Source organism: Melitaea cinxia, chromosome 15 (genome assembly GCF_905220565.1).
Source record: "Melitaea cinxia chromosome 15, ilMelCinx1.1, whole genome shotgun sequence".
Taxonomy (NCBI): Eukaryota; Metazoa; Arthropoda; class Insecta; order Lepidoptera; family Nymphalidae; genus Melitaea; species Melitaea cinxia.
The window spans coordinates 1,310,733-1,382,821 of record NC_059408.1 but is presented as its reverse complement, the minus strand read 5'-3'; the positions used below and the strand labels follow the sequence as shown (position 1 = coordinate 1,382,821).

Genomic DNA, 72,089 nt, shown 5'->3' with positions numbered 1-72,089 from the left:
GAAAAGTTTTTTTCGAGTTATATCTGATAATGCCTATTGACTTGACTATTTTTTCGTCGGCCTTCGTTGTCCGCATCAACTTTACACTGGGTGTACTGATTTTGACGATTCTTGTTTAAATCGAGACCTGATGACTTCTAGGAGGAATCTTATATGACGCGCAATTATTTGACTATTTTTTCGTCTACCTACGTTGTATTACTTTTCGATATAATTGAAGACTGTTTTTATTTCGTGAACACAATTATTAAGTTTAGTTGTTTTTACTACTAAGACAAAAACATCATTACATTTTAATTAATTAGCGTTAAAATTGATACTCGCATGTGGGTTATTTTTGAGATAAATCGCTTTGACATTGTTTTATATCCTTTTATCTTTTACGTTAATTTGACACTTTATGGATATTTGGGTATTAATTACATACAGTCAGAACCATTCGTTTTTAGGAACAAGAGTTGAGTCGATGATATCTTAATTAAATTCGCGCGAAACGAGTCGTGAGATCTTGAAATCCGCGTTTTATTTAAAGCTACATTGAAAACAAAGCAAATAAAACTTTATCGAATGTATCTTAAGGTTAACTACTTTTTTTGGTAAAAAATGTCGCCGTATTCGTTTACCACTTACAGGTTTTATCCTTCGATTATTTTCTTTGCTGTTGATTACAGTCAGTTGTAATTGAAAACGTAAACCGAGTGCATACATCATGTGTTCGTCATCACTATCGTCTATTCTTTGATTATAACATATGTGAAAACTGGTGGATGCTTGTCATAGTAAATTAATGTTATTCTAGCGGATTCAATTCCTCGTAACCAATGCACTACAGTTCTTCTCGTTTGCATTTGTTATTTGAGTTAGCGAATCCAGTAGTCAGGATTTTTATTCTTTAGAGTAATTTTCTGTATATTCTTTTTTTTTTTAGTGCAATGAAGTATATATAAAGCGTAAGGTGTCTTGAATAATTTATTTTTCGAATGCGTTTCCTGCTCTTGACTGTTCGTTGTATTTGTCTTATTCTGATTTTATACTTATGTTTATTTAACTACAGATAATTAACAATGTTATATTTCCATGATATCAAAGTTATTGCTAAAGGAAGTTTTCTGCAACTTGCAGGTCGGGGCATAGTGTGCGAGTGTGCAGGTGTGAGCGCGTGCCCCGACGGCGCTCCGAACGGCACCTGCACCACGCAGCCCGGCGGCTACTGCTTCGTCACCGTCGAGGAGTTGTACGACGAGAATGGGCTTATGGTTCCCGAGCGGACCGCGGGCTGCCTGCCGCCTGACGAGTCCGGTTTTATGCAGGTGAGAAGCTTTGGTTTTTCTTTTAAATATATATGACTAGGTCGACAAACAAGCTTACGGCCCACCTGCACCATGGTAAGCAGTTACCGTATTCTACAGATGCTTTAGCGCGTAGTCGACCTTCTTCTGCCCGCGAGCTCTGGTAACCTTACCAAAGGAACACAACATTACGTGAGAGCAATATTTTTTATCTGTGACCTTTAAGCTTGTGGTATTTATTTCCCTTGACGGGCTGCTCCAGATTTTGATCAGTATATATTCTTCTGTGCTCTATCTCAATAAAAATTGGTGCAGTTATTCCCGACAGATTTGGCGACTATCACTTTTGCATTTTATTCATATCTTTCAATAAACCAACTTAGAACATCAGCATTGTATCTGAGCAATGTGTTTAAATTTAATAGAAGTGTGCAAGAAGTTTAGACGTGAAACTAATTCTGAACCCATTTTGTATTACAGTGTAAAAGTTCACAAGTACCGCATCAAACCCCGAAAGTAATACAATGCTGCGAGAAGGACCTCTGCAACCGGCGGCTGCACCCGCAGCTCCCGGAGCCGCCGCCCGACATGGCGGACGCGCCCCCCGCGCCGCCCCCCGCGCACACCGCTCTGCTGGCCGCCGCGCTTGGCATTGCACTTCTCGCCTTCTTTGCCGCCTTCTGGTTACTGCTCCGGAGGCGGCGACGCGGTTGCAAGCGACCCCCCTCGCCCCCCGCCCCCGCGACCCTCGCCGACGTCTCTTCGGGCTCCGGCTCCGGACTGCCCCTACTGGTCCAGCGCACCGTCGCCAAACAGATACAGATGGTCGAGTCCATCGGCAAGGGCCGCTACGGCGAGGTCTGGTCCGCTCGCTGGCGCGGCGAGAAGGTCGCAGTCAAGGTGTTCTTCACCACCGAGGAGGCCTCCTGGTTCAGGGAGACCGAGATATATCAGACGGTGCTCATGCGACACGAGAACATCTTAGGGTTCATCGCGGCCGACATCAAGGGGACCGGCTCGTGGACTCAGATGCTACTCATCACGGACTACCACGAGAACGGCTCGCTGTACGACTACTTGCAGACGACCGTGCTCGACCCGCAATCGTTCGCGACGATGGCTTACTCGATAGTCAGCGGCCTCGCGCACTTACACATGGACATATTCGGCACCAAAGGCAAGCCGGCGATCGCGCACCGCGACATCAAGAGCAAGAACATCCTCGTGAAGAGGAACGGCCAGTGCGCCATCGCGGACTTCGGGCTCGCCGTGCGCCACGTGGCCGAGCGCAACGAGGTGGACATCGCGCCCAACACGCGCGTGGGCACGCGGCGCTACATGGCGCCCGAGCTGCTGGACGAGCGCCTGGACGCGGCCAACTTCGAGGCCTTCAAGATGGCCGACGTGTACTCGCTGGGGCTCGTGCTGTGGGAGCTGTGCCGGCGCTGCGCGGCGCCCGGCCCGGCGCCGCTCGTGGAGCCCTACGCGCTGCCCTACCACGACCGCGTGCCGCCCGACCCCAGCTTCGAGGACATGCACGCCGTGGTGGTGGCGCGGCGCGAGCGGCCCCCCGTGCCGGCGCGCTGGGGGGCCGCCGGGGGGGCGCTGGGCGCCGTGGCCGCGCTGCTGGCCGAGTGCTGGCACCACAACCCCCCCGTGCGGCTCACGGCGCTGCGCGTCAAGAAGACGCTGGCGCGCGCGCGCTCCGAGGACGCCGGCAAGCTCGTGTGACGCGGTGTGACGCGAGGGACGTGACGTCAGTGTGACGCGGTGCGACGCCCGACCGACCGCCGTCGTATATCTCAGTATTGTTAAGTTTATTCCTCCCGATTTCGATCCCGTTCTGTCGAACCTGTCCAGAATCTCCTGTTTTGATTCGTTTGTTTTAAATTGCCGTTTTATTTTAATTTTTTATAATATTGTTAACTTTCGTATTATCTAGGATAAGATGTTCGTGTAAAATATGAAAATTGTCTTCCGTTTCGATAGGCGACTCGCTCGATGGCAGCTCGGTGGGGAATGGTCGTGTACGTGAATACTCAGCTCTGGCGATCCGGTCGAGATTTAATACGCGACGTGCATTGTGATATTTCGACAATAAGAGAAATTTTATTTTGTATCAAATTGCCTCGTGACCGTCTGGAGTCAAAAGTTGGCGAATGTCCGCAGATGAGATCGCATATCGGTTCGATAGTACTTAAAGTGACAGAGACTAATATTGTGGGAAGTATTAGCGATATTGTCAAGTGCAGTGTCTTATGAGATGCCTTCGATTAGTATTAAAATGAAGTTTTGTAACGCGACGCTCTCGGTTGCAAACTTGTTTTTTAAACGATAAGTGATAAAATCACTCAAGACTGCTTCACTAAGACTTAATGTTGATTGTGTATGACATGCTATATTTTTCTAGTTCCTAATGTCATAGAGAATCAGTTGACGTACCTACGTAAAACTCAAAATAAAATTAAGATAACAAAAGATATGTATGTATCGAAAATGTAGTAGAGGTAATGAAGATAAAACTGTGTATCTGTCGAAAAGCGTCATACAAGTGACGCTGCGGGTAGCCTTGATACTAATTTAAACTTGTCACAACAGATGGCGCTACCATCGCATCGCAAAAAGTCCCCTCACTATTGTGGTCAAGAAAAAAATTAAATTATTTTAATCAACATACTTCAGTTTAAATATTTGAACTCAGAACACTTAACTCAGTTAGTTCATATTGTAGTTTTTCTTGAGCCAGTGTCATTAAGGTGAAATTTTATATTTTTGCAGTTTACCGCTGGAAAATTTTTCAATTGATTCTCACACACAAGTCGTTCTTCCTTATCTCTACTCTTCATAGTGTTTATATGTTATGTAAATTATATTGTAATATTATATTAAGATTGAAACAAATAATATATGAAATGGAGTTTGAAACCGAGACATCGCTAGCATTTAATGTGCGTCCGCGCGCCTGTACAGTGTTGTGTATATATAGCGTTAGATAGTACCTAATACATGTTGCTAATTAAGTTACAAATAAATATTAATGGACAAACTATAAGCTTTTTATTACACCGTTGAACTTTTATTATCTGTCTTTATTAAAGACAGTAATGACATGGCAATACTGATAAAGTAGTTAATATTATTTATAATGTATATAATATATTTATAATATATTTATTATTTAAAATATGTATTTATCAAAATAATATTAAGGCCGTTCGTTGCATTCGTAACGTTTTTGTCCGGATTAAATAGGACGTAAAGTTATGGAAATATCTTTTCATAGTAGAGTCCGTCACGGACGACGGTAGACGGACGGGACGAGAACGTGAAACGCACGTAGGGAAAAATATCGTCGGCGACGATGTTTTAATGTCAGTAAATCGGGAAACAAACGTAAAGCTCACCTGATGGTAAGCGATTACCGTAGCTTATAGACGTTTGCAACACCAGAAGCATCATAAGCGCGTTGCCGACCCCATCCCCAGTTCCCCCCATGAGCTCTGGTCACCTTACTCACCAACAGAAACAAAATACTGCTTGAAAACAGTATTATGTTTCTGTATCAGTGATCTGTAAGGTCGAGGGTACTACCCCAGTCGGGCGCTTGCTTCGTTAATTATCTACTGTTACCGAGTTACTGTCACGGGGCGTATGCTTTAAAAATCCCCGTCAGTGTTTGCTGACTTTGTTCCGACCACGTTTGAACGTGGTCTCGTACAGGTTACGTATACAGCGGCCTTTAGTCAGGTTTAAATAAAATTATACGTCAAAAGTATACATTGAAGCCTGTTTTGGAAGATTAATATAGCTCTACAATTTACTTCAGAAATGCTATATATCATTTTAATTACTTATTGATATGATTTTAATTTAAAGACAGATTATAATAACTGAATTTGAACACCATACATTATTGTCTGAAATATTCTACAATATGAAATTGAACATTTCCTTTTTTATTGTAACTTATTTTGTGTGTACGTATACTTTTGTGTCTAATGCATAGGTAGCTCATAGTGCAAGTTATTCACAGTAATATATAAGTTTTACGTTAGCGAGTTTTAAGTACAAATGATATTTTCGGTATCCATCATAACATCACATCATCATCATCACATCAGCCTTTCGCAGTACACTGGACTGCGAAAGGCTGATGTGATGATGATGGACATAGGCTTCCACAAGGACACTGGCTTCCACAAGTTCACGCCAAACTGGACATAGGCTTCCACAAGTTCACGCTAAAAATGGTGTGAACTGATGTGTTTTGCCCATAGTCACCACGCTGGGCAGGCGGGTTGGTGACCGCAGGGCTGGCTTTGTCGCACCGAAGACGCTGCTGCCCGTCTTCGGCCTGTGTATTTCAAAGCCAGCAGTTGGATGGTTATCCCGCCATCGGTCGGCTTTTTAATTTCCAAGGTGGTGGTGGAACTGTGTTATCCTTTAGTCGCCTTTTACGACACCTAGCAGGATCCATCATAAGACAAGGTCAAAAATAGTTGAAAAATTTTAATTTACAAATTTGACTATGGGCAGAAAAAAATTTCAAATTTTATTAATTTTGTTATAGATAAATTGTCCTAAATAGCAAAAAAAATAACGAATAAAGAGTTCGAAACGTATATGTATGCTATTATATTACCGCTCTGGTGTAGCAGTCGTTTAAAATACCGACGGTTTGTGCGTTCGATTCCCGCTCGAGATGGATATTTTTATTTGTACAAATATTTCTTTCTGCTCTGCATGTCTGTCCTTGTAGGTCTCCCCACCGCACGTTGAGCACGTTAAGCCGTCGGTCCTGATTGTTATCATAAATATCCGATAGCGATCGTTACTCATAGTAGGGAACATGTCCGCCAACCTGAAGTGGAGCAGCGTGGTGGATTAAACTCCAATTTTTTCCTACATGGAGAAAGAGGCCTATGCCCAAATGGAATGTTACAGACTGTATGATTATAATGATCAACTGATTTATAATTAGTAACTGTGGAGTTTTTTGCAGGTCCTTTTTTGCAGAATCTGAATTCCGAATCGGAAGTAGTTTCACTTTTAAAAATAATTAAAATTTGAATTTGTAAAATGACAGTTCGAAGGTGCGTTTGAACTTCAAACGATTGTCGTTTTGAATATGAAAAAAAAGCCATAACACTATCTGAAGTTTACGATTATTATCGTTATGATACTCATCGCAAAAAAAATAAAACTAGAAAAATTCAGCCAGATGAGTCAGAGCCAGGTTAATAAAAGAATACCTTATTCTGGACAAGAAAATTTTCGCACAAATGTTTATTACCCTATTTTAGATACTCTTGAGTCTGCAATTTGACCAGACGTAAAAGAGCGTATGAAAGGTTTACGAAAATTTCTTTGATAATTTATCGAAATACCGAATTGAATAATCTTGGCAATAAACTAGTCGACAAGTATCCTGACGATTTAGAATAGACATTAGGAACCGAATGTATTCATTTAAATTACCAACTATAAAGATTCGTCAGCAAATACGAATGATGTACGCTCTGCACAAAATATATGCAATGTATTACATTCACGTAGTCTTCGAGATGTTTACCCAACTGTTGATATTGCTTTAGGCACTTTTTGAGTATTCCGGCTACAAATTGTTCAGGAGAGAGATTTTTCTACTTTGAAGAGAGTAAAAACCTATTTACGTGCAAGTATAGTTTGCTCTTGCATTCTTCTCTATTGAAGCTCCACTAGTCCAAGAAATTGCTTAATTATGATGATATAATTGATATTTTTGCGCGGACCAAAGAAACGAAAAAGAAAATTTTAAATTGATTAATATTTAAAAGGATATTTATTTATTTGTCTAACGTTTATTACTTACGTTTCTGTAATATTTATTAGATATAATTAAAAATTGTATCCGAACGGAATAAAATTATTTTAAATTTAAAATAAAAATACTGTATCAAAATCAATTAAATTTATTCTAAAATTAAGGATGGCACGATAAACAGCGCCTAGAGTGGCATCAAGCCTATATCTATCACTGGTTTGAAGCCTATTTGATTAAAGAAATTTCTGTTTCTTGTACATCAATGAACATTGATTGAGGAAAACGACTATGATTAAAACCATTGGCCTTTTTAATTAAAAATCTTTAGGACTTGAGCAATATTTTTTCTACTTACCTGTTCTTTGATTAATGGCCTTTAGTAGTGTCAGATTGACACATATCATTTCGTCAATGTCATGTGGGATGTAGAACACACGGAGATTGCTCGGTGGATTTGAGAATAGAAGTTTAGACCTATGTAACTCTAAAACCTACTTGTAGGTACTTCAATCAAGATTTTTTTGACTGTCACTGTACTGAGATGTCATGTTAAAAAAATGATGTGATGTTAAAAAAAAATGCACTGAGGAACTTGTTGGAAGTGAACATTAGAGAAAAATTGCATTTGCAAAGGTGTTTTTGGTGCATACAATCCCTAAGTGGACTTATGGATTTATGAATTAGGCCATTCAATTGCTTAATTGTTTGCAAGGAACCCCTTTTAAATTTGCTTGGAGTGTTAAAATCAAAAAATAATGAACTTAATTGAATTTACATATATTGACATTGTTGCTTAATCTTTGTATCTGTCCATATTGGGTGAAAAGACTCAAGTTTAACAGAGGTTTCATGTCACTGATAAAGTTTGAACTTTTGAAGCAGTGTTAGTTATCAAATCAAAAACCAGGCATTTCCTCAAGCTTTTTTTCTGTAAATCGGAAATCCAAAAATGCCTACTTAAAAACATGGACAATATTTTGGAATAGATTTCTATCAACTTGGTATTATTGTTTCACAAAGAACAACTAAGTTTTGCGTAAAGAAACAACAATAATACTTAAAAATGAAATTTATTATTAACCTATTTACACTTTCATCACATTTCGTACAAATGAACGCAGCCATGCAAGACACTTAATTTAGACGAAAATCAGTCACTTGACTTTAATATTGTCCTCTATCTGTGCTACTAGCGGGAATAATTTCAACTTCATATTACAATTTACCCTACAAAATATTTGGTTAAGTATACTAAAGAATATAGAAATGTATGGGAAAATAAAATACTAAACAAATATATTGTTGAGATGAGATATGTTACAAGAAATTCTGCGATTGTCCAATATGATTATTTAATTATTCACACTACACACAGTACTGAGTTCTTGGAGTGTTAAAATAATTCTATATAACACATGTCAATTGATATTGAACATTCTTTTAGTACGGGGCGTATCTTCTTGGAGGCGAAGGACCTCGCATCCCCGGCCTGCAAATAAATAATTAATAATTAAATTTTACATCAAGTAATCATTCAAAATGTGTCAAAAGGAATTTGTTACACACCAAGTAAGGGCATCAATAATTACTGTAGAGTGATGCGATGTAGACGGATGGAGAGAAATTACTATTTCTAATTATTTCTATAAACTGAGCATTACTGTCATTAAAACACGATGAATATCTTGCTAAGTCTAGAAAAACAAAATTTGGCAAAATTTAAAACAATTTCTAATACTCATTCATACCAAAGCATAAATTTAACAAACAAACATACACCATAGACAGAATATATTTGAGTAAAAATGTTAATAAGTTTTTTTTTGGCATCCTAAAGAAGTTTTTGAGTTGTAACACTATTAATATATGTAACATTTAGAGAGATCAGAGACTGGTAACTTTTTCTTGTCAACTTCTACCCAAATAAACCACGAAAAAAAAAAATATGTTCCAGCTTCACTTAAAGTTTAAGCTTAAGTCATGTTACCATTGGTTTTTTTTTTTTAATATAAAGTAAATTGTGATTTACATAGCTGGCTTTAATTGTCTCATAATTAAAGCCAAATAAAAATTTAGAGATTTAAATATGAGTGACACATGCAATTATTTTTACCATGTTTAGTTTGATCTAAAATAATCTGCAGAGCATGCCAACAAAGCCAAGGTTTTAAACCAGACATGCACTGATCAATTTGTCTTGACTCAATATTAAGTAGTAATACTTAAGATTTATAAAACCTACCTTCTATCATCAAATGTGTCTCTACTGAAGTCTTCATACATTCTGGAATATAAAATTGTTATACATATTTATACCCAATAACAATTTAATTTATTAACAAAAATTTAACAGTTTCTGTACAAAGGTAAGTATAACATACCCTCTCGACATTTGTGGTCCACGCGGAGGACTCCTCCTGCTGTACATAGCGTCGTAGGAGGATCTCATGGAACCCATGCTGCTCCTCATGGGAGGCAGATTGGGCATGGGGGGCATGGGCTCTCTGCGTAGTGGTGGCGACACGAAGTCTCCCCGTGCGCGGGAAGCACCCATATCTAGCCCCCGGGATGCACCCACCGGGTAGCGACGCTCGAACAAATCCCGTGGACTCTCACCAAAACGAGCTCTATCATAGTACCCATCGTATGGATCCTGTAGATAGAGTAGCAATTAATACAACAGAAATCAGTTTACATTAGATCACTTTTGAATACATATTTCCTAACTAAGGTTTTAGGGATAAATGTAGCATCGAGTCGATCGTATCGGCCGGGGTATAAGTACCGCGTGTCTACGCTCGGCCTACTGGATGCACGGAACGCGTTACGAGTAAGGTAAGGAGAGCGCGTTACCCCGAATCCTCCCATCATGCGATCGCGGAGGAAGGGCGGCGGCGGCGGCGGAGGGTAGGGGTCGCGGCCAAACGCCCGATCGCGGAAACCGTTGCGGTCGGGACCCAGCGCCTTGGGGCACTCCTTGGACCAGTGCCCGCCGCGCCCGCAGCGGTAGCACTGCTCGGGGTCGCCCATGCCCGGCCGCTGGCGCACGCGGCTCGTGGACAGCTGCACCTTCATCGGCTGCCCGTCCACCATCATACCGTTCAGCTCTTTGATAGCCTCGTTCACGTCGCCCGACGCGTCCAAGTGTACGAAGCCGTAGTTACGAACGATATCGCACTCGACGACCGTGCCGAACTTCTGAAACAGCTCGCGAACCTCGGGCGCGCGCGTCTTGTCCGTTAGGTTACCGACGAATATTTTAGTAGTTGGCGTCGACGGGGCCTTTCGGCTCTTGGCCGCTTCTATTTTGATCGCCTGCCCGTGAACTATTTCTCCGTTAAGGTTCTGAATGGCTTCGCGGCCGACTTGTTCGTTTTCCATGTGTACGAAACCGTAATTTCTGACGATATCGCATTCTACGACCGTACCGAACTTTTCGAACAGCGGCCTGAGATCGGCGTCCGTCGTTTTATCGGATAGATTCCCGACGAAGATTTTGAAAGTACCGGCGCCCGGCATTTTAGATTCTGAAACGCATACATAATGTCACGAAATGAGTTAGCAGCGTCCATGCCACGGTGTGATACCGACGGATTTCTATTGAATGCGTATTAGATTTATATACTTACCTATTATACTATTTAATAAAACACTATATAACACTAGCAAGGCTAAATTTATACGATATTATCACAGAAAATCTTCTGCGCACAACGCACTCAAGATCAGCTACAAAATGGCGTCCACTCTGCAATTCTGCATTCTACCAAAGACAAGCGGGAAAAGGTTAACGAACGGTTCATCGACAACGGATGTACAAATGAGTGAATGTACGATAACGTGAAACCATAGTTTAATTTGATATTCGTGTTTATGCAAAACTTAAATAGAAAATAGGCAATATTAAAATTTTACTTACATTTATTAGTAATATATACTTTATACTGTACCATTTACTTTCTTTTTACTATTTTTTTGTTGAAATGATAGTTGATTCAAGTAGATAATAATTGTTTCAAAACATATCACAAAAATAAATCATTTCTATATGCTATGGACTACATTTTATTATATGTATATTATATATATATATATATATATATTTATATGTGTCGGCACCTGTGCTGTCGTAGGCAATTAGCAAGAGACTTATAAACAACAGATGCACCGATCACGCCAACTAACACATCATTCTATAGTCACCATCGTTAGATATAAAACAATCGGTGCAACCGCAGCTAAGACAGTCTTGGCTACGGCTTGGCACGACGCACTTATTGTATCCTGCTAGAAGCTTAACCTAGGCTCTTTCATTAATTAATTTGTGCAAACGAATTAATTATTAGATATTATATTAAGATCTGTAATTTAGCGAGGTGGCCAACTCGAACAGTGAAGGTAAGCGTTGATGGGTATCTCAAAGGGGTCCTTTCTTAAACCTACACCTAGATTGCGCAAGTCCTAGGCACTGCTTTGAGTTTCTCCCTTTGCCACACGATGGACCCGGCTCCCACACGGTGAATCCATCGAATGCTAAGGAGTTCATCTCTTCCTCCTATAACTAATATTTATTTTGTATTACCTTTCATAATTTTATTAACCAGCCTGACCACCTGACTTCATTCCTACGTATATATTAATTTTTAATTATTTTTAATTTATTTATCAAATTAACAATAGTGTAACTTATTTATCATAAATAGCATTAAAAAAAACAATTAGTATTACATTTCTAATATAATAAATCATGAAAGATTGTTGACTAAAATTGACACATTTTTCAAATTCTATTTATCATATTTATGTGACACGAAGTATAGATACAAGGAGTCCGAACGGTATAGGCTTTTCCGTAGTATTGATGTACTCAATAATAAACCCAGATCTTAGTTCTCTTTTCTGCCAATGACTGCGCTAGTACTTAGGATGTACTAATGCTATTACTGTTGGGTATGATGAGCATAAGAAAGAATTACCAAAAAGTAAATAAATAATATTTGTTAATAATACGGATTCATTTTTTTACGGATTTCATTTTATTTTTTAACAAAACATCCGCGTAAGGATTTAAGCGTGTTTCGTGTTTCTTGTAAGTTGTATGTGTCTATACTTGGTGATATTTATCATAAAAATCGAAAGTTGAGAACTTATAAATTCAAATGAACTATTTATGTTTTATTTAACTAATATTTGCACACCAAAAATCTGTAGAATATGTTGGCTAACTATTAAAGATAATCTGTAATTCTGTATACCATATTCTGGCAAAATAAATAATTTATTATTATACTCTTTGGTTGAGAACTAGCAATACTTACAAAAACGTCAAAGAGCGACATTCGGACATTTCCCGTCAGTCGACACAAAAAATATAAAACTATCACCAAATTATAGAAATTAATTGCACATATGTAGTGAGTTCCTGATATCAAAGAACGTTGCGTTTATTCTTTCCACCAAGCTTAGTTGTACTCGGTAAGTGTTTTATATTGTTTGTTTAGGTTTACATTGAAAACCGAAATGGATCAAATTTCTTTCAATTCTGGAATATTTATCTTATGAGTACCAAATACCACGTATGAATTTATTGTTAATGTCTCTGAAATTTCATAATCATTAGTGTAATCATTATTATTTATAAGAATATAAATCACACCACTATCTTTGTCAACGTAAATAAAATAAATATAGAAATCGATAACTCTTTTCGTTTGTCCGATTTGTAAATTAGAGAAAATCACTCCCATTTTTACCAAAATGAAAAGTTTCAAATTAGAGTAATTAGATTATCTGTGTTATTTTTATTATTAATGATAAATTTGCACGTAGGTATATAATTACATTTTCTGTATTCTCACAATATATTTGAAATATCTTAGTCAATAATGTAACCAACCTTAGCTTTACTTTTTTAGTAAAGTTAAGAGAGTGTCATATTGTTATACACTTCTGAATTTGTACAGGTTAATCTCATCCTATCACTTTAAATTTTTATTTAAATTTTCAATGCTAAATATTGAGTGAGCATCAGTGTTTCTTCATTATTTAATTACTAGTATTATGGTTTATGGAGTAGTAGTATCTATTTTTTATATCTTTTATCTCAAGATATTGATGTCAAACTCCTAGTGACAAGTTGTTTAGTGTATTACTCATAACTCGTCATATGATAAACTTGTTTGTTTTTATAAAGCGAATTTAGTATTTCCATTGATATCTGTTTGCATTTTTAAATAATTTTTACATAACACCTACTCTGTGAAACAGGTGTCTTGGTTACTGACTCGACACTCAAACTACGTTAGTTCCAAAAATGAAAAAACACTCATAGTTTAGTCGATTATTTATATTCTCTTTACCTCTACCCGAACTAATTTATTTTAAATATGTCGATTTTAAATTTTATTAGTAATGAGGATTTAATAAAAAAAAAAAAACATTTTTTTACATGTAATTTGAGCTATGGTATGCCTACATGTATTTCATTAAGCCCCTAAACAGAAGGAAATACCTATATTGTCAAGACAATATATTTTGATACTTACATACTTTTCTCCATACTTTTATTTCAAATATTTAGGACGCTTCAGCCTGTAATATGCTGCTGTTGGATATAGGCCTCTTTTTCCATGTAGGATAAGGATTAAAATATTTAGTGACTTACAAAAAATGTTATAATGACTTTTGTAGCAATTTTTTTCAAGAACTAATCAGTTCTTTTGCTGGATAAATGAACTGTATCAAAATCAGTTAATTTGTTCCATAGATATCATCAAAAAATTTCCAAAAAATGTTTTTTTTTTGTCTAATTGATTGCTTGATATTTGAGTGCTTGATATTTGAGTGATATTATTGCATTTAAAAAACTAAGTCGAATTTGCAAGATCAATATTGTTTAATTTACGCAAGAGATATCACAGTTCCCTTTGATCTATATATTTTTTATTTATAATTTGAAAAGTTTTGTGATTGGGGAATTTTTTAATTTGGTTGTTACTTCCGTCGTTACTTAATTCGACCATATATAATGTTTATATACCAATTTTGATAATTCTTTGTTGGGTAGAAGATATTCCAAGGGTGGTACCATGATAAGGAAACCAGGCTTTGATGATGCAGTCCCAGAGAAATCGAGGTGGACAACTAGTGCATTTGTTAATATTTTTCGTATACTTACATTGTATTTATTACTTGTTGGTGTAATTGAAGTCGGTTTATTTTCGTTTGCTAGCAAATACAATTATTTTTTCATTCATATCAATGGGTCCAACAGCGAGGTTGATTTTGCCATTGGACACACAAGGAATGAAGAAGACTTGATTCTATTTGTGAGTTGTTATTGAGACACATACACAAACAACATTTATAATTTGACACAATTTAATAGCCATTAGTTGTAATTAAGATTTGTAAAAACCAGTTGTTTATTGTTTAGTCTACATTAAGTCAATTGAAGTTTATCTTTAATGTCAACAGGATATTCATTTTATTAATGTCTGTAAATGATGAATAGCAATTGTTCATTTAGGGTTATATACCAATATGTAATATTTGTTTTAAAATATATTCTCTTTTTAACCGACTTCAAAAAAAGGAGGAGGTTACTCAATTCGACCGTATATATATATATATATATATATATATATATATATATATATATATATATATGTTCGGGGATAACACCCTTTTTGTTGGAAAGGAGTGTCCCTAGTTTGGTACCATGATAAGGAAACCAGGATTTGATGATGGGATCCCAGAGAAATAAATTGAAACTCTCGAAAATTTGATGATTTTGATGGTTTTTAATTTAATCGAAAGCCGATGTTTATCATGTGGGCACATTTAAATTTCATCGAGATCTGTTTACAACTTTTGGAGTAATCTTTTATAATGCGTATTTACTTGACTATTTTTTCGTCTACCTACATTGTATTACTTGTCGATATAATTGAAGTCGGTTTTTCTTCATTTGCCTGCAAACAAATTAATTTTATAAAACTGTTTTTCTTTTTTTTTATTATATATTTCCAAGGTTTACTGAATTATTTCAAAATCCTTTGAATCTTTTGATAGAGAATTTAAAAATAATAAAGTATGCCTTGTTTAAAAAAAATCCTTTTTCATGGTCTTTCTATATTTTTGTTTTAAGATATAAGAGCTCTCTTAGTTTAGTTAATCTATACTAAAATAGTTCAAGTGAATGAGTTAATTTATTGTTACTCGTTTGAAAATGTTTACAGGACATGTATTAGTATTAATGAAGTCACTATAGTGATAAAAAAAAGTTTAAAAAGAATATAAAAAACACTTGGGATTACTTTTAATATTGAGTTAAAAAATATCCTTCAAATGTATCAATTAATTATTTGACTACACTTTCCTAATTTTTTGGCAGAGTGCGAGAATGTTTTTTTAACATTCCCACTCTGCCTTGCCTTGTTCGTTTTTTATTTCTGTTATTTAGCTACTTTATGTAGCCATATAGAAAAATAAAATCTAAAACAATTAATCTTTAGAGTTTATAGGAAAGCAAAATCGATATTCAAGCGAAACTCGTTTCTCTTCCGATATGGGATACCCACACATAATATACAAACTTTTTAAATCAGAATAGTAATTAAACCTTATTTTTTAAATTTTTTAAATGTCAAGAGTTTGTATTTTGAATTCTTCTATTGTTTCTTATGTTTGACATTTTATTAATTTAATTTTATTTTGCTGTGATCATTTATTTTAAATTCTATTATTCTTTAATAAAAAGTCGGTGGAGATATCGAAGATGTTATTATTACTTCATTCGTTAATAGTAATTTGCTATTTCATTCGCTAAACCCAAAAAAAATTTAATATTTACATAAAATCACAATCAATAAACGAACGGATCCAGTCAAGAATTTTACCGTACCTCACAACAACAACCGTAATTTAAATCTATAAAATGAAATTGCTCGGATCAATTTCGTGTCGTACGTACAAAATCAATGTTGGTACGCGAATGATATTTCGCAAATTAGTTATGCCTGTGTATGTTTCCTGGACGTCACTGCCGCAACGTATTCAGATCGAATTGAGTCTTCTATTGTTCTGTTTACATTGCCGCTTCTCTTATATAAACTCATTATGTTATTTCGTAGTGACATCAATGAATAGTCGGCTATGAAAAGTTCTCGCGACAGTTACGTAGGGGCTAAAATATCGTGGTTGGAAAGGGACTGGTGTATGTGCGAGTGAGAGGGTAGCGGTTCGATACGCCCACGCTGAAAGGGCGCTCAGTGCCCCTAGAACCGAGTTTATATAATTTAGAATGTCCTACAGATGTAATTGGCTTTCATTTATGCTTGATTTTTTGCATGGAATGATAGGCTGATGTGATTCTACTGTAATTGGGGATTGGATTAGAAATGGTATATCTCTCGTAATAATAATTAAGTTTGAAGTGTTATCGAAAAAGGCTTAGACATACGAGTACCTATATTAAATTTTTAAATGTAATACTTTTTCTAAAACCAATTTCAACATTTTTATACTTATATTAGTCTCAAAGTGTTATGTTTTTAGGAAAAATAAAACAATACTTGATTAATGTCTGAAAAAAATTTGTACTACAACTAAACTTTAACTTGGGTGGATTGTATTTGCCTGTCAGACAATACTTTAGTTCAGAGTCACTTTTAAGTAACTTTTAACGATAATTAAAATTAAAAGTTGTAAAATGAGGATTCGAAGGTGCTTTTGCAGATTTTGAGTGAAGTTATTTTTAACCGTTGTATGTTAATGTATGTTACATCAGAACTTTTGACTGGGTAGACCGATTTCGACAAATTTTATTTTAATCGAAAGGTGGTGTGTGCCAATTGGTCCCATTTAAATATATTTGAGATCTAACAACTACTTTTCGAATTATATCTAATAATGCGTTTTTACTTGACGCTTTTTTCGTCGACCTACGTTGTATTATACCGCATAACTTTCTACTGGATGTACCGATTTTGATAATTCTTTTTTAGTTGGAAAGGGGATATCCCTAGTTTGGTACCATGATAAGGAAACCAGGATCTGATGATGGGATCCTAGAGAAATCGAGGGAAACTCTCGAAAATCCGAAATAACTTTTTACTGGGTGTACCGATTTTGATAATTTTTAATTTAATCAAAAGCTGATGTTTATCATGTGGTCACATATCAATTTTATCGAGATCTGATAACTACTTTTTGAGTAATCTTTGATAACGCGTAGTTACTTGACCATTTTTTCGTCGATCTACGTTGTATTACTCGTCGATGTAATTGAAGTCGGTTTTTTTTTTCGTTTGCGAGCAAACACAATTGTTTAAATAATATTACGATCCGTACCATAACCTGTACTGTGACTGTAACCGTAATTTTACGATTTTGTAAGATCGAAAAGACGTTTAAAGGCCTATTGTTATTATTAGTAAAAAGTGCAAATATATTATATTCTCCATTAATGCGTAAATGTAGTTCGAAAAAGAAGAAAAGTACAGTAGATGAAGCAAAATGAGTGAATTTTGTTAGATGAAGCAAAATTAGTGAATTTTGTTAGATGAAGCAAAATTAGTGAATTTTTACCGACTACCTACTAAGGCACTTTTTAACCGATTTCCAAAAAAGTAGGAAGTTCTCAATTTGATTGTATTTTTATGTATGTTATACTGGTGGACGATTTCGATGATTTTTTTTTTTAAATCGAAAAGTGTTGCTTGTCACGTGGTTCCGTTTAAATTTAATTAAGATCAAAAAAGTACTTTTCGAGTTATATTTATAATGAGTATTTAATTGACTATTTTTTCGTCCATTCGGTTTTATTTTCGTTTGCAAGCAAACATAAATATAGTGTTGACATTCAGCTAGAAGGGAGTTTTAGTATCGATTTTAAATAAATCACTACACAAGATAAAACAAAAACGCTTGCCGCAGTCTGTATGCTTAGATCTTTAAAACTATGGAATGGATTTTGATGAGGTTTTCTTTAGTAAATAGAGTGATTTTTAAGAAGGTTTATATGTTGGTATAATACATGCATAATTAATAGACGAACATGATAGTAACATGATAGTTTTTGCGCATGTATTTATTTATTTTATATTTAGTCTTAGCATTGCATCCGTGCGAAGCCGGGGTGGGTCGCTAGTATTATTATAATGAAACAACTTTTTTCGGATTTTATCGCGGTTTATTAGGTTTTTTAGATGCCCTACGTTTCGTATATTTTACAGCAACCATTGCAACGGAAGGACGTAAAAAGTTTCATTATGATTGATATTCGCGTAAACATTAGAAAATGGATATTATTGTTTCAAATGTTAATTTCAATTAATAAATATTACATACAGAGATAACTTTCTGTTTATGTTTTGTTAAGACGAATGTGCTACGTTATATGTGTACGTATTTTGCATACATTTATGCATATTTGAAATTGGTTTGTATATTCAATTGAAATGCAAACGATCGGACCATACCATTTCCACTACATCCCATTCTGAGTCGAATGCAGTAAAATGAATCGTTTCATTTCATGATGAATGGGCTCTCTTGTTAATATTACGTTAAAAGATTAATCTCTTAATACTTACCATCACTTTTTCTTTGTACTTCATATTAGCCCTTTGTAGTACTTTTAAAATTTAAAGTAGCAATTGCTTATGGTAATTTCATGTCTTTCTTCAAAGAATCTTCTTCACGTAACTGAATCTCAAATTTAGCAGTATTCAGCAGCAAGTTTATGTATAAAACTTGTAAGAGAGGAATTAATTTTCTTTTTTGAGAAATTCGCTTACTAATGTATCGGTATTACACATTAGATGAGTCTATTGTTTTTAAACATTCTCAGTTTTTTTTTATAAATATAATAAGGCTTATATTTAAGCCGTATTGTATCTATTGGAATCCCTTACACGTTTCACAGACATAACAGACGTTCTGAATCTCATCTTTGATATTCACATGACTTGTAAGATGGTATCCCAATTATTCGATTTATATTACCTTCTGGAAAATAACATTGAACAGAAACATATGAAAATTGTATACAATTCAGAAATTTCTGGGGCATTGTAAGCAAGAAGCTCACATTATGACATATCTTAATGGCAAAACTTTGCATTTGAATTAGCTACTGTTTGATTTTGTTAACAAAAGGACAGTACTAACTGCCTCTGAGTAGAGTTTTAGGACAAAACATTCTTTTTGATTGGCAAATGCAATTCAACAGTTGTCATTAATACTGTAAATTACCAAATTAAATGTATTACATAGTAGAGTTTTATAAAGAAATGGTCAAAAGAAAAATAAATGTGTTGCATTAAGATGCCTAAGTCGTTTTGTGTCTGCCCAAAGTGCCTCGAAGAGCACGTGGAGTCATAAATATCTAATAACGCCTGTTGCCGAATTATGCTAAGTCGGGAAATTATCTGCTATACGGATCTATGCAGTTTAGGTCTAGCTTTTTTCCTATACCAATCTGCCTTTGCCCAAACGTAAGATGATTACAGACGTCTAAATGTTGTTGTAACGTCCCGTCTCATTAGTTTTCTGTCAAGCACATATGTGTTTTAAATTTCTAATCAAAATAGTAATTCCTCGAGTGGAAGCTCTGTCTCCGTATTTCCGGCAAGCTCGATTTGTGCCACACGTTCTGAGATGATTAAGCTTACAGCAGTGCAGTGCAGTGGTTGAATAACTTGCATTCTCCGCTTCGTTTTACTATATGTGTGTTGTGTAAGACCACTAAATTCCGAGACTCCAGTATTCCTTTTGTGCTTTGTATACTGTATCTATAAAATTTTGACAGTATATTTAGAGTGAAATTTTGGCCATAATAAATTTTAGCTTTAAATACAAACATTTATTGGTATGAGTTTGAGAAAATATGATAATGCAAAATTAAGTTCTTTCTTTAAACTACATGGAAGATATTTATAACGTTCAAACTGTCATTGGTTTTTAATAGTTTTTTTTAAATGTTAATTTCGAATTTGCCGATAAATATAAAATTATTATAACATTGATAGTGTTGATCTGTATATAAAATAATACGATTACATAAGGATTACTAAGAACTATTATAAGTAAAGTGATGTGTAAAAAATGTTTAAGTAATTTTTAAAAGTAGATACATAAAGTTTTTCTAAAGCACGCGATGACAAAGCCCAATAAACACTTGTAAGCCGAGCCTAAAATTCATTTTTTATGTGCCCAAACAGCAATAAGCTATCGAGGAATAATTCGTAGCATTCCACGGCGTCCTACCCTCCGTTATTGCACAGCGGGAGGGGTTGCGGGGGTGACGTCAGTCCCATTGATCGCCTTGACGTCACCGCTGCAGGAAGCACGCCTCGCCCGGGACATAGGTTTCGGATATGCCCTAAAGGCTATTTATGTCGGTTGATGACACACTTAGAAATGTATGTATGTAATGTGATTTATTACGACTTTAATTCGAGTGTTTGGGTAATTTTTTTAGTTGTTGCGTTGTTAAGCTGTCGGAGAGTAGGTAGTTAATGAGCTTTGTAAGCTTTTGTTGACTTCCAAAAAGGGAGGAGATTCTCAATTTGACTGTAATTTTTTTTTATGTATGTGACTTCAGAACTTTTGACAGGGTGGACCGATTTCGACAAAAAAAATTTTAATCGTAAGGTGGTATGTTTCATTTGTTCCCATTTAAATTTATTTGAGATCTAACAACTACTTGTCGAGTTATATCTAATAATGCGTTTTTACTTGACGCTTATTTCGTCAACCTACGTTGTATTATACCATAATTTTTTACTGGATGTACCCATTTTTATAATTCTTTTTTTGTTGGAAAGGAGATATCCCTAGTTTGGTACCATGATAGATATAGGAAACCAGGAGTTGATGATGGGATCCTAGAGAAATCGAGGGAAACTCTCAAAAATCCGCATAACTTTTTACTGGGTGTACCGATTTTAATAATTTTTAATTTAATCGAAAGCTGATGTTTATCATGTAATTATTATCATTCATTATCATTCATTTATATCATTTAAATTTTATCGAGATCTGATAACTACTTTTTGAGTAATCTTTGATAACGCGTAGTTACTTGACTATTTTTTCGTCGATCTACTTTGTATTATTTGTCGATGTAATTGAAGTCGGTTTTTTTTTCGTTTGCGAGCAAATACAATTTTTTAGTATACTTTTTAAATTATAAAAGTGGAGTCTTAGAAGTAGTTTTGCTCACATATTCACATATTGCAGACAAATTTATTGGCATATTTTTTTTTAAGTATTTTATTGTAACCCAACTTTAGATATAACGTTTTCCTCGTTCAGACTTCGAGTTATTTTATAAAATAAAACAAACTTGTTCTGCTTTGATTTTATAGATCTTTTGCTAATCAATTTACTTAAACTTGAATAATAAATTGTATTAGATACTTTTATTTACGTTTAGCAGTAACCCGTTGAAAACAAAGGGTAATTTGAGATTTTATTTTCGAAGTAATTAATAATTCGTTACGTGTCAATTTTAAACGTGACAATAAAATCAAACGCACGACCGAAGGGACGATGCCGAAGGCCGGTTAATCATCCCTCAACCCGTTTCTGATTTACGAAATACTTTAATGCATAAAATTTTCACGTTCATATTTGAATAAATAAACCGAAATACCAATTTACATGTATTTAGATTTTTTAATAAATCAGGGACAAGCAGATTACTTATCGTGGAATTTTTATTACGAACTAGCTGACCCGGCGAACTTCGTATCGCTTAACACAAACTTTATCGTATGGTATTAAAGTTCAAATTGACTTTTAAGTATTATCACAAATCTTTTGTATGGGAGTTTAGAAAAGTGTTGTTTTTAGACTTTTTCAGGAAATATAATTTTTTTTTTTAAATTTTCTCTCCGTAAGAACCATCCTCGTACTTCAAGGAATATTAAAAAAAAAAAAATTAGCGAAATCGGTCCAACCGTTCTCGAGTTTTGCGCTTAGCAACACATTCAGCGACTTATTTTTATATTATAGATTACTTGTAGCGGAAGGGAGGGCGAAGATTTGTTTGAATATACGAGGTTATTAATATATTATTTTTTTAAGAACCAGCGTTTGGCTATATTCGCGTAATTAGGTTAAAAAAAAAATAGTTCTTATTTTCTGACATTACCATTGAGTATACCTTTTGCAATTATGAAAATAATTTGTTGCTTCTCATTTTGACAATACAAGTTTATTTTTGGATCTAATTGGGAGTTGTAACTTGTAATAGGAGACAAAGAAGGCAATTAATCGACCTTCTTTGAAAGTTAAGTAAATTTTTGTGGATTTCCAATTTGTTGGATGATCCAATATAGTTAGTGCTTATGTAATATTTCAAGTCTTGCTATGTAAGTATTTAAAGGTAGATGGGGTAGATGGGGTGGGTGAAGTATGTGTCTTAATGTGGAGCTGCTAGAACCTTACAAAAGATTACAGCCAAATGATATTGTTCTCAAGTAGATGTAGTGTGGTAAGTAAAGCTACTAAAGCAAGAAATAATAAGAATGAAATAAGAATGGGCGGTAGGGTCGCGTTCGCGTAATCGCGTTTGTGATACTTCTGATCTCGTAGGCTTCTATAAACTACGCGAACCGCTTACCATCAGGCGGTCAATACGCTTTACCTGCCACCCTAGTGATATTAATGTTGATACGACCTCTAACCCTGACTGTCATAATAACTACTTTTTACTACTTAGAAGAATTTGACGATGCAAAGTCGTAAGACATACTTAACCTTAAGATTGCTTTGATTGATATGTATTATCTACTAACATTTAAATTTTAAACATTTGGCATTTAACAAAAAAGGTATTGTTCAGTTCGCAGAGTTATAAAATAAATAAATTTCTAAAATAAAAGTAGCCTAAGTTACTCCTTATTACATCAGCTATCTGCTAGTGAAAGTCCCGTTAAAATCGGTCCAGCCGTTTCAGAGATTAGCCGGAACAAACAGACAGACAGACAGACAGAAATTGTAAAAAATGTTATTTTGGTATATGTACCGTGTATACATCCATATGCATTTAGTAAAAAGCGGTTATTTTAATATTAAAAACGGACATTAATTTGTATAGATATGTATTGATTTAGTTGTAATAGAACGTTAATCCTGATAAGCCGAGGAGCTTTGTTCAATCAGTCTAATTGATTCTGTTTATCTTATATTAAAATACACTAATAATAGTTTTGATAGTTCGATTTCGTTTACTATTTACAAGAAAGGATTAATCTATTAGTTTTTGCTTAACTGCTACACTTCGTAGTTTGATAGCAGGAGGTATTTTGAAATAGTAATTGAAGGTCATGATGACATTTAATAGTTGTTTGTGCTTTTTTAATGAGATAATAATTTCTTAAATTATTTAAAGCTCGTGCCTTGGAAAGGAAATACAGTTGTTTTTCCTGGTCATAATGGGAATATATATTTTTCAATTGATATTAGAAGAGCGAAGTAGATTAAGTTCCGACTCCTCTTTTATGAATAAAGAGACCTATGCCCAGCAGTGGGATGTTACAGGCTAAAACAATCTAAAGCTCTACAATGTAACTTTTTTGGTACTACCAAATTACTCTAAAAATTTGGGTCAAAGTTATCCCCGAATTTTCTACGATAACTGAGGCAATCCGAAACTAATATTATCCATTCCCCCTTCCAAATCCTTATTCGACTCCCACCTCCTCTCTGTTAGTTACCGACCATTTGTCCTTTGACCATTTGTCACGTCCTCTGGTGCTCTAAATGTTCTTGGACTATCAAATATGTCTACCGAGACAATTGTTCGTTTGTCTAATAAACATCTTTTAACAAAAATACATCGCAGTATATAAAATTATTCAATATAAGATTAATAATCTTAATCTAAACTGTATTTTACATAACTAAGACTCAAATATATTTTTTTAAACATCTACACAATACACACACGGTCGTCTGTTCCTAAAGTAAGCAACTTAATAATTGTAAGGTAACAGCCGACTGGTATAGCTACATATTTTTTTTTCGATAAACACGTATCAATAATACATATATAAATATATAAATAAATAAATAAATAGATATATAACACCCAGATTCGGGGTGGGAATCGAACCCACAACCCTCGGAGCGGAAAGCGACCTCTAGTCTAGTGACCCTCACTACAAACTGCGCCAACGGGCTAGTCATTAACATAATTTATTACTTACATAACATAATTTATTAATTTAATATTGGCTATTTTCTTTTGAAGAATCATAACATAATTCGACGGGTCCTAACAATAACCGTATGGACAAAAAAAATCTTTTTTTTTTTTCATTTGAATTTAAACAAACAATAAGTTAAATGAACTTCCGTTGTTATTATTTGAACAAATAGTTCTAGTTTATTGTATTTTCACAAAATATTTAAACCTTAATCTGGAATTAGACATCTTAGATACAATTTTTTTATCCGCCAACCCGCATTGGAGCAGCGTGGTGGATTAAGCTCTGATCCTTCTCCTACATGGGGAAAGAGGCCTATGCCCAACAGTGGGATATTACAGGCTGAAGCGAGTGAAGCGAGATACAATTTTCTCGGCATCCATGAAGTTATTGTGATTTTTATGTGATTGACCTTTTTAAAATTGTGTAGAATAATCATTATAATAATATCGTAAAATATGACTCAAGTCTGCTATTTTTCGTATGACAGTATCTAACAGATAAAAGTATATGAATTTTTCTGTTTCACAATGAAATTCCAATTTAAATCTTGTTTTTCTAATCGCAATTGTAAATCTAAAAGTTGTAGTTTATTAGTTTAGTAGAAACATACCCTGATGACTTATTAACCTCTTGGCCGTCTTGCGGTTAAAGGCTCTAATTTACTTATGTGCAGGATAAACTTTTAACCAGCGGTGAAAAACGTATGGTTTAAAGATGTAATTTCCCCATAAATATGATATCATATTATAAATTTTTTAGCGAATTGTTATACACGAACCCCAGTCGATCACTGATCGCTGATCACACGTACGTACAGAGATAATCGAATAACACTGCCATCGTCCTCTGCGCGCGATATTTTATCGGAAATTTTAATGCGATACCGAGTTCCTGTTGGAATTTAATAGCTCTGATGGATCGAAAATAAACTACATATTAATGACTGCATGTATTCCGCAAGTACTGTTCTTGTTATTAATTACTGTACGAGCTGTCTCGACTCTTGACTGATGTCTATTATTTATAGGTAAAGCTGAAGTCAGATTTATTAAAAGCCAGCTACGGGCACTTAACATGTTTTGTAACAAGATACATATATTGTAAGGTAAAATAGGGGATTGGTGCAATATCTTTTCTCTTTTTTATTGAATAAAACTTATCGGAATTCGTAATCCGCGGATTACGTTCAGTATCCACGAACACAATAGAAAATATATAAAGACCATGAATCGTCTCGTTGTATGTCTACTAAAGATGATATAAATTGTCTTAATTTGGATGGGCTTAATGGGGTTAATTATATAGGCTAAATATATAAATAAAGATAAGATGCACTAAATGGCTCCTAAAGAATATAATTCTACTGTAAAACTTTTGGTTTACATAAAAATTGTAGCGTGTAAAAGAAAAAGTTTCAGTCATAAAATATTTAGGCATAAAAATGAATACTTAACTGGTAGCAATAAATCATAAAGTGAGAATTCTGTGTAAGTCTGTATAGTAATAACATTCTAAGAAATGGTTTATAAAATTCGGTAATTATATAATGAAGCGTCTGTAATACTTTTGTGTAAAAATTGGGTGCGTGTTAAACTCACATCACATATAAGTATAGTAAAAATCTGTTAGCACGCTCGAATGTCATACTGAATGGGAGCTTATCAATGGCGAAGTTTGCAGCTACTGTACATTATGCTTTTAAGATCGTGGGTTTGATTCTCAACCTGAAATTGGGGGGTATCAATCACAAATCAATCACAACAGCCTTTCGCAGTCCACTACTGGACATAGGCCTCCACAAGTTCACGCCAAGAATGGTGTGAACTCATGTGTTTTGCCCATAGTCACCACGCTTGGCAGGCGGGTTGGTGACCGCAGGGCTGGCTTTGTCGGACCGAAGACGCTTCTGCCCGACTTCGGCCTGTGTATTTCAAAGCCAGCAGTTGGATGGCTATCCCGCCATCGGTCGGCTTTTTAAGTTTGAAGGCAGTAGTGGAACTATGTTATCCCTTAGTCGCCTCTTACGACACCCACGGGAAGAGAAGGGGTGGCTATATTCTTTGATGCCGCAACCTTGCCGCTAGCATGGCAAACATCTGTATAGGCCATATAGGTTTTTGCCGTGGTGATCCAGAGATCATTGTGCTTGTGTATTGTGTTTTTCGGAACCTCCAACAAAGGGAATAAATCCTAGTGTGGGCTGTTGAACGTAAGACGTTTATGTATTATTTATAAATTTTAAACAACATAAGTATATTACATACAATTTATATCATGTGTACAAAAAAAATTACTTAAAAGTCAGTCCAATCAAAGCAGAAATTTCGGCACAAAGTAGGCTGAAGAGAGGGTAAGAGAAGCTAAGTCCTTTATTTCCGAGATTAAGTAATAAAGTTTTTGGCTTAATAATATTCAATGGAAACAAGTTAATTTTGCTATTAGAGCGTGAGAAGCATCACATGCCACCTTCGTGTCAAGGTCTCAAGGTCAATATTAAGTAGCGCAGAAGCTGCCTCACTTATAAATAATATATTCGTACAGAAAACGTTTGTTTATTTTAACTATAATGTACATTTGCTATGTCACTGTTGTCAACGAAAACTATTGAGAATGCTACTTAAAATTTTAAGAGAAATTTGGTACATTTGAACTCAATCGGTAATTGTAAGCGTACCTTTGCTAAGCCTCTTTCCTATACGGGGGCGAAGGTTTTGTATAATATCGTAAATATTGCAGAATTGTTGGAGCTTAATATGCAACACAGGTCAATTGCGGGTAGACGGATAATTTACCATCCAAAGAAAGAAAGTTTTCTTGGGGGTAGTTGAGTGAAAATCGTTTATTAATCTAAAAAAGAATAATAATAACAACCCGAATCGGCTTGCCATATTCCCGAGGCAGCTTAACTGAGACTCACAAAGACAAACCAGAAACAAACAATGTCAAACAAAGCCTTTTTTTATGCAATATTGCTTGCTTATAATATTGCTTGAAAACATTATTATTTAGTATGTGCAAGATGTGAAGTTCAAGTAGTGCTGTATTCCTGTGGTGAGTAAGGTGACCAGATCACTTGGGGTGATTGGGGATAGGGTCGGCAACGCGTTTGCCATGCTTCTTGTGTTGCAGGCTCCTGTGAGCTACGGTAATTGCTTACCATCAGGTGAGTCGTACGTTTGTTTGCCGACCTAGTTAAAAGAGGCATATAAATATCATTCGGAATATGGATATAATAAATATAGAAATAGTAAAGGACTACCACCTATCCAAAATACGAGTCGATTAGAATATTGAAAAATATTGTACATCGTAATATGTATTTGTCATTAGTATGTATTTCTTTGATATATGAAATATACCTCAAGCTGGAGTGGGGCAGCGTCGTGGAAGAAGCTCTAATCCTTTTCCCTTGCAGAAGAAACACCTTTGTCCAAAAGTGGGATTAAAATTAAATCACTTTGTATAATAATATTTTCATATTAAAAAGATATAATTAACTATCCTACTTCCAGAAATATATTTTATAAATCAGTGTTTGTAATTCGATTCGAATATCTATTGCAATAAAAGACATTCGTTGCGACATCTTGTATAATTCATCGAAAGGAACTACGAGAATGCTCTTAGAGTATTAAATATTTTCGACCGTGTAGCGCTTCGTAGCACCTGCTACGAATCTGCTACGAAAGTAGTTGAAGTGTTGTCGATCGATCTTAAACGTTGTTGAACTTACTTGAATTATTCAGTTATAATTGTTTGAAATGGACCCAACTAATACTGATGTACTACTTCAAAAAAAAGAAGGTCTTAATTCGACTTCGACTGCATTTTTTTGTTCTTGTGTGTACCGATTTTGATTTTATTATCCTTTCTTTATTCGAAAACTGGCCCTTATTTATTTATTTATTTAACAATTTATGTACACTAGGATAGCAAAAGGAAATAGCTCTTATAAACAATGCTGGTACAAAGGTACTACTTATCCCATGATGGAATTTCTTCCAGTAGTCCTGCTACAGGAAACTTATAAAACAGTCGCAAAATTAGCGTGTAAAATCTAAACATATAGATAATAAAAATATAATATAAATACATAATTATACAATATATAAATGCACACATACATAATAATGTATACACACGTAGATACAAATAATACGATACTTATACATACACGCATACACATATACGATACATAATATAATACATACGATAATATATTCCAATACGCATAAGGACAATTAAATTGATTTTAGACTAGGATTGATTAAGGTAGAATTTTCTCACTCTTTTCTTAAATAGTTTAGTAGTGTTTTTAGTAGTTGCCCTTGTCATGTGGTCCCATTTAAATTTGACCGAGATCTGATGAGCACTTTTTGAGATATAACTAATAATGCGTATTTCATTTTTTTTTCGACTACCTGCGTTGTACTACTTGTCGAAGTAAATTAAAGTCGGATTTTTTCGTTTGCAGGCGAACACAATTATTTCATACTTGGTAATTGAATTCAATTGTCTAAACCATTATGTTTTTGTTATTCCAAATGGCTTTTCGTCGATGTCTAGTCATATAATAGTTTAAAGTGTACTTGTTTGCTTGTATGTGTATAGTATAAATGTAACGAAAGCATTCATTTATGTCATATCTGCATTTATTGGTATTCTATGCCGACGTCACTGAATACATCTGCACTTGACTTACTCTATGTCGAGGGTCGGAATGGGGTTAGTTTTTCGCGCAGCCCGCGGCGCAGGCACCGCGGCAGTCCGCCCGCGCTGCCCGGGCCGAACGTACGTGGACTCTGTTACATTTTTTTTTATCATAATATCTGGATAAATTGATGTGTTATCGATGACAATATTTATAACAGTGATCATACTATAGTGGCTGTGCCGTTTATCGATCTACCCTCGCTGGTAAGTTGGCGGTTTTATTTCGCATTGTTCGAATATTTCACTAGATGGCGCTGTTTCGCCGCGTCCGTATTGCAGTCGTAATGGTTATATGTGGATCTTTTTTAAAGATATATGCTATTTATTATGTAAGGAATTAATAAAATTTATATAAATAAATACAAAAGTATAGTCTATTTAAATTAATTTAAAACTATTGTAGTTTTAAGTATAGTTTCCCATATGATATGTACCGTATTACTGACCATTTAAATCGATTAATAAGTTTTTAACAAAGACTGTACGACTTTTTATCCACATCATAGTGTTAGGTAAGCCGATTAGATAATTAAAACAATATGCCTATTTATATCTATCTAGACGATCAATATTCTCGACAATGTTAGAACTTAAAGAAAAAAATACGATCGGCCTATTTATAGAACAAGAATGTTAATATAAAAATACGATTCTAAGAAATCTTTTTAGATTTCGCTTTATATATTTTTATGATAAGTAACCTTTGATAAGGTTTTATTTTTAATTTTGTATTCTAATTTTATCTTTTAGGTATTGTTAGATATCAACTTTTTATATTTTTATTATATTTTTGGGAGATCCATTGTATGAAGTCGTTGGTTTTAAATATTTATAAAATTTTGTATCTATTTAGTTTTACTTTTTAATAATGAATGAATTATATATATGTATAGATGTGTAGTGTGTTGAACATAAGCTATCTATAGACATGTATATTTGCAAAGTTATGTAAGTTCTAAGTTATCTGTTTATATATGAGGTTACAAGTAAAAAAATATTCGCTGTAGCCTGTAATATCCCACTGCTGGGAAACTTTCCCTATGTAGGAGAAGAATCAGAGCTAATATCCACGATGCTGCTCCAATGCGGGTTTTCACATATATTTCCTATTCAGGTCTACATGATAACAACCGGGATCGACAGCTTGACGTGCTATCCGAGGCACGGTAAGCACGGCACGGCACGGCACGGCATGGACTAACAATTAGATTTTTTTTGAACAAACACAAATATCCATTCCGAGCGGGAATCGAACCCACGACCGTCGGTGTTATAGTCGCCACCGACACGGCTCACGCACCATTACAGCAGAGCGGTCGTCGTTATCAATAGTCGTCAAATATTAATTGACACTAATGTTTATACACCTACTAGCTTTTACCCGCGGCTTCGCTTGCATCGCTTTTTTTTTAAATAAAAAGTATCCTATGTTATTTCTAATACCTCTAAAAATATGTGTACAAAGTTTCATAATGATTGGTTAAGTAATTTTCGCGTGAAAACGTAACAAACAAACTTACATTCACATTAATAATATTAGTAGCGATTGATAGTCGGATATAAAGACATAATAATGACATTTTTGAATAGAATAAATAAGATTAGATAACTTTCTAGAACATAGACAATTGATAAAATAATTTAAATATCTGAATTCTAAACAATGATTATTTAAAAAAAAAAAAAAACTCATTCAAACTTGGTTTCATATGTATTTTTAGTCGTAGGTATAAAAAATTAACGTCTTATTATTATTTTTTTAATATTATTACATTTTCATAGACGCACTGAGTATGACCATGAAATAAAAATCGAAACTTGGCACAGCTTATTCAGCTGTGACGTAAACCGTTACTGCGTAAGTTATACTACTATTAATTCAACTTCTATATAAGTAAGAACTGGACTGTTCAAAGTATTTTTTAATAGATTCCATAAGCGATTTTGAATCTTCATTAGAGTTAGAACATCTACCGAATTAACGTTACCATATTACGAAATAATTACGCGTCTAAATTGACATATGGCATGGTCTACTTCGAAACCTCTGCTTCAATACTTATAGTGCCATTAACCATAGAGAAGAAAAATACTTATAGTTTTTCTTAGTTTAAAGCTGATATCTACATACTATGTTCAATTGTAACTAAAAAATACAGACTAGTACATATTTCAGCCTATAACAGTCCACTGTTGGACATAGGCCTCCCCGGGTTCACGCCAAACATCCCGGTTTTTCGCTATACTTATCCAGCCTCCATCAGCAATGTTCCGTAGATATGACAAATATAAGGCAGTATATACAAGAATATATAAATTTATACTCTAAACTAAAGAAAGAAACTTACTGACGTAATAATCTTGCACAAGTCTATATGTATTATATACGCTTCAGCCTGTAATATCCCACTACTGGGCATAGATCACTTTCCCCATGTAGGAGAAAGATACTATGAGTAATAATCGCTATCAGGTATACATGATAACAACCGGGACCGACGGCTTAACGTGCTCTCCGAGGCACGGTATGGAGACCCACAAGGACTGCACAAACACCCAGACCACGGCAAACACCTGTTTGTCCAATACAAATGTTTGTCATGTGCGGGGATCGAACCCGCAACCGCCAGCGCAACAGGTACAATCCATGGCTGTAACCGTTGTGCTAACGCGGTGTCTATATGTATTATATATCTATCTTCATATATCAATATATACTCTTATAAATAAATCGCCAAAATATATGTAAGCGGATAACTTTCGAACATAATTCCGTAATAAGTATTTTCTACGCGTAGACTCGAAGCGGGAATTATATCCACATCACCCGGAGCAGTAAACAGGGTCACCGATGCGCTAACGGCCTGTCTAAGTTATTCGGGGACTAGTAAATTATTCATTTAAAATTTCAATTTGACAGTCGACAAAAATTACTTCCCCGATTTTTTTTTTATATCACTAGGTCGGCAAACAAGCGTACGGCTCACCTGATGGTAAGAGATTACCGTAGCTTATAGACGCCTACATTACCAGAAGCATCGAAAGCGCGTTGCCGACCCAATTCCCAATCCCCCCCAGGAGCTCTGGTCACCTTACTCACCAACAGGAACACAATACTGCTTGAAAACAGTATTATTTAGCTGTGGTCTTCTGTAAGGTCGAGGTACTACCCCAGTCGTGCTGCTCCATATTTTGAGCAGGAAATTCCTGCTGTGCCCTACCTCAGTTAAAATAACCCTATGCCGTTAGTAGTAGGTTTATAAACAATCACGCGATGACATTGTCAAGTTGACAAAGTCCCATTAAATGAAGATTATAAAGATCTTATAGCAGGAAGGTTATTACTATTATTCAATTTCCAACGCTTGCTATTAAATGACTTACATCTGACATTCCACTCGGATGTATCCAACTGTCATACGGAAACACATTTGACAAACAAATTAACCTCGACTAATAGCCGTAGGCAAATAACGTGAAACATTTTTACTGTAATTTTTTTTTAACAAATAAATATCTTACAAAATAAACACACGGTCGTCTGTTCCTATGGTAAGCAACTTAATACTTGTGTTATAGGTAACAGCCAGCTAATATAGATACTTTTTTTAATGATATAATTCATAGATATATTATATACATATATAAAAATATAAATACAAATATTACACCCAGACTCAAGCGGGAATCGAACCCGCAACTCGCGGAGCAGAAAGAAAGGCCACTACAAATTGCGCCAACGAGCTAGTCACTTGTTTAACTTGAAAGCGATATTTTTCAAAAGATTTTTCATATCGATGTTCTGACGTTCTGCTTCTTTAAATCGTGTTTATGATAAACGTCTAAAACCATGATTTAAGGTTACATTTGTGGGCGGTAAGCTCTGAATATTAAGGTTGTTTACATCTGTTAGAACTACTCAGCTATTTACAAAATAATGTTAATTATAATTATAACATTAAAGACCTGTTTTACTGATTGCTGTTAAAGTTTATCTTGTAACTAAGTTACTGATAGTCTTTACCAGCAGGAGGAAACAGGCCTGTGGAGTGTGTCACTTCAATTAAAAGACTATCTTTTGGTATCTCAAATTGCGAATAATCTGACGGATAAATTGAAGATTAAAAGTGAAAAAAACAGTATATGAAAACATTTATCTATGGGGTACTGTTATACGTTACATATTTTTAACCGACTTCAAAAAAAGGAGAAGGTTACTCAATTCGACCGTATATATATTATGTATGTTCGGGGATAACTCCATCGTTTATGAACCGATTTTGATAATTCTTTTTTTGTTGGAAAGGAGATATCCCTAGTTTGGTACTATGATAAGGAAACCAGGATCTGATGATGGAATTCCAGAGAAATCGAGGGGAAACTTAAAATTTCGCATAACTTTTTAGTGGGTGTACCGATTTTAATGATTTTTAATTAAATCGAAAGCCGATGTTTATCATGTGGTCACATTTAAATTTCATCGAGATCTCATTACAACTTTAATGCGTATTTACTTGACTATTTTTTCGTCTACCTACGCTGTATTACTTGTCGATATAATTGAAGTCGGTTTTTTTCGTTTGCCTGCAAATACAATTATATAATTACATAATGAGTGATATAAATTGGTTTTGGTTACTCAATCCATCGTTATAAATATATTCACGAAATAAATACTACTGGGACGATGATGATGATTTCAAATACTACTATAAAACAAATAACAATATTATTTAATAACCATTTACTATAAAATTTAAAAACACTAAATAATTTAAATGATACAAGCGTTTTTATAGTGTAGATCCACCTTATTCTCCACACGGAGAGCGTAATGTTTAACTTTACGACGCTATCAACTTAGTTCAGTAATTCCGCTGTTTAAAAACGAAATTTCTTTTAAGGCTGAATTAAAGAAAATCTGAATATTTTAAACTTTTAATTATTTTATTATCAGTAACCATTGAAAAGTTCCGTCACTCGATAGACTATTTTTTATACAACTACCTCAGTTAAAACTTAAAACTATAGTATCTTTTGTCTTAAATCAATTTGCATCTTCTCTTATATAGTTAGAGAAAACGCATGACTTTTATCAGCAGGATATAAAATAGTGTAACCTTTTATTCTGTCACACGATAGACTCACAAATATACCTACTACAATTACTACATTTCTGTTCTAAATCGACTCTATCTCGTCTATCTTAATCGTTAGTAATGATGTCATTAATTTGACAAAGGTATTAAGAAGATAGTAGCCACCGAAGGGCTTAGCAAACACATCCCGCCAGGAAATTACAACAGCCATTCTTGTAACGGAGTTTGCATACACGTTTCTGTAATCGTTCGGTATTCTCTTCTAACGGCTTTTGGGTTTTAATAATTTGACTAGCCCGTTGGCGCAGTTTGTAGTGACCCTGCTTTCTGCTCCGAGGGTTGTGGGTTCGATTCCCACCGCGAGTCTGGGTGTAATATAAATATTTATTTATATATTTATTATTTATAAGTATGTTTATCGAAAAAAAAATATGTAACTATATACCAGTCGCCTGTTACCTATAACACAAGCATTAAGTTGCTTACTTTAGGAACAGACGACCGTGTGTGTATTGTGTAAATATTTATTTATTTATTTATTTATTAATAATAGTTTATTGAAGCTTCGAGAAGTCCACTCTCCTGACTGTTATTACTTTTTTAATAATGTAACGGTCTAAGATGCTATAGCCGTTTGTTTTTTTCTCGGAGCTTGTAACGTTATATAATCCATATATACGTTGTACGATTTAATTTTTGTGTTACCCACACATTAGGAAATTCTAAACATTTTTCAATATCGTATCAAAAATCGACCGTTCCAGCGGGAATCGAACCTGCATCTCCGACTGACCGTGTCGGTGCTCTAGCCAATTAAGCTATGGAACGATGTACCCGCTAGATCGAAATTTTTTATATGATGATTTTATATTCGGTCTAAGCGACCGTGGCGCCGTCTATAGTGAGTTCCTTACAGAAACCCGTAACTATTCAAAGTTTCATATTACAATGAAAATCTTTGACGGGAGACGACACCGTGCTATTTTTAATTTGTACGATTTTGTTAAAACAAAACACCTTATGATCATCTGGCTGTCCTGGTTGTTTACGTTTTATTGGTTACGTTCAGCTCATGAAATATTGTAACAGCGTCGTATGGGCTATAATACCATGGGTGTTTGTCGTCCGGGCTTTTGTGCTTATAGGATTAAATCCTAATGGTGAACATTTGTGTAAGATGCTTATTTGTTTATTTATAAAATAGGATATATTTATGAGGCAAATATGTTCCAGTAGATGAGATAAGTGGATTTCAATCAACGATAACCGAGTTTTGGATTTTATTGAGTTTTCCGTTGGATATATTCAATATATTTCGTGTAAATCTTATCAGAGATCGTACGATTCGGCAAGCGTTATCGAGTTTGTGAGGTAGTAAAGTGCTTACATTTAATTTTCTGCGTGATGCTAAAGAATAACATGATGTAAATTCGCTCTATATTTTTCTTCAGTGGAAAAAGTTGTCGTTTTAACGCATGATATATTAGTATAAGTTATAACTTCAAAGGCATATTAGGCATTTTATTTTGTACTAGCTGACCCGGCGAACTTCGTATCGCCTAACACAAACTTTATCGTATGGTATTAAAGTTCAAATTGACTTTTAAGTATTATCACAAATATTTTGTATGGGAGTATAGAAAAGTGTTGTTTTTAGACTTTTTCAAGAAATTTTTTTTTTTTTTTTAGAATTTTTCTCTCCGTAAGAACCATCCTCGTACTTCAAGGAATATTTTAAAAAAAGAATTTGCGAAATCGGTTGAACCGTTCTCGAGTTTTGCGCTTAGCAACACATTCAGCGACTTATTTTTATATTATAGAAGACAATATTATTCTGTTTTATTGTTTTACTGTACAGTTGAGTCGAGGAAAAGTCATTGAACTACAAATGCTATTCACCTGTTTATCCTGTTACACGGGGAAATCGTCTAACTATTCAATTATTAAATGGCAATGGCTGAGCAATAGCAACAACTATGCGATTATTTTTCTCATATTCAAATTAAACGGCGGCTTCGAGGAAATTAACTAAAAATTATGTAAACAACACATTTTTACGCAAAACATGTATTTTAGATTACAGAGCAGTGGGCAAGCGATTAATTTCTTAGGTTTAAGATTACCGGAGCTCGTGATGACAGTGTTATTATCGCAAATTATTTAACTTTTATCTAATTGTTTTGTGAGCAAAGTCACTGAATAGCTAGAAACATTATTATATGAAATATGAATTTATATTGAATTAGTCTGTTAAATGAGACAAGTTCCAATTCTAACAAAAGTAAAGTAGTTAATAATCTTTTATTTAGTTCGTATAATTGTTATGTTTTATACGGTTACCTTTACCTTACCCTACTTACACTCAGGCGTCGGGATTAAATAGATATTAATCTATTTAAGAATCTAAATCTTTGTAATGATTAAATAAACGTAAATACTAGAATAGTTTTCAATTTATTTACTTTTTCTTTTATAAAATAGCCGCTGTCGTACGCTACGCTGCTTTAGAAACTCTCTCATGACCATTGGTTGACTGGAAGAGATTTTTATAGGGATAATTCCACCTTTGCCATTAAGAGCCATTTCACAAAAATCGGTAACAATCCGCGAAATTGTAATATTTTGACGTCGTTAATCTCAGTGTTGGATGCAATAATGTAATTTATATTCTTGAAATATAATAGAGCAACCTTTGTTGTAGTCGATACTCAGATCAGAATTTTGATTTATATTATGTGTATAAAATTATTAACCTTTTCATCAGCCTGGGTAAACGGTCGCAATGTATACTTTGAAGTCCTACTTTTCAATAACCTCTACGTTGAAACCATTTTAAAAAAATACGTAATATGTGGAATATAATTTTGTTGAATAATAAAACAGAGTTTTATTCCATTTGTATCATTATATACAATTAATTTTCTGTATATACTATTTTTTAGTGCAATAAAGTATATGTATATATATAATAGCAAATGAAATGAAATTTATTTCATCTATATTTTAATGCTCACACATCGCAAATTGTTTAAAAAAAAAGGTTAAAATGCCGTTATAACCTTCGCTAATATTTAATGAAACGAAACGCCGCTTGAATCGAATTCACCGTTAATTATAAATTAATTCCCGCAAACCGGACGCTTTTCTAATTAGAGCCAGTAATCTGAGCCGACGGCTGTGGAAATTCACATTTGATTTCTTATATTGAAAACAAAATCATAACATCTCTACTTATTCTATTGAAAAAATATTTGCTGAATGTGTATTTTTTTTTTTTTTTTTGTACTCATTTTAAATGTGTTATTTTAAATTCAAATGTGTATCTTATTTTCATCAACATTATATTTAATTTAATCGGTATGATTAATTATAGGTAAATATTGAAATATTTTGATTTTTTACGTTTAATTGTTTTATTATGTTTATTTCTGTTTTTCTTTGTTTCTACGCTAATTATTTTGCAGCAGTGGTCGCCCAGTGGTCAAAATTCGACCATAATTAAAAATTTAAATTAAAAAAACCAAAAAATAATGAAAATAACGAACCTAAAAAAATATTAGCATTCTGCAGTCCTTCTCTATATGAACTACTAGTGTACGAAATATCATACTTCTCCGTCCGCGCAATTTTCGTAAAAAAAGGTACAAAGTTTTTGCTTCACGTATATATAAAATTGGAGTATACAAATAAATAAAATTAAAGTGTCTGATTGAAATATTAAAATAACCGCTTTTAACTAAATGCATATGGATATACATGATACATATACCAAAATAATATTTTTTTACAATTTTTGTCTCTTCAATTTCTGAAACCTAATATATACCGTTTATTGATTGTATGGAGCTTGTTTGAAATAAACGATTATTATTATTAATAATTATTAAACGACTTAAAAATGAGAATTCAAATAGGCTTCCAAAGCACTCTAGAATCGTTATTTTAAAAATTAAATTATTAATTAAGCTTAAAAGTGTAGCTACCGCCGGTAGATTCTGCAGAGACGAGAAAGAGATACCTCAGTTCGATTGTATTTTTTTATGTGGATTACTTCATACATTTTAACACCAAAATCAGTACCTACAACTAGGGGTACTGATTTTGTTGATCCTTTTTTTTATTCGAGAGTTAGTTATCAAGCATGTGATGTTTAAATTTAATCGAAATCTGATGAGTACTTTTTGAATTTTGTTCTAATATTCCATATTTAGTTGGTTGTTTTTTCGACTACCTACGTCGACTACCTATGTCGATGTCAATTGTAGACGGTTATTTTTTCGTTTGCAATATATCACATTTATTTCTAAAGATTAGTGTCTGTTAGCTTGCCTAATCTAGTTACGTGATGTGAACTAACTGAACTGATGTTTGAAATGATTTGGTTATTGTCTAAATTACTATTAATAAGTCGCAAGTATATGAAAATTAGAGCTCGTAGCGTTCAGCAATGTAGAGTTCCCATCTCTTAATTACATTAAAATCCATAATTAATTCCCTAATACAAACAAAATTTAATTATCGCATAAACTTAGTGATAGCAGCTAAAACTATTTGTATTCATGAATGCGATAATCAATCGTAAACATAACGCCATTAAGTCGATTTTCAAATGTCCTATGTTTTTGATAGCTTATCACTGTTATAGGATAATAGCCTCTATTATATACAGCGTTTGAGTTCTATTTCGTTTGTTTTCCTGCTGTCAGGATGTTACTAGGTTCATTAGATCCTGACGTTAATGGTAGTCGTTATTTCTTTTTGAACCTTTTCTTGGGGCGGGAAATATCCGTTCCGTTTGTAAGGGCTCCTCCAGACACACTGTATGTTTGGTACGAAAGATAATGATTACTTTATAGTGCTGTTGTACAGCACTGGATCGTTTTCCAGCTCGAAAAGGTACAAAAATTTATTGTGATCCTTTTATTAACACCTATGGATATATTTATCTATATCTTAATATATGTAAATTGCGTTATTTACGTTAGTCACGCTGTTTGTCCGCGATGGACTCATAAACTACTTAAGCGATTTTAATCAAATTTACACACTGCCTGCAGTTTGATCTAACTTGAAAGATAGGCTATATTTTATTTTGATATAACTATGTTATTATTATATTTAAAAAAAAAAAAACAAAAAAAGGCGATACGTAATTCACCAAATCAGCTAGTTGTATAATATTTTCGGAATCATAATGCTAATTTTAAGGTAAAGATTCAAGTCTCTGGATCATGGAGGTTAGTTTTCTCATCAATTAGTTTTTTTTTTTTTCATTTGCATATTTGACTTTATCATTATCAAAACGTTTTATTTAGGATTTTAATCTGTTGTAAAATGAATTCTTTTTCTTGAATGCACTATAAAATATACGAAATCATGGATACGAAAATCTATTAGGTTTATTAGTTATTGTGAACAAACCTTTATCACTATAATAAACTAAACGAAAGTATAATCCATAAAAAGTCTCTAAGGTTAGTGCAGATTAGACTGATTGATGTACTTTTCTGCAATAAGCTTTCCTTATAACTGATAAATGGAAGCTATCCGTTTTATAGATAACGTCTCTAGTTTTACAAAGATCGTGTGATCGTTAGTATTTGGATCTCAAGCTTTTCTTTTAGATCGAATTTAATATATTTTTTATATTTTTAATAGATCTGAAAAGGTAAAAATTACAAAAGGCGTCGTAACTTTAATAGTGTTTACTTTTCATAGAAAGATGTGGGTAGTTCAACAAGTTGGTCAGAGTACCCGTATACAGATTTTTTGTATGAAGTTCAGAAAAAAAAATAACAAGATCGAAACTCCTCTAACGTTAATTGATCTTCGTAACTTACGACCACTAGAATCTCCAAAGGTGCCATAAATGCGTTATTGACTACGGGAATGAAGAGGCGAAGGAAATGGGGACTAGAAAGTGACTCACATAAGATATTTTGATTTAGTAAGATTTCTTGGCAATTTTGTGTGTGATATGTGTGAATATTACTCATATTAAATATTGTTGTGAGCCATTAACTACTGTTGGTCTTTTTGTACAAATGGCTTGATGAATTATAGTGAACAAAGTCCCAGAAACAGCAACTTTATTGATATAAATAAATAAACAATTTTTTTTAAACAGTCCATGTCTAAAATGAAATGGAGTGAAAAAAGTACGTTTTCCGAGAGAAACGTGACATATCCACTAGTATAAATAATACTCTTTGACGGTTCGCAGGAAAGTGGACTAAGGTGCCAATCAAACCACTAATTGCAAATTCATGTGACGTTTCGATCCTTTATTGGACCATCATCAGGCATCTAAAATCCATACAAACATTGAAGAAAGCTGTACAACTAATTAATCCACAGTTAATTAGTTGTACAGCTTTCTTCCACCTTATGTCCACTTTCCTGCGAATTGTCAAAGAGTACTTATAGCAAATGGACGCAACGATAAATAATGAGTATAAATAATGTTGCAGTTTACTGCTGCTTTAGTTGTCTCAGTTGTTTATCTAACCTGTGCAGTTATTACTTTGAAATGTCGTAAATGAAAATGAGTTTGAAATCTCACGCTGATTCAGTCTTGAGTGTTCTCGGAACGTGAGCGCACTAACAATAGACTCAGAAATGTCTTCTTTGTTGCTTTAAATGATAATAATACTTGTAAGAAATAGGCCGGTGAATCTTTTTATTAGTGAAATATGTACGTTTTCGATGAACCAGTTTAACTTATATGAGTTTATTCCATTGTATATATATCGTATGTATTTAAATTTGTGTTAAGCATTACTAAAATTATTATAAAATTTTTAAGTTGTATTTTTCTATTAATTCATAGAATAACAATGCGATGGATTAGGCTTCACAGCCTGTAATATCCCACTACGGGGCATAGGCCTCTTTCCCCATGTAGGAGAAGGATCTGAGCTTAATCCACCACGCTGCTCCAATGCGGATTGGCGTATATATTCCCTACTATGAGTAACGATCGCTATCAGGTGTACATGATAACCGGGACCGACGGCTTAACGTGCTCTCCGAGGCACGGTGGGGAGACCCACTAGGACTGCACAAACACCCAGACCACGGCAAACACGTGTATGGCCAATACAAATGTTTGTCATGTGCGGGGATCGAACCTGCAACCGCCAGCGCAACAGGTACAATCCATAGCTGTAACCGTTGCGCCAACTTAACGAACTAAATGAAACTTATAGCAAGTTTGAAGTAGAGGAGATTAAGAGTAAAAGGGGCAAATCAAGTACATATGTCTCAGTTGTCTGTTTCTAGAGTCCTAGACACAGGGTTTTTTTTTTTACTATAGGGTTGATGAATGTGAAGCGTTTATTTGTGACTGATATACATTGTATTCAAAAAAAATAAAAATAAAAGGCTAAAAGTTAACTCTGAGATAATGGTTTCAATAGATTAGGTTATGATAATGCAGACAGAATGAATTTTTTATTGTATCAGTAATGATGTGCCCTGATCGATACCCTATTGTGTTTCTGTGTAGGTAGCCCGGTAACATAACCTTTTAACCTTTTAATCGAACAGGCATGAATGTAGAACCTACAGACGACCTTTGTTAATATAGATTACAATACAGTCCAGTATCTGAGGCCTTTGAACTTTAACAAACATTTAGTTCAAACTCAGCTTAGTATTGAACTTTTAAAATTATTTTCTTCCTATAGGTCAGTCAAATAAAATATGTATATGTGTGTATATGTCTAAGTATACAAAACTTGCCTACCACAAGACTGCCGTTTTGTTACTTATTTACTTACACTTAATGGTAAGCGATTACCCGTAGCCTGCAACACCAGAAGCATCGTAAGCGCGTTGTCGACCCTACTCTCAATGTCCCAGGAGCTCCGGTCACCTTACCACAGGAACACAACACTGCTTGAAAGCAGTATTGTTTAGCTGTAATGTTCTGAAAGATCGCGGTACTTCCCCAGTCGAGCTGCTGTACCTTATAAGTCCTATTCCTTTTTCCCAAAAGAAAAGAACGGTCAGTGTAACTCGAGATTTGGTAAATTTCGAACACTAACATTGTCAAATACGCCAAGTTCAAAATTATTTCTTACAAAAAAAATATAATAAACATAATAATAACTAAAATTATTGCGTCTTTGTAATATGAGTATAAATAACCTTGTCTAATAAAGTCTAAACGCTTTATAAATGTTTTATTTATTTCAAAGTCGTTACTTCATTAAAATAAATTAATATTAGTACTTAATGTGTCACGGTCCAAGTCAGTAAAATGCACTTTCTGAAGTAATAAATTTTATTTCTGTTCTAGGTAAGGATCGACTTTTGGAGTTTGGTAAGTTACTTTTAACTTATTACCAAAGTAATCCGATTTACTTGTGATATATAGAATTAAATGAAGTAAATACTCTATAATTATTTGCACAATTTTATTAAGAAAGTTATACGTAAATTAAATAACGACGTACGTAGGTGGTGTCTAAGTCAGATACGATGTTATTTTAAAAGTTTTATGATTAAATAGGATTTTGTTTCTTAATATGCCATAAAAAATATCAAAAGAGCAAAATAAGTTAACGTCTGGGAAGATATTTAATTAAACTGATCAACAAAATGAAAAACTATAAGTAAAAGCAATTATTGAAAAATGAAGCTAAAAAATTAAATAAGGTTGCTATCAAGGATGTCGTAATATTGACAAATTTAGAACCATATTCATTTAAGTACAAACACATATTTTCTTCTCGAATTTGAAGTGCGAATTATTTGAGTCTTAAAAATTTAATCAATCATAACAATGTCGAGGCTGAAATATTTATACCTCGAAATTATTTGATCAAAAATTAAATATGAGAAGATTATTTTATGACTGTGTATTCGTATTTTTGTAATATTCATAATGTTACGAAAATATGGAACATTTTATCCAGACGAAGCAAAATTAAAAGCTTTCAGTTTCAATATGAAATGATTTTTTTAGGTGTCTTTCTAAGTTGCTTTGATAGATATTTCTAAACTTGCGCCATTTTCTGGAATACTATTCTACAACCCTAAGAAGAAGTATATTAAAAAATGACATTGTCTTTGACTTTTCTTATCTGTATACTTCTTATTTCTTTGGCAAACCTATAAAATAACATAAACCTACATAGAAAAGCACCTTAAAAATTCAGTTTAGATAACATTGCGACGAAGAGGCTTGTAGGTAAAATTTTGCTGTCTGCGAAGACCGTAAGATTAGTGGTCCCCGGGGGAAATTAGCCAGTGTCGGTATTTATAGTTTATCTCTGAAATATTTAAAGGCAGCAACTCGGAAGAGCTAAAGTTCAAATTAAAGAAGTTTATCCTGTTTTGAAGGAGGGTGGAAGTTACAGTTTTAAACTGCATTTAAACGACATACTATATATAAGTACTCGGATTTATTATTTTTCTTGGAAATGTACTTCAATATTTTCAGGACACGACATCTTTTCTAAACATTTGTTTTTTTTTCACTTAAAGTTTTGTTACTTTTGTCGGTTTTAAATCTATCTTTATCTAACAAAATAACAACAATTTAGTTAAATATAGTTTTATGTGTTTTCACGAGTACTCTGTAGTAGGCATTTTGGGTCTTATTTTGGTAGAAAATAGCAAAACTTTCTAATACAGTACAAAATATGCAGGTGCTTAACAGGATTAAACAAGTTAATGTTTTTAAAAGCACTCTCAAACACTCTGAGGGTCTTGAATAAGATTTTCAGTACGCTTCCTCCAACTTTGGCGCAAAACGGTGCATCTTAGAAAACTTAGTTTGTAACTTAAATGAATTAAAGAAAACTTTCGAGTTCTATCCTCGTTGCTACTTATTTGCGGTTGTTCGACGGAATGTCACTTACAGTTCAGAAGGGCTTCGAGTTGATTCCAGACAAATTACAAATATCGAGAAGTGTAGCAACTGTTTGCAATCATCCTCTTATGTTATTATTTGACTATTTTTAGTATTCGATAGATCTATTGTATAAATATGTTACTGGGGTAAGGCACAGAAGGAAATATCCTGCTCGAAAACTAGAGCAACCCGACTGGTGAAGAACCTCGTCCTTACAGAAAATCACAGTTAAATGCTTTCAAGCAGTGTTGTGTTCCTGTGATGAGTGTGGTGATCAGAGCTCCTAGGGGAGATTGGGGGTAGGGTAGGCAACCCACTTGCGATGCTTCTGGCGTTGCAGGTATCTATAGACTACGGTAATCGTTTACTATCAGGTTAGATGTACGTTTGTTTGCCGACTTAGTTGTATAAAAAATATTGTTTTAATATCGTTACGTATAATAAAACTGTAACAGGTCCAAATCTGTGAAAAATATTTTAGTTTTTTTTTTTTCTTTAATGAATGCACTATTTGTATAACCGGTACTGAAGTTAAAATGGATTTTTGTCTGCCTAAAACGTCTGACTGTTGTATCGACGTCAATGGCTACTGTCTTAGTACGGTAAATTACATATTAAAATCGGTTTATGATATTTTATGTTACATCAAACTCAAAATCTTAAAACTTTATCATAAGTGTATATAAGAGCATTATTTTTCCTTGTGAAATGACCATCACCCTAAAATCATATCAAAAATAAAATACCGTTAATACTGGAAAAAATTTCACAAAAGCATAGCGATGAAACTTTCCTCCTAAAAGACTCATATCTTATGACGCCTACAAATCATACCGGAATAACCATTTCAAACGTCGAAAAAGGTTATACCAGAAAGCGACAATAATTCACTCCACGGCATTAGTTATTCGGGGAACGCTCAATGGTACCCTTGTATCATGGTTTTTGCTTCACTAACCTTAGCTGACAGTTTGGTAAAATAATGCTGATTAGACCCTTCAGCGTCTGTTTTCGGAACAATTTGGGTCTCTTCAAGGCTACTGAATAGGTATTGTCAAGTTGTTTACGAACTTTTATACGTCGGATATATACGAGGAGCAAGATTCTTGAACGTCTTTTCGTGGAGCGTGTTACTTTTGGTGTTTGCGTTTTTTCGTTTGAGGATTAATAATATATGGACATTTTACAGATTGAGATGGTAATTCACTGTGTAATGTTTAAAATGTATATGAGTGTTGCGTATAAAGTAACGGGTAGAAACTTGTATCGGATTTTAAAAAAAAATGTATACAACTAGGTCGTCAAACAAGCGTACGGCTCATCGAATGGTAAACGATTACCGCAGCTTATAGATGCGTTCAAAATCAGAGGCATCGCAAGCGCGTTGCCAACCCTATCTCAAATCCCCCTCTTTAGGAGTTCTGGTCACTTTACTCACCTCAAGAATACTACACTGGTTGAAAGTAGTATAGCTGTAATCTCCTGTAAGTTTGAAGAAATTCCACAGCCGAGCTGCTCCATATTTCATCTTGTGTCTCACCTCAGTATACGTGTATAAGGTTTCTTAAGAGATGCTTGAATTTGTAAGATAATTATGTCAAAGTACGGCAGATTCGCCATATTGTTATATGTGTATTTTATTTTATCTAATTTGTATTACTAAATCTGTTTTTTCTTTAGATTCAATTAAAGACACCGTTTCAATTACTAAACATTGCATCATAATGGCAAACTCAAATGAATGTTCTTTAACTTCGTCCTCAAAATCTATTTTAAATCTTGCTATTTTTATTTTTAACTATGTCTATCTTTCCTTTTAACACTTTATTACTGTATAAAAATAACAAGATAGGTATGCCTCTTGTTGCCAGAGTTGCAATAAAAAAATTCTCTTCATTTTTCGCTCAGATATCACTTCTAATGTCGAAGCAGTTTTTTGAGAGAGCGAGACAAAAGATAAGTATAACGATGTAATAGAGTGAAAGAAATGATCGTCTCTTCGCCTGTCTAGATCGGGAGCCTGAGGCTAAAATGCTTGGTTTCATCTCTCGGGAATTGTCTCTGACTATCTTCCTTCGAACGATGGAAATTAAATTACTCATTTCGTACTAAAGGGAAAGAGTTTATAAGTTTTTCTCTGCTTATTTTACCTAACTGCGAATGTTCAGTGTACTTACCTGGGTAGTCTTATACGATCTGATTGTTTTAAGAATTACTTTGGCTAATAATATTTACTTTAATTTAATATTTGGTAGAATAATGTTAAAGAGTTATGTTATTACTAATGAATTGAGAGTAAAAATCTCTTTAAAAAACAAACTTTTATTTAAATGCGCTAAAACGAAAAACATAAATAATAATACTAAAAATATATAAAAAATAATACATAAAACTTTTACGGTGGGCTACCTTGCTACTGGTTTGCTATAAACAGGTATGTCGATGCCAGTTATCTTCTATATTTTATACGTTTCAAACTTTCAAGTCAGATTAAAATTTTCATATTATCTTGATGTTGCAGTTTTCACGTAAAAAAATAAATAAATAAATAATAATTAAAGCGACAGACCAACATGATTGGCGGTGTCTCGGGAATTAAAGGCCTTATATTGAAATTTCAGTTTGGAATGAAGGATAAGGAAATTTGCGTAACAAATTCCCTTATCACGCCTTAAGATCTGCAAAGATCACGAGTACCTATAATATTTTTTTTATCATCATCGAATAAAAGAAAAATTTTCCTTGCGGAAGAATTGGGAACATTCTACCGAAAAATTAATGTGATTGTCAAATACATACAAATATTAGCTAAACCCGCTAACGTTGTTTTGCCATATATATTAATAACCCCCTTAATCCCCCCCCCCCTCTTATAATAGGGATATGAAAAATAAACGTTGGCCGATTCTCAGACCTACCCGATATGCACACAAAATTTTATAAAAATCGGTCCAGTCGTTTCGGAGAAGTATGGTAACTAACATTGTAACACGAGACTTTTTTATATAAGATGTCTGTCTGATGATCGTTCAAACATGCTTCAGTGATCGGTTTTCTAGTTAAATAAAAATATTATCTTTTCTCGTATATTCTCCTGTCTAGACATTTGGAATACTTTGGTAGACATCTTCGGACACGTGCAAAAATGTCTGAGTCTAATCTTTTGATCGACAGGTGCGTCATTAAAGTTAAATGGATCGGGTTATCGAGTTCAATTGAAGGGATGATACCTTCTTTGTGTGAAAGGATTTATATAACATTGTCGTTATTTGATACCAGCTGTGCTGGCGACTTTGTCTGCCTGGAATAGTGACTACATGTTCAACGTGATCCTCTGTAACTTTTTTATTCATGAACCGATTTACATGCAACAAACACTAAATGTTATGCTAAGCTTGCAAAAATATATTAATGAAAACCACATCTAACTCGGATAAGCCGTTAATGAGATTAGCGTGCCAAAAACGCTCAGACAAACAGACAAAAATTCTGACAATATTGTTTTGGGTGCTATTTCCGTTGATAAAGGTCCCAATAATATTTTTTTTCATATATCTTAAATGTCCAGACAGCGACTCATTACGTTTTTGTCATATGTATTTATAACAGAAGTTTTTTGAGACTCGTATTTTAGTATTGTACTGTTTTCAAGCAGTATTGTGTTCCTGTTGGTGAGTAAGGTGACCAGAGCTCCTGGGGGTATTGGGGGTAGAATCCGAAACGCACGTGCAATGTTTCTGGTATTGGAGGCGTCTACAGGCCATGGTATTCGCGTTATTTGTCGACCTAATACTATAAAAAAAATTCAATGTTATAAAAATAAATGATGTACATGTATGTACATCGCGTATACGTATTTATATTCTACACCATATGATGATTTTAGTTCTGGAAGATTCTGTACTTCCACATTCCGCTTTATACCATTTTTGAACTCAAATAATATACTCAACTATCATACTCAATAAATAAACATGATGTCGGCAACGCGCTTGCGATGCTTCTGGTGTTGCAGGCGTCTATAAGCTACGGTAATCGCTTACCATCAGGTGAGCCGTACGCTTGTTTGTTGAGTTGTATAAAAAAAAAGTACTAGCTGTGCCCCGAGTCTTCACACGCGTTAATTTGAGCTCTTTATTTGAAGTCGGTTTAAAATGTTTGTTAAAGTATTCGAGCTTGGTTTGATAGTTGTAACAAGTGAACATACCCACATCAAGTGGTTTATTCAAGAGCCATTCACGTGTTCAATCATCAGATCATTTCCAGAATCAGAATATTAGCAAACTTTTTTTTTGTCGTTTTACCTAACCATAAAAATTTTCTTAAATTTTAGTTTCAAAATCTTTTTTACTTTATTTCTCAAAAAGAAAACTTCAAGAACTAAATGCTCCATTTTGTTCTATTAGATATATGGTTGTTGGTAGAGAAGCGTAAAAAAAATGAGCGTGCTTTAGACCACACGATTGAAGTAAAACTTCGTAAAAACGTAGCTCGTGAGAGTTACGTTTACTATCTACTATTTCTATGAGTACTCTTTCTATCTTCACTAACTTCATATCTCCCTCTCAACTTCGTTCGCCTTGCCCGATCACACTTTTCGTAACGCTCTCGTTACGCATTCATCAGCTTACTTCCCAAGTCAAGCGTGCATAAAAAAGTTTTAGTTCAAAAATTTAATATTCGTCCAATATACTAATTCTCTATTATATAATCTATTTTTAAACTTCGTCTCAATTCTTAATAGTTTAATTTAAAAAAAAATCGAAATAAAACAATCTAAAAAGCCGTCTGCCGAAAATATCACACCATCGATAAAAATGTCTAGAGACAATAAATATAGCTTTTGTAGTGAAGGTATGACAGTTACGTCTAGACTGGCGGCGCCAGATAATTGTGCCTAGTGTACGGAGAACTATGCGGTGTACAGGTCGTAACACAAGTCTAATCTATAGACTCAAGATATTTATATATAATTCACCTTTGGACAAGATTTTTATAGTTCTTATTATAACTGACTTTGTTACAATTCAGTTTGTAACATCCCACTGCTGGGCATAGCCTCTTTTTTCCATGTAGGAGAAGGATTGGAACTTAATCCACCACGCTGCTTCACTGCGGATTGGCGGATAAATACTGCTTTTGTTAAAAGTTGGTAAATATACTTGCATAGTAATATTTTTTATATAAGATACTAACTTCTATATATTAAAATATAATTTTTAGTATATTGATTACAAAACATTTGTGGACTATATAATTTTTTTAGAAAAACTTAAAAATGTTTAATGAAATACGTATAATTATACTAGCTGACCCTACAAACGTTGTTTTGCCATATATTTTATAAACCCCCATTAATCCCTCGCCCTTATAACTTAGGTGTATTAAAAATAGATGTTTGCCGATACTCAGAACTACTCGATATGCACACAAAATTCATAGAAATCGGTCCAGCCGTTTCGGAGGAGTATTTTACCTAACATTGTGACACGAGAATTAGATATATAAGTTTAATATTGGAATCAACATTATATTTGAAGATACGTTTGTAACTACACGGTTCTCAAAGTGTATTAGTAATTTAGTACATTTGATGGAACTCGTAACTTTTACTATCACTAAATAAAACATGCGCTGGACCAATTACTAAGAAGTAGCGTTGAGTGGTCTCTGAATACATTTTCTAGCTCACCACTTGACATTTTAATACTTCTATTGAACTTGAAGTATGAACCTTAAATTAACCCATTGAATTTTTTTTAATAAAGAATAATTTATTTGACTGAAGTAAGTCACAGCAGGACAAATCCTGGTCAAATCTGGAGCTGCCCGACTGAGGAAGTACCCCAACCTTACAGAAGATCACAGCTAAATCTTGAGCTCCTTTATCTGTTGTAGATATTCTTTACTCGTCTTTTAAAATAGAAGGAAAACATAGTGTTTATCTGTTAAAGTATATTTTATATGTAACAAAATTTTTCAATATTCAAAATATGATACCTACGAGTATATATCAAGAGACATCTATCTTTTATATCCTCTCTATAATATCTATATTTTATATATTCTCTATAATCTATATACATATATATAGATGACAACTAATATATATATAGATAATAACTATTAACCACACAACATACGCAGACCCATTAATCACTTTATTCCTATTTTATGCCAGAATTTATTTTCACTTATACTGATTACGTTGTTGTCGTGATTCCATTCGTTGAAAAATGTTTTAGCTTTGATGTTATATGTATATATATATATATATATATATATATATATATATATATATATATATATATACTTGGGAGATAGGGTAGTTTTTATCTCCATTGGACCCGGTAGGTGGCGCTGCTATCGGTACACAAGCAATCAAATATGGTAGCTATTTTCCAGGCAGGACAATTTATGCCGGGTCCGCTAGTTCTTTTATATATGTCAGATATGAAGAAGAAGGTAGGTATACTTTTCGGCTTGAAGGTATATTTCTCTCGTTCATCGTATCAGAGTACTCAGTCTACTGTGGGCTTCAGTGGGTAATGTTGACTCAACAAGTAAACACGATTTATCATGAAACAGGATTCACTTAACAGAAAGACAACGCAGCACGGAAGGCAGGATAGTTATTAGTTAAGGGCGCGAAGACTAACTTCTTAGCATTCGATGGATTCACGGTTCACCGTGCGTGTACCAAATCCATCGTGTGGCAGAGGGAGTAACTCAGAGCAGTGCCTTGGACTTGCGACCTAGGTGTAGGTTTAAGGAGGCCTCCTTTGAGATGCGCATCAACGCTCACCTTCACTGCTCGAGTTATACGCCTCGCCTAGTCAAATTAATCGTAATAGGTAATAATTAATTCGATTGCACAAATTAATTATTGAATGAGTCTAGGTTAAGCTACTAGCAGGATACAACAAGTGTATCGTGCCAAGCCAGAGCCAAGACTGCCTTAGCCGAGGTGAAACCGTTCGTTTTATACACGTCAGAACAATTCGAGTAATATAATAAATGAGGGTAGGTGACTATCGAACGATGTGCTAGGTGGCGCGTCGATCACCTCACTACTCTAACAGCTAATAATTGACAACTGACATTATCTGAATACACCCAAGTCAAACACTTGACGTTCCGTATTCATACTCTGCGACATATATATTACAGTATTTATCTAGATTTGAAAGTGGTTGGGTGTTAGAAATATTTATGTAAAACAGCCCATTATTTATCACAATCATTTAAGTCGTAAACACGATATGCCATTCCGTGAATGCCGTCAGTTTTTATTAAAGCTGCCATGAAATGGTAGTTTATTAGCCTAGTTACATATTATTCTTATTATTAAATGAGACATGTTATTTTTCCTGTAATCCTAATATATCAAAAAGTTTTCGTCTAGACTGTAATACTAATAAAAAATAAATACATTTTATCTATTGGCCAGACCTAGACTTATAGGTATTGAATTATTGATCACCCGTCCTCAGGGTTTTGTTACGTCACTTTTAGGGAGTCACATTAGCAAGGGGTCGCTAATATGTGCATAGTAATTTTATCGCGAAAGGCACAACCCTCCAGCTTAATTTCAAGCTGAATTAATTGTGGACGTTTTTGTTTGCTACGATTGAGATTTTAATCTGCTTGTCGTTTATTATGTCGTGTTGTGTGCGGGTAATTTGATTCCGGAGTTAATGAGTGAGATTATAAAGACAGAAGACAGTTCTTGCACACACCTGAAGTATCTTAAATTAGTAAAAGATACCAACCTTGCCTGCTGCCGTGGTTAAAATTAATATATCAATTGTTAATCGATCGCTAAATGTCATATCACGTGATGGAATTAAACTACATAAAACTAGCATAGAACAATTTAGTTTCAAACCCATATTTTTTTAACGGGTGGTAATTTCATAGCAATAATTGCAAGATAATTGCTATCGTTCTGCTTTACAAATTTATGTAATAAATCGATTGATTTTACAATGTTAAATTGATGGATTTTTAAACTGGCTTGTAAAGTAAACATGTTTGTTATGTGAAGAAATAAACGTGAAATGCTTTGAAACAAACTTAATTTAAAGCTATTAATTTTTTTTTTACTTATATGGTAAACAAACATGTTAAAATCTTACATTTTTTTTGGGATAGTATGAATTGTAGGTAAAAATCCTCTTTAGTTTCATTAATTTGTTCAACTATCTCACATTTTATATTAAAAAAAAAAAAATACAAAATACACGTTCCCTTTCAAACTAATCCGAGCTAAAATTTGTTATTCCGAGCTTTTCCGAATTTGAATGTTAGTTTTTTTTACACTTTCGTGTCACTTTTTAAAAAAAGAATCAAACGTTTTTTAAAAAAACATTTGTTATGTATGCGAGTTAAAAGTTTAAATTCAGCCAACGAATTACTGCAGTGGTTGTCGTAATCGAATTTTTAAACAGATGAAAACTACATTCGGCTTGAAATTTAAGCAATCAGAAATGTAATCACCATAAATATTATTTTATAACCAACAAACTGCAGCAGAGACGGCTGGTTATATGATGTTAAATGATATGGGCACACGTGATCACTCGCAACTCATGATTTGCCAAAAAAGTGCAACTGACTCGTTAAGAAAATAATAATTATATAATATAAGCTAGAAATAAGGATGAGGAAATAAAAGAGGAGTTAGACTTGGCTTCTGGCTGAGACATTTTTTTGTAAAAAACTTTTTCTAGTAAATTCTAGATTTTCTTAGTATACTCTTGTCTAGTCTAGACTCTGTCTAAGTGTCTTTTAAACTGTCATAATCAAACAAGGCATATAAGAGCAAACAGTAAGAAAAGGCTATTTACTCTACCATACAAAAATAAATCGAATATTCGTATAAATTTCACTAATGTCTCCATTTAAAATTTTACCGAATCGTTTATGGTTTTACCGTCCGCCCTAGCTATAGACCCTCTCTAAACATCAGGAGACGATACAGTGCTTTCCCTCGACTCTGTTTACCCGTCTGCGGTCGTTCCCAGCCGTGTTTGTTTGTTCTAAGCGAGTCATCTCGTGCAGGAACAAACGGGGATAGGCTTTTAACATTTAATACGCTAGTTTGAAGTACTCTTTTAAAGCAACGAAAGTACTAATACTTAATTTCTACTTCCGTAACAAATTTTTGACTTTCTGTTAAAGTGTTTTTTTTTTTACCATCGCTTCCCCCCCCCCCCCCATTTTTCCATTTTTCAGCATAAGTCCATTACAGTGATTTTAAGTTATATCTTAGTTAATAATAAACTTGTTATAACTGTTTCTAAAACTATTTTCAAGTCTATTAAATTTAACATGTTTCAGTTAATTTTAAACGATCTAAATAATTATTGTATACTAATAAGGTTAACACGCGATCCAAATGCGAATTTTCTTAATTAAACAGTATAAAGGTTCCAATTTAACGATTTCCAAATTTGTTACTTTATTTAATTAAACCAAGGGCTTACAGTGCAGCTTGTTGTTTTAACCGACTTCCAAAAAAGGAGGAGGTTCTCAATTCGACTGTATTTTTTTTTTTATTTTTTTTTTTATGTATGTTACATCAGAACTTTTGACCGGGTGGACCGATTTCGACAAATTTTGTTTTAATCGAAAGGTGGTGTGTGCCAATTGGTCCCATTTAAATTTATTTGAAATCTAACAACTACTTTTCGAGTTATATCTAATAATGCGTTTTTACTTGACGCTTTTTTCGTCGACCTACGTTGTATTATACTGCATAACTTTCTACTGGATGTACCGATTTTGATAATTCTTTTTTTGTTGGAAAGCGGATATCCCTAGTTTGGTACCATGATAAGGAAACCAGGATCTGATGATGGGATCCCAGAGCAATCGAGGGAAACTCTCGAAAATCCGCAATAACTTTTTACTGGGTGTATCGATTTTGATAATTTTTAATTTAATCGAAAGCTGATGTTTATCATGTGGTCACATATAAATTTTATCGATATCTGATAACCACTTTTTGAGTAATCTTTGATAACGCGTAGTTGCTTGACTATTTTTTCGTCGATCTACGTTGTATTACTTGTCGATGTAATTGTAGTCGTTTTTTTTTTCGTTTTTTTTGAAATACAATTGTGTTTGTTGTATTGTTGTTTTGATAAACAATTTACATCACTCGATAATAATACTGAATTAGTTTATTGCTACCAGGTCTCCGTTTCTTTAAGATTTGTTTCAACAAAAAATCTCTGCTTAATAATCTGGAGCAGCCCGACTGGGGAAGTATCTCGACCTTACAGTTGCAAGTTTGTTAAGATGGATGATCTTTGTTATTCTTTCACGCAAAAACTATTAATCTAATTAAAGTAAAACTTGGTACGTAGATAGATTCTTATTTGGACCACTGGGTCAGAAACGCGGGTGAAACGGCGAGGTGCAATTAGTATTTAGTAATACAATTTAAATTGCAATGCTGATTAAAAAAATATATATTTAATTATCAATATTCCCATAAACGGATTAATAAACATTTAGCAGTTTTGTGTCACCATTACGAAAATTTATACGAATTATAATATTGAAATTATTTTATCTCCGGGCTAATCTCCGGAACTACTGGAATGATTTGAATGAAATTTTGCACACATATTATGTAAGTAAAACTTAAAATACAGTTAAAAACTTAAAAAAAAACACATAATTTATTGTTTATATCCATGAAAAAAAAATAAGGCGGTAGTTCGCCAAGTCAGCTAGTGATATGCTATACCTCTTGGACCACTTTGTTCTACTGGCGTTGCGGTATAAACATAACTACTCTAACTAAACTTTCACAGTGAACATAGTAGTCAGATTTATGACTGGATTTGCTTAACTACGGATCGTATATAAAAGGGACAAATTCAATTAAAGGTTGTAAAATTTATGTAAGGGTATTTTTTATGTAATGAATGTAAAAATGAGAAATTGTAATAAATGGTAATTATTGTCGTGTAGGCGATTTTGTCGATATAATTTGCTCTACATCTCGTAGCACTGTCGTATCTCGTAGCTTTTTGCGATATTGAACATGTGCTACTGCGCAAATCTTTTATGCCATTGGTGTGAACTTGTGGAGGCCTATGTCCAACAGTGGACTGTATTAGGCTGAAATGATTGATTGATGATGAAATGATACAATAAACAGCACTTACAAATATACAGTAGAGCTTTTTAATTTAAAATCACAAACCCGCACCATAAAACAGAATACAATAATGTAGTAAAATTGACTTACAACGTTACTAAGGTCATAACTTGGCTGTTTGCAAACGAAGTACCGAACCTAAAGAAACCTGTGTTTAGGATATCTGGTAGTTAAATAAAAAAGTGACCGTGTAGGTGCGGTGAAACCTTGTTTTTGGTTTTATTAGATTATTGTTATAAACTTCAGTACTATAGATCTAAATACAATAAATAAATTGTATCATAGATTTTCACTATTAAAAATCGAAACCATAAAGTTTAGTTTTGTGTAAAATAAAAATACTTCAATACAATTTGCACGGATGGCATAATACTGTAACTGTCCGTATTGTTTTCGGCGCTGTTTAATTAAAGGTCCTAGCCGTTAAATCGAACGACTTTGATTCAGATAGCTGCGACATTTATACTCTTTTTTTATGTCTTTTAACGATTACAGATTTTGTTTGTACACATCTATATTTAAAAAGGTAGGCCTTTTTTACAAATTATGTTTCGGAGCGCTGAATTTCCGTAACATCTGTAGTATTACGTTGACCTTGTAAATTTAACGGTGAAATGAATATTTAAACGCAAAAATACATTTTCGAAGTTCTTTTTAGTCGTATCTTTACAAGTCTGTCGCGTAAGGTGCTAATGTATTTGTTTAGCATTTGTATTATTTAATCTTTTAAAATAAACCAAATCGTAACACCTAACACTTAACATCTAACAATCGTCTCTTTCTTTTCTTTCAATCTTGTAATAAATAATATTTTTCTTCACATTTCTTATTAAAGATACAGTGAAACGTTTTATAATTAATTTTTGGACAAATCGGACAATGAAAATTTTTGGACAATGCGGAATATTATAGATAAATATGCCTCTTACGAAACCGATGTTGGTGTGCCGGTACTAGGTGTTACAAGTTTTTCTTTACTAGCGGTAACGTTTGTTAGTGTTCCTTTTAAAATCAACAACATTATAATTTACGTAAATTATATTATAAATATTTGTTGATGTAATCTTCAGTATCCATATTTGCTTAATTTTTTTTTTATATAACTAGGTCGGCAAACAAGCGTACGGCTCACCTGATGGTAAGCGACCGTAGCTTATAGACGGCTGCAATACCAGAAGCATCACAAGTGCGTTGCCGAACCTATCCCCTATTCCCCCCAGGAGCTCTGGTTACCTTAATCGCCAACAGGAACGTAACACTGCGTGAAAGCAGTAATATTTTGCTGTGATCTTCTGTAAGATCGAGGTACTACACCAATCGGCTGCTCCATATTTTGAGCAGGAAATTTCCTGCTATGCTCTACCTCAGTTAAACTCAAAGGGATTCCTTACTCTCTAAATTAATAATAATAATAAATAATAAATAAATATCTACACAATACACACATGGTCGTCTGTCCCTAAAGTAAGCAACTTAATGCTTGTGTTATAGGTAACAGCCGACTGGTATAGCTACATTTTTTTTTTTTTTGATAAACATACTTATAAATAATATATATATAAATATATAAATAAATATATACATTACACCCAGACTCAGGGTGGGAATCGAACCCACAACCCCCGGAGCAGAAAGCAGGGTCACTACAAACTGCGCCAACGGGCTAGTCATTAAATATTATTTATATTAATCAAGTGATTATGATGATCATGAGCTTAAATATTTGTAAGCTATAGCTCAAGCGGGTCTTTTTCGAGTTAAAATATAATATCAATGTCAGTTACACCCCAAAGAAATATGATACACGATGCTGAAAATGGCATGAGTACACACAGCTTAATCATATCGATTGATTGTGTGCATTTTCTGATCGCATGTATGAGGCGTCGATTTTTATTGTAAGATGTGATAGATGATCTTCCTATAGTAGTTTATTATCTTAAGCTCTTTTATGACTAAAATGGCTGATATTAATACAATCATTGTTTAACATTATATTTAAAAATATGTACATATTTGTAACAAGCGATTAAGAAATTACGTTTAGTTATGTAAAATCAAATGCATTGTTTACATCTACTGATATATTATAATCTTCCTGATGCTTTTTTGACTTTTACTTCTTGATTTTGGGTTCTTTAGTTATAATACCATGTAATATTGTAATTGTACCATAATTTGTTTTTTTTTTTATAATTTAGTTTATAATGAAAATAGACTAATAGATAATGTTCACCGTAACATAAAGAAGTTCCACTAATTATTTATAGAATATTCTGTGTTTTTTCCTAAAAACAGACTAAGCCGAAATCACAAAGCCTATAATTGTCGTGTTTTCCTTCTAAAGTTATACACTTGTACAGAATCAGCCCGCATTGCATTTATTATGATAATCACCCGTGTCACGGTGTACTCTCCCATCGTCTCTTATTCAGTGATTCAACAGTTCATTAATTACTTTCGTTCTACTTTCCTTTCATATTGCCTTTAGTTCCGGGCGAGTAATTACGCTGTTTTTTAAAAAAAACTTGTTTTTTTTTTGGGTTTCACGTTGGAATTTACAGCGTCTTTTCGTTTGAATTTATTCATTTAAATTTCGTATAAAACATGATTTTCTTTCGGATTTTTAGTTTGGTGTGTTTCAAAACTTGATTACTGCTGCCAGGTAAAAAATTGTTTGCCTTATTTTGCAGATTAATTTGCAGGTTATATTTCAAAGGTTTATTTATAAAGTTAAAATCTAAAAATTAGTTTGAATATATATTATTTAAATTAAATTGTGATGTGATTTAATCAATACATGGCTGTGAGAAAAAAAATTATATACCTCAAAAATCTGTGGCTTATCGTATAGGTAGAAAGCTAAAACCTGTACTTCTAAACGTTAACATTTCGTCGTCTTATTGCAAAATGCTTTGTTTACAAGTGAACAAGAAATCTGCGTTACCCTCCGAAGGTTTTCTACCTACCTCGACCCTAACAATTACCATACCGCTATTTACGCTGTGTCTTAATTTCAAGGGTGAAGCTTCGCCGGAGTTGAATGACCGGAAAGTCGGTTTTATTTTAGGAGTAAAATATAATCTACCCATCTCATCTTGCTATCGCGTTCATCTAAAAAATTCAAGTTTTTTCCTCCGATAACCGAATAAACACATAGTCATGTATTAACTCAATATCCTAATATTGTTTTCTAATCTTTACGCGAATTTTACTCATTTAATTACGTTACAAAGTTATTCGTAACTACCCGAAATTAGGACATTAGGACTGAGGTGTCACACGTCCTAACGTCGACACCCGACATTAGGACTGAGGTGACGACGTTAGGACGTCTGACACTTCAGTCCTCCCGTGACCATGGTTGCTGTAAAGTATCCGAAACGTCGGGAATCAAAAGTTAATAAACCGCGATAAAATCCGAAAAAAGTTGTTTCATTAAATCAATATCCTAATTCATTTTTGAATGTTAATGATTGTTACAGTATGTTGTGTAACAAGTAACAAGTTTTATTAACACAACAATCTAAATTCCAAGCCCGCGCTATCCTAATAACGGAACGGTCGACCAGGTCACTGGTGTGGAAACGAAGCCAATTAGGAGCTACTCAAAATAACAAATGTACGAAACCCTTTCGTAAATAGAAACTGGGTAACTTGGGATTGTATTGTTTTTTACGAGGCGGACTGAGTGGTCCTGATATAATATTACTTACACTTTTTGCGATATTATTTTATAATCAATAAGTCAAATCAATGTCTTTAAAATGTTTTGTTTTTTATCATAGATTAATGAGAGAGTCATATAAAATAATAGTTGTTAAAATTGTCTTTAATCGCGACAAATATAAATTGTATAGAGGAACCCCTCGGCATGCTTAGTATTATTTGACCATGTCCTCAGAGCCCTTATTACTTGTGTATTTTCAATTATACTTAGTTTTCAAACATTATAGCCACAATAGATTATGGTTCACCATATTATATAAATTAGGCAAGTAGCTAAATGATGTTGTGAAGCTTACGACAAGAAAAAATACAAATCAAGGTAATGTTTTGTATACTCCTTATGGTAATAGCGTTCATAAAGGTAATAACTATATTAATCTTAGCTAAATTTGGTCACATTTATTCATAAATGACGCCAGGTTGACAAAAAATAAATATGTTTGAAAAATCTGTCTGAGACTCTACATCTCGTAGCGTTAAGCTACGCTTCGTAGCTCCGTAGACATAGTAACTTATCTCTAACACATTCTGAATTTAATATCATTCTTATTTTAGAACGGATCTTGTATAGACTAACATTTTTTATTATTTATTAGTCTCCCAAACAGGTTTATAAATTTTATCAGTATTAAGAACATATAATAATCATGACATCGTTATATAATTAATTTAGGTTTTATAAATTTCGTTATAAAGGTTTTCTCTGATTATTTATAGTTAAGGTTTTAACCTTCAGCCTGTCTTCTATGTGAAAGAAGGCTTTAGTCCAACAGTGATGTTAGTCCCAACAATTACAGACTATTTGAGTTCAGTTCGGTCTATTGCTGTAATTTATTTATTCGCAACGACATACTATGGAGTTGTTATTTAAGAATCGATAAAGATCTTCTAATGGCTATAATTCTACGAAATTGCGTTGGACAGAAGTAAAACGGAGACCTCAACGAAGGCCGTCCTTTCTTAATTGCGGTCATAAATCCTAGCCCTCATAGCGTTCGTCCTTTGTAACCGTCTTTGTAATAATATAAATTAGTTTATAATGATACAAATTAAGATTACTATCAGTGATTATATTTAAAAAATTACATTCAATGTTTATTAAGAACTTTTTCTATTCACCTTTGTCTAAGTCATATATAGTAAATGTTAAGGTGACAAAACAAAAAGTAATACATACATTGATGTCCCATCGCAATGAAAAACGTCGCTTCTTAAGAAAAATTATACTGAGCTTTGCATGTCAAAAGCATTCTCAATGTTGTGTTGTTGTTGTATCATTTATTTTGTGTTGTACAAGATACATGTATTCATGCATGTATTGAAAATTGGAGATATTTATAAGATTGGCAAAGGCAAAAAATCCGAATGTTTGTTCTTATTTCTACGTTCCTGAACTTAATGTTACATCTCCATATCAAAACAAAAGGGAAACGAAAGCGAAACAAAAAGTAAAACAAGAAAAGAAGTTCTCTATACACGTCAAACTCACATTAATGTCTGAACACACATCCTGTCCGGCAATTGGCCGGTTCATTGACACTCGACGTAGCGAAAATGGCCGCATTTATTTACGTATCAAGTTCTCGAGTAAAAAAAGTATGAGATTAGGTTATTTTAAAAGAATGGTTTATTTGATATTTTATGACAAATATGTTAACATTTTTGTCATAAAATAATTTAACATTTTAACGAAACTTAAAAGTAGAATTTAAAACAAAAAAAAAGAAAAACATAAAAAAGAAAATGCCTAGTGTTGTCCTTGTGACAAAATTACAAGCAAAGCGTCTGCGTAAATTTTTATGTGAAGACCATATGACTATTACATAACATTGATCTTACGCTTTTGAAACTTTCCTAAAAAACGCTTTTGTTATTGCTGTATTAAGTCGTCAATAGCCGATTGATACATTAATCCAGAAGTCTAGAAATATATTTTAGTGCATCATCTTTAAAGTCTGTAAGAAAGGTGAGATATAAGCCTAGAGACTAAACTGTGCACACAGACACCGTCTTTATTGATAGATAGAAAGTAGACAATTTTATGTGCATTTCAGTTTTAATATTGCTGAAACGAATAAAATGTATATTTCTTTTACTTTTTTTCTTTCCCGTCATATTAATATAAAAATCAAGATTAAAAAGGGAATGTAGCTTTTTAATTTTATTTTCTCTTTCTCAGACATCAGATTTAATAAACGTAAAACTTCAAGTGTCAAGCTCGCGTCTGCTCAGTGTCCGGTGATTGTCGAGTACATTCGCTTGGAGCCCGACGTGGGACTCACGTGTACACTTTGAAGATTAAATTGTCTCATTGAATTAGCTTCTCTTGGATTTTATCTACTGTCTTAAGTTTATTAAAAGTAACGAAATTACAAATATAACTTAATATTAATTAATTTGTAATTAGATTAACTGGAATATTATTTTGATAAGTTTTATGGAAATTATATTCAGTAAATTAATGTATTTTTAACCGACTTCCAAAAAAGAGGAAGTTACTCAATTCGACCTTATGATAATTCTCTTTTTTTTGTTGGAAAGGAGATATCCCAAGTGTTGTAGCATGATAAAGAAACCAGGATCCGATGATGGAATCTCAGAGAAATAGAGCAAACACAATTATATACCCGTTGGTTTTGTTATACTTCAAGAGTAGATTTTATTTTCATTTCATAAATCATATCTACTGTGCTAATGCTATCGAGTTTTCCAAAAAACGAATGCAATAGTTTTGTTAGTGTACCCTCATTTTCGTATATTGACTACATAATAAATTTACAAAACGACATACATAAATAAATTGTCTTTTCTTTGTTTATATTTAAATAATGTCTCACGTAAGTGATAAGTAATCGCATGAAGTCTGTTTCATATGTCAAGGGCCTAGGTAAAAGTTTTCAGCGATTGATAAATTCGTTACGTTCATTTCATTCAAATACAACGTGTCTCAAAATTAAGTAAACATTGGATGAGTCACGTGATATTACTTTGATACCTTCCTAAATTTTGAGTTGTTGACGTTGCTTTCGATTATCTAAATATAGCTCCAATTTTTAAACTAAGCCCACGAATCGCACCACCCTGTCGCGTTATGAATAATTTCGTACATTATTAAAATTTCATCTCAGCACACCTTTGATGTATATAGGATGGACTGTATAAAATATATCACTCCGTCCCTTTCTTTCACCCACTTAATTATACCTGTCCCTCTCTTGTCGAGATGAGCGCTGACTCTACGGCGATAATGAAAATAATCCGTTTGTTAGTGGCTCAGAATATTAAGATAATAGAAATGACATAGCATTTTTTATTTTTATCGAATTTAAGGGGTAAAATTTTAACAAAAAATTAAAAAGCAGTTAACTACATCCAATGTAGGAGTAGTTAAATTTAATGTATGTTTCTTTCACACAGCTTGATTATACAATTTTCAGGGGGATTCTTGCGAAATGTCATTCTAAGCTAACTTTATTCCTAGTAATTATTTTAGTACTACCCTAAATAAATATAACTTGGAAAAAGTGACGAAAGTGTCAGTGTATATTTTTAACTAAACACTTCTATAATCGCCTAGTCTGTGGTCACTAGAATCTGCTACGACTTCAATGGATACAGGTCAAAAGTCTTCTCAGAGACGGAACGATATTACCAAGTGGATTTTAAATTAAATTCATTTTAACACTTTATATTCTACGTTGACTTTATTTTCCATTTTTTTAAACAAGCGTAGGTTGTATAATTATGTTGTGAGATATTATATGTAAGCTAAGAATAGTTTACATTGTTTGCGAGTGATAACTAGCGTCGTTTTGTAACATCAAAATGAGTCACTCATCTGAATTTTCTTACTGAGTTTAATGACGCTAAAAAATGTATGACGACTGTTCTAATGTTATGGTGTGTGTGATGTGTCGGTGACACCTAACGGGTCGCGGGTACGATTCCTGCTCGGAGTAGATATTTGTGTTCTTACAAATATTTATTTCTGGTCTGGTTGTCTGTCCTTGTGGACCTTCCCACCGTGCCTTGGAGAGCACACACACCTAATAGCGATCGTTAGTCGTAGTAGGGAATATATCTACCAACCCGCTGTGGAGCAGCGTGGTGGATTAAGCTCCTATAGGAGAAGTCCTACATAGGGAAAGAGGCTCATGCCCAGCATTGGGATGTCAAACACCGAATCGTAACAGAATGTAGAATTACAACGATCAAATAAAATATTTTGTTAATTTAAACATTTCTTCATTTTTAACTTTCAACCTATTTTGCCTCCATATATGTACTTTGTTTATGGGTTCAATCCAATTTGGCGTCAGTTCAAGATACATTATCAACACAATATTGGGTTTAATTTCGGAGCGCACACCACACAAACTGGCACGAGGAGTATATACCATTGATATTTTGATTACGGTAGAACTTTGAGACTGTGGACCGAGTTACACACTATTGTGAGACTTAACGATTTTAACGTATGCTCCGAATATCCTGGACCATGAAAATAACAAATGTTGAGATTCTGCGTCGAATGAATAAAAAGATGGAAATAATGAGGACTGTGAAGGAGAAGAAGCTGCAGTGGATTAAGCTCTGATCCTTCTCCTACATGGGGAAAGAGGCCTATGCCCAGTAGTGGGATATTACAGGCTGAAGCGTATAAAATAAAAATCGTAAAATGGACTTCACGAGCGAGTGTAGATCTTACTGAGCACGTTTTTTCCAGACAAAGCTATATATGGCTAATACGTGACCTGAGCTACAAGCGTTGGGAATTTATAGCCAGTGATATTATATTATAACAACTATTTCGGACCGCAACAAAGCTTGTGAGAAATTTAGCCTAGGATCTCCTTTACTGTTTAAAAATTTAAAACTTAAGTTTTTGGTACAGCATATTAAGTTTTTAAGCGTATATTTAGCATATTAAGGCTTCTGTGTTAAATATATAGAGTTTAAAACCAAAAACGACTTTAGTTTTACTATGCTTAACATTCGAGAACCATAGTAACAAGATATTGTACTATATTTCGTTCGTTATAAAGTCGACTTTACCTATATGAAGGAATACTCTCATTTTACACTTTAAGACATATTCTATGAATATCCTAAAAATAACATATTTTCATATTTCATATAATCAGGTAGAGTGGATAGGCAGTTTATTCTCCAGCTAAGCGCGGTGAGTCATTATTGCTCTGAACGTTTATCCCCCGTAACGCCTTGGGGGGGATAAATTTATCCAGTGTCTCTCTCTACCTGCCCCGGTATCACTGATTTGCATTTTTAATTAAGAGTATTTGTGAACTGGGAGAGTGTAATAAAATCGTCTTTGCTAAAACTTTTACTATCGTCATTTATTTATCTATACAAATAAATAAAATTTGAGTCATCACATCATCATCATCATCACATCTCTTAAACAGCTGGACCGATTTTGACGGGACTTTCACTGGCAGATAGCTGATGTAATAAACAGTAACTTAGGCTACTTTTATTTTAAAGATTTATTTATTTTATAACTCTGAGAACTGAACAATATATTTTTTTAATTTTCACACGGACAAAGTCGCGGGCACAGCTAGTTTATTTATAAGTCGACATCACCAAGCAGTACAACAACAAATACGAAATTAACAAAGTTAACATCGGTATTTACATAATTGTCTAGTTTTTTTTTTATTTTTTTTATAGGTGTTAAATGACTTATAATATCATCAACATTGAAATAAACCGAATGAAAAAATTTCCATGTGGTAAACAGCAATTAATATATTAGATTACATTAAAAATGTTCTTTGACGGTTCGCAGGAAAGTGGACATAAGGTGCCAATCAAACCACTAATTGCAAATTCATGCGACGTTTCGATCCTTAATTGGACCATCATCAAGCATCTAAAATACATACAAACATTGAAGAAAGTTGTACAAATAATTAATCCATACAACAACAAAACAAAGAAAACCAAACCACTAGTACCTTTACATGTAGCAGTCAATCGACATCTCTTCATTAAAGTTCTTTCGTTATAACGATTACGTGTATTTCAAAGCCAGCAGTTGGATGGTTATCCCGCCACCAAAATGTTAATGTCAGAAACTAATTTTAAATAGGTCAAAAAAATTATCTAAAGTCAAAAACATCTAAGATAAAATATTATAATCATGTGATGTCTTATCTGTTTTCGATGTGCACATAAAGGTATTAACAGAGAACGTGACAGGGATTTATTTTAGTTCGTACGTAACAAAAGCGTGTATACAACTGAGTTTTGTTAAGCCGTCGGTTCTGGTTGTTATCATAAATACCTGATAGCGATCGTTACTCATAGTAAGGAAAATATCCGTCAACCCGCAGTAAAGCAATGTTGGATTACGCTCCAATACTTCTTTTACACGGTGAAATAGGCCCATCAGTGGCATGGTACAGGCTGAATGCGCTGTAAAATTGTTTTATTGGAAATTAAAAAGACATTGTAACCATTGTTTCAACTGTAATTATTTTGTTTCAAACATACCGTATTTTCGGGTATTTCTATAGAGATAAATATGGTTTCAATATTTATTGTCATAATCCGGTTAATCCGGCAAAGTCCACGGCTGTTAAATTATTCAGAATTCACGACACAGCCGTGTTTAATTATGTTCGCGTTTCGCTCGCATACTAACGACGCGTCTTTGAGGCCGTGCCGATGAATAATTCCGCTTTGGACACTTGCTTACTTCTCATATAGTTGTACATATTATACATGTAATATAATTAAAGTCTGACGATGCGTTATCGTCAAGGATATTGTTAATTGATATTGTTTTTAAAAATACTTCTATTTTTAACAACAATATCATTTCATATAAATATACCCTTCTCTTTAAAAACTGGTAAAATTGGTGATTAATGATTATCATTTGTAAAAATATAATTTATTAGCATGAAATAAATATTTTTATTCTTTTGTATAAAATAAAAGTTTTAAAAAATTATTACTTATACAATACAGACGCTTTCACTGCGTCAACGTGTACAAAATGATAGAACAATGTGTCTCACCCTTCACTAGCTCGAATTACAATTTCCGTGATTTACTTTAGTTCATCGATGCTCGACTGGTTTTGTTTTTTTTTTCTTTCGTTCCTAAGAATTAGTAACTTAGTAAAGTAACTTAATGTATAACTAAGTATGTATATAGTAACTTAATGTGTTTGCAAATGATATAAAGAATTGTTTGTTCTTTTAAACCATGCACTATAAAACTTTCTTCTAAGTCGTTAAATTACTCACACACTCACACCTCGCTTATATACTTAATAAAATATTCGTCAATATTAAGGAAAAAAAAATCTTATTTTTAAAAACAAATTTGTTTTGATGATAAATATTTCCAAATTTAATAATTGTCAACCTTTTTTATTTTTTTCCAAATTTTGTATTTATAATCCTTGTTTTATTATTGCGTTGTAATCTTTGTATACAGACTAGTATTATTTATGTTTTCGTTATATGAACGCAAAGTCTGATTATGTCACAATAAACTAAATTTTGGGGAAGACACTGTGGCCTGTAACACAGTTTTTTTTAAGCTAGCACGGGTCATAGAAATTAATGGTAACATAATTATCATATACCATATAAAAATATATATAATATATAAGTAAAAATCAGCTCAGCGCGATCAAAATTCATGATAATATAAACAGCGCCATCTATATTTACCGAGTTGAAGCATACCCTAACATACGCGCTCGCACCAATCGTGAATGATGCTCCATGTTATTTGTTTACTGACGGTAGTTTGCGTAGAGTCCATTTTCATCAGACGATTTCGAAATGCGATTTCGTAATCAACACGAGAGGATGATAACATCGGATCAGTCTCCCAAATGGATGGGAGCTTAGCTCAATTCACTTTACTATTTTGAAAGTAATGTCTGTTAAAACTTTTCTGTTGAATATGCATCACAATTTAAATTGATGAATGAACATATTTTTTGAGTTAGCTGATCTGACAGACACAGCGTGTTTTGGAAACTTTAAGACACGCGTCCAGTTAAAATAATCGTACAATATTTTGAAAGGGGTTGTTTCATTTTGGGCCAGGTCTTTGTACAGTATTCGAAAAAATAGTATAAAATCATAGAAATTAAAATAAAATATGCATTTAAGTAGTTTTACAGTGATTTAGAGGTAGTTTATAAAATTGATAATTGGGTACATACGTAGAATGGTAACTCTCGAAGTGCATCCACGCCATCTACCTATGTATTTTTGTTATCTATGTTAGATGAAATGTCACTATTTAAATAAATAAGACATTGAAATATCCGTCTCAGCCCCTTTTCACAACCCATTACTAGACACAGGTCTCCTCAGAATCGACTTGTTGTTGGATGCGTAGGTACCAATTGTTTTAGTTATTTATAATTATGTAAAATGTCATCATGACATTTGTGTACATGTCATTGTCAAAAAGGATGCCAAGTGGTTGCGATTTTAATTCTTAAAATAAAAACTACCTCGTAAAAAAGGCCTTTTAATGAGAAATAATGAAGAAATAATTACTATTTCATGAACCTGAACATTTTAAAATACTGTACAAATACCTAGCCCAGGCTCCATATAAATTTGAAACAACCCCTTTCCCAGTTTATTACTCAATTTGTTACTTAGTTAAATTAAAACATACTGACAACGTGTAGGAGTAGACACTAATCATTATAAAGCCTTGATTAGCCAAGCCTAGAATGAAATAGGAAGAGAGATCTTGAAAGAGTCGGTTGCTAGTTTTTATGAGTGCAAATTCGAAAAAAAAATACTGATACTGAATTAATAATATATATGCTTGTATATAATTGTATTTATGTATCGTACATATCGTAGTTTGATATTGTCATATAGTTTACATATAATATCCATAGCTGTGCTGTCAATAGCGCACAAGCATATTATATCTTCCTTCCCGTATCTTGTGTATCGTTAAACATATAGCCCGTATGCACCCAGACATGCCCCTGTTGAATATTCATGCATGTTAATGCCATTATCTGGAATGTCGTTCATAAAATTGTTATTATTTTTTTAATAAAACTGAAAATAATATTTAATCGTGTATATTATGTAGAAAACGTCATTTTTAATATAAAAATTTGATTATTTTTCGGACTTCATGGAGACTAACACTACGAGTATGTAGTAAACATAATTTTTAATATAAAAATTTGATTATTTTTCGGACTTCATAGAGACTAACACTAAAAATGCAGGTTTGTACATCCGCTGGCTTACAATAGACGTAGACTCATCCGTAGCAAACCGTAGCACTACGAGTATGCATTTAAACGTTGAACTGCTTGTAAGCATTCACGATCTATCGTTTCATTGTCGTTCGGACTTGATAGTACCCAGATATTGGCAATTTTTTTTACGCTGGGAAATACATTACGCACTAGTTCCGCTGCAGAAGGGAGTGTGGGGCTCCCGAATGATGATTGATAGTATCTAATATATAAAATTCTCGTGTCACGATGTTTGTAGTTAAACTCCTCCGAAACGGCTTGACCAATTCTCGTGAAATTTTGTGTGCATATTTGGTAGATCTGAGAATCGAACAACATCTATTTTTCATACCCCTAAATGTTAAGGGTACTCCACCCATACTTTTTTTTTAGATAAATTATTTAATTTTTATCTTATTATGATTTGGCGTTGAAAAATACACACAACCCTTAATTTTCACCATTTTACTACCAACCCCTACTTTTAAATAGCGTTTAGCGGCAAGACAACGTTTGCCGAGTCAGCTAGTAATTATTATATAAGGATATATATAAATAACGAATAAATTAACTACTACAAAATGTCAGTGATATATATGCAATGGCGCAAATTGTTCATACATACTTTGAGCTTAAAGAGCAAAAAAGCCCAAATGAATGAATCCTTTTGCAAAATGCAATGTTTAAAACAATGTTCATTCGATCAATTAAAATTGATGGTCGAACGAAATTGATACACTAAATGTAGATATGTACATACAGCGATGCAATTAATACGATGCAAGCCGAGCTTTTGTCCGGAGCGGGAACCACTATTTGTTGGGTCTTTGTCACGTGCATTGGATGCATATAACGTCTCTATTGTATATTGTTTAATTAATAGTTATCAGATTTCAATAACCGTTCTTGGTGTAGTGGTGCCCTGTCTCACGTAAGGATCTAAACACTGGCGGGTGGCAGGTTCCATTTCCACTCGGGATGGAGATTTAGATTTGTACAAATATTTCCTTCTGGTTTGGATGTCTGTCCTCGTAGGTCTGCCCTGTGCCTCGGAGAGCACGTTGAGCTGTACATCCTGGTTGTTATCATAAACACATGACAGCGATCGTTACATATAGTAGGAAATATATTCACCAACCTGCAGTGGAACAGCGTTGTGAATTAAGCTCCAATCTTTCTCATATATGATGAAAAAGGCTTATGCATGTGGGATGTTATAGGCTAAATCGTGATCTTGAGATTGCGAGTACACTATACTCGTAGTACTTACACTACATACGTGTACGTGTGTGTGTACGTGTATTACTGATTTGAATTCGGGACTGATATATGCAGGTGGTGGGATTATGTTGATCTGAAGTATAAGTTCAACAGTAAATTTTTTAAATTCTTTATGTACTGGTCAGTGAACTATCGTAAAGAAATCTATGTGTCTCGGAAAGTAATTTTGAGAAATCTACGTCCACAATGTAGCCAAGCAACAGTTCAGCTGGTACTAGATAAGCCCAGCACAGCAGGTAGAACTAGATAATTCTCATACCTTCTTTTCTTCCCTCTTTCATCATTACAGCCTATACAGTCCACTGCTGGACATAGGCCTCCACAAGTTTACCCCAAAAATAACGTGAACTCATGTGTTTTGCCCATAGTCACCACGCTGGGCAGGCGGGTTGGTGACCGCAGTACTGGCTTTGTCGCACCGAAGACGCTGCTGCCCGTCTTCGGCCTGTGTATTTCAAAGCCAGTAGTTGGATGGTCATCCCGCCACTGGTCGGCTTTTTAAGTTCCAAGGTGGTAGCGGAACTGTGTTATCCCTTAGTCGCCTCTTACGACACCCACAGGAAGAGAGGGGGTGGCTATATTCTTTAGTACCGTAGCCACACAGTACGTCTTCTCTCTTTAATTATACTTAAATACCGTACGGTACGTATAGGTACGGACTAAAGTCCTTAATAGACGGAAAATATTTATGTAGATAAGAGATAACAGGATCTTTCGTTAAAATAGACCAATCACTATGTTTACCAATTTAGAACAGTTGGAGAACAGTAATAAAACTTGTCACTCTTATAGTTTGAACATTGCCTTACTTATTACACTACAAACTTTTGAATAATTTTCTCAACTATGAACTATGAAATATCTTGAAAAGTTTTCCAGCTGTCTTAAAAGCTAGTTTCGAAAAGTTTAAAGTAACGTTTAGCGAGTTAAGTATTTACTTTCGTGTTGATCTCAGCCGGTGTTGCGTTTAATAGGTATCTCTCTAAAAATTTTCGGTACAATTGTATACGCTTTTGCATCCCACTTAGCAATTAGATTAAATAAATGTATTGTGGGTGAGTTTGAGAGTTGAAAAAATTGTCCGAAAAAAAATCGGGATATTTCAGAAAACGTAACGATAGTTAAATTGCATGTATTTGACATTTTTTAATAAAAATGCAAACAATTCATTAAAAATGTTATGTTTTCTTACAGATTTAATTGCTGAACGTAAACCAGTGACTGGTGAGTACGGTGACAATTTAACCTATTTTTTTATTTCAAATAATCTGTATTATATTTAAGAAAAAATGTGGCGTGTATTCTGTATGTAACGCAGCCACTGTCCAGTAATAATAAACTGATTATCTAGACACCGAGCTAAGACTGAGTTGTTTACAGAAAACGTCAATCGATGGTCTGAAATGGATAGTCCATCTTAGTTTATTTAAAAATATATTTCGAGTTCAGCGGTAAAAGTATATCTATGTTGTATTTCGTAACGAAAAATTGCAAGTCTCGTGAAAACGTCTGAAATGAGTATATAATCTGAAATGAGTGTATATATATAAGGTTATATCATGGACTATGAAGGTTAGCAAATAAAACTATGTTGTGTTGCTCTGAAAATATAAATTTTTATTGTTAAAATTACATTACTTAATCGCGCGATTAACAACAAAAATTACCTTAAAACATATTTAAAAATAAATAAACGACAATAAAAGTTTATTCCCTCCTTCACAGTTATTATTAGACTATTCTTTATTTTTTAAAAGTTATATCATGGACTATGAAGGTTAGCAAATAAAACTATGTTGTATTGCTCTGTAAATAAAGTTTTTTATTGTTAAAAATACAATATTAAATCACGCGATTAACAACAAAAACTACCTCAAAACAAACCTGAAAATAAAGAAACGACAATAAAAGTTTACTGTTCCTCCTTCACAGTTATTATTATATTATTCTTTATTTTCTAAAGGTTATATCATGGACTATGATGGTTAGCAAATAAAACTATGTTGTGTTGCTCTGAAAATAAAGTTTTTTTTTATTGATAAAAATACATTACTAAATCACGCGATTAACAACAAAAACTACCTCAAAACAAACCTGAAAATAAAGAAACGACAATAAAAGTTTACTGTTCCTCCTTCACAGTTATTATTATATTATTCTTTATTTTCTAAAGGTTATATCATGGACTATGATGGTTAGCAAATAAAACTATGTTGTATTGCTCTGAAAATAAAGTTTTTTATTGTTAAAATTACATTACTTAATCACGCGATTAACAATAAACATTACCCTAAAACAAACCTGAAGATAAAGAAACGACAATAAAAGTTTACTATTCTTCCTTCACATTTATTAGTATATTATTCTTTATTTTCTAAACTATTTTACTTTTTATTTTGAAATGATTAAATTATAATTTACGTAAACTTGCAAAATTTGCATTTCTATTTTAAAAACTTAAGGGCATAGATAACATAGAATTTAAAGAAATACAGTGGTATTTCTTTATTCTATTCTTTTTTTAAAAGTAAGCATTTTTTTTAAATACTGATGTAATTGAGGCACAAGTACAAACGTGTAAAAATGGAAATTAGTTATTTACATTTTTTTATGAGATTAATATTTTTATAATTGCAAAGTT

The 72,089-nt window shown here is 33.6% G+C and overlaps 2 protein-coding genes and 1 long non-coding RNA gene across 3 annotated transcripts in view; 2 read left to right on the top strand and 1 right to left on the bottom strand.

The window, feature by feature from the left end:
- The window catches only part of LOC123660391 (bone morphogenetic protein receptor type-1B), a 10,139-nt gene extending 5,803 nt beyond the window's left edge, over positions 1-4,336 (top strand). Inside the window, exons 2-3 of the mRNA XM_045595481.1 lie at positions 1,123-1,310; positions 1,770-4,336. Of these exons, the coding sequence (XP_045451437.1) occupies positions 1,123-1,310; positions 1,770-3,020 (1,439 nt within the window). The 3' untranslated portion in view covers positions 3,021-4,336. The remainder of the gene's footprint in view (positions 1-1,122; positions 1,311-1,769) is intronic.
- A 3,810-nt stretch (positions 4,337-8,146) lies between these two features.
- LOC123660100 (RNA-binding protein lark) lies at positions 8,147-10,620 on the bottom strand. The gene is made up of 4 exons (XM_045595208.1): positions 9,946-10,620; positions 9,474-9,745; positions 9,335-9,376; positions 8,147-8,581 (listed from the first exon to the last, which is right to left on the bottom strand). Exons 1-4 carry the CDS (start codon positions 10,609-10,611, stop codon positions 8,533-8,535), a joined length of 1,029 nt encoding a protein of 342 aa, XP_045451164.1. The 5' UTR covers positions 10,612-10,620; the 3' UTR covers positions 8,147-8,532.
- A 32,549-nt stretch (positions 10,621-43,169) lies between these two features.
- Positions 43,170-60,561, top strand: LOC123660408. The gene is made up of 3 exons (XR_006744185.1): positions 43,170-43,180; positions 53,473-53,480; positions 60,239-60,561. It is a non-coding gene; the product is annotated as an uncharacterized LOC123660408 (long non-coding RNA).
- Positions 60,562-72,089: the final 11,528 nt, after the last annotated feature.

Excerpts from the sequence above, each read along its gene's own strand:
- LOC123660100 (XM_045595208.1), bottom strand. The coding sequence starts at position 10,611 with ATGCCGGGCGCCGGTACTTTCAAAATCTTCGTCGGGAATCTATCCGAT. Across the intron at positions 9,377-9,473 it reads GGACCACAAATGTCGAGAGG|AATGTATGAAGACTTCAGTA; the intron begins GTATGTTATACT and ends TTTATATTCCAG. Across the intron at positions 8,582-9,334 it reads GACACATTTGATGATAGAAG|GCCGGGGATGCGAGGTCCTT; the intron begins GTAGGTTTTATA and ends ATTTATTTGCAG.